General features: G+C 36.6%; 2 protein-coding genes, 2 long non-coding RNA genes and 1 other non-coding gene across 5 annotated transcripts in view; 2 read left to right on the top strand and 3 right to left on the bottom strand.

Annotated features, from left to right (window-relative positions):
- LOC113330681 (B3 domain-containing protein At3g19184-like) overlaps nt 1-1,085 on the top strand; it is a 2,152-nt gene extending 1,067 nt beyond the window's left edge. Inside the window, exons 4-6 of the mRNA XM_026577509.1 lie at nt 1-87; nt 624-724; nt 852-1,085. The exon at nt 1-87 is cut by the window's left edge and continues 120 nt beyond it. Of these exons, the coding sequence (XP_026433294.1) occupies nt 1-87; nt 624-704 (168 nt within the window). The 3' untranslated portion in view covers nt 705-724; nt 852-1,085. The remainder of the gene's footprint in view (nt 88-623; nt 725-851) is intronic.
- Nucleotides 1,086-27,513: 26,428 nt separating this feature from the next.
- LOC113330675 lies at nt 27,514-29,199 on the bottom strand. Its single transcript, XR_003350432.1, has 3 exons — nt 29,145-29,199; nt 27,838-27,926; nt 27,514-27,608 (listed from the first exon to the last, which is right to left on the bottom strand). It is a non-coding gene; the product is annotated as an uncharacterized LOC113330675 (long non-coding RNA).
- A 755-nt stretch (nt 29,200-29,954) lies between these two features.
- LOC113330670 lies at nt 29,955-39,604 on the bottom strand. Its single transcript, XR_003350422.1, has 3 exons — nt 39,490-39,604; nt 39,349-39,397; nt 29,955-30,032 (listed from the first exon to the last, which is right to left on the bottom strand). It is a non-coding gene; the product is annotated as an uncharacterized LOC113330670 (long non-coding RNA).
- Nucleotides 39,605-59,829: 20,225 nt separating this feature from the next.
- On the top strand, nt 59,830-59,902 carry TRNAF-GAA. Its single transcript has one exon. It is a non-coding gene; the product is annotated as a tRNA-Phe (tRNA).
- Nucleotides 59,903-59,981: 79 nt separating this feature from the next.
- Nucleotides 59,982-65,026, bottom strand: LOC113292034 (protein S-acyltransferase 10-like). The gene is made up of 11 exons (XM_026541428.1): nt 64,579-65,026; nt 64,387-64,501; nt 63,644-63,718; nt 63,434-63,502; nt 63,149-63,286; nt 62,870-62,903; nt 61,911-62,020; nt 61,476-61,562; nt 61,161-61,244; nt 60,379-60,444; nt 59,982-60,267 (listed from the first exon to the last, which is right to left on the bottom strand). Exons 1-11 carry the CDS (start codon nt 64,670-64,672, stop codon nt 60,096-60,098), a joined length of 1,044 nt encoding a protein of 347 aa, XP_026397213.1. The 5' UTR covers nt 64,673-65,026; the 3' UTR covers nt 59,982-60,095.
- Nucleotides 65,027-72,089: the final 7,063 nt, after the last annotated feature.

Genomic DNA, 72,089 nt, shown 5'->3' with positions numbered 1-72,089 from the left:
GGTGGCTGGAGAGGATTTGCCTTGGATCACCAACTTATTGATGGGGATGCTTGTGTATTCCAATTAATCAAGCCTACCCAATTTAAGGTAACAATACGAACTTCGATTTCGTTTTTTGTTTTTTGACAAGCACACACACCATAATGTATCGACAATGTTTTACATGGATGCTTAGTTCTCATTCAATTCGGCTATAGAACTAGTTGGTTGTTCTAAGGTTGCCATCAATCTTAGTAGAGACAACAATAACATGTATGCCCTGTAGATAAGATCGAATTAGTAGGATTATTGTCATTCATGTGCTAGTTTTACAGTTCAATACTGAGAGTGGCACTTATTGATCTGGTGAATCAGGTTGAGAGTGTTTGCTTTTTGTTTTAAAATGGTTGCTTGCATCTACTTTTTGACAAGTGCTACCATATGACTGCAGCTCTCTACATATTCTGCTTATAGCTACAGGAATGAAGATTGAATTGGTGCTGTTTAAACTATCCTATTATCACTCAGAATAACGAATTTTTAGTATGCTAGCTTATCTGTAATACATCTTTACTTCTCATTCTTTAGGAATCTACATTCTTTAAAATGCTGTTACATCTGTTTTCATTACCATTCCTTTCTAGGTTTACATAGTCCGGGCAGCTAATGTTTCATATCCTGAGGAATCAGCTGGTGTTTCAAATGATGAGGAATCCTCCTCATAGATTAGATCTTCTCGAATCAGGTAATTTACTCGACATCTTTCTTCATGACATTGTAACTTTTGTTCAGATGATCAAGTCTTAATGAACTAATGAGGATAATTAGGTACGATATAGTAGCATAACCCCAATTTGGACTTCTATCTACAGAGCAACAGCAGACGGAGTAAAAAATGGAAGGTTTCGCGCAACAACAGATGGAGTTGGGGAAAGTTTTTTGGTTGTTGTTGTTGCTAGTGCCATGCACTGCATTTTGTCAATAAGATATCTTACTCTTACAATTTCAATGAGGTCTTTTTGTTATTCGAAAGTTCAAACCAAACTGTAGGTTCTTGCTACAATGTCTTGTTTCGAATACGAAAAATCTGTTACGCTTTTCATGAACTGATCAAATGCATGTGAGAATGACTCTTTGCTTCATGGCCTCACTAATTCGACTGTTACAGAAAAATAATCTTCCAATTGATGGTGTGAAGCTGCTTTTTTTTTTTTTTTTCTGAAGGACTGTCTGAAACCCAAACCAAATTAGAGGGGTTGAATTTTTTTGATGGACTGTCCGAAAAAAGTAGAGGGGAGGAAGGACCTATCATGGTCTGAACAGCAGGATCCAGGATAGGTCTTCCCCTCGGTGCTAAGTAGACCAGGGCTTGTGGTTTTCTCTAGACCAGGTCTTATGGAGGTACCCAGTAGAAAAAATACTAAAGTCATATGGCATGTGTCAGTAGATAGAATGGTAGATCATATGAGTAAATAGGATAGTCAGTCTTCACATATCTTTATTAATGAAGTTTTTATTAACGCCGTCTCCATTTTTCAATCCTAGTCTGAGATTGATTTTAGTTGACTCGTTATTTTGTTTTGATAAATTTTGATTTGTTTGAGAATTGATTAAGTATTCTTAATTTAACAACGAAGATGTCATATTGTAATATGGTTTCATCTAAAACAATAAAATTATATATATCCCAACTTTGGACAATGGTTTTGATCTGGTTACTTGGAGCCCTGGATAGATTTTACCAGATGTTGTTTAATCGAAGGTGTTTAAAGTTGTTGAATTAATTGGTTTGAACTAAAACTAGTTCGCCAGAGTGTGCACAAATTTGGACTCTAAATACTATAATAGTCAAGACTCAAATGTCTACTTTCTGAAGCAAATTTATGGTTGGATTAGTCAACGTGTTTCTTGTTTCCTTGAATAGATCAGTCATAAGTTACTGGACTTCTTCATATCGGTGCCCAAATCATGTATGTTTGCTTTAGATATCCGCCACCCACGCTAGTGGAAAATATTGACGCAACGGTAAATAGGAGTGTATTTTCAATACATTTTCAAACCAATGAATCTCATCTCATATTTAATTTAATGCATAAGAGAAGAAAAATATCACATTAGATTTTGAATTAATTAATAAACAAATCTATTCATATTAATAAGTTACTGGATTTCTTCATATTGGTGGCCAAATCATGTATAGTTTCATGCTATGATGTTTGCTTTAGACATCCGCCACCCACGTTAGTGGAAAATATTGACGCAACGGTAAATAGGAGTGTATTTTCAATACATTTTCAAACCAATGAATCTCATCTCATATTTAATTTAATGCAAAAGAGAAGAAAAATATCACATGAGATTTTGAATTAATTAATAAAGAAATCTATTCATATTTTATTTTTTAAATAAAGGCATGTAAGATGTAAATGTAGTTTTTTTTATTTGTGTATAAATATGAAGATGCATAGACAGATAGAATCATCCTCAACTGAAGGAAAAAAATGGCTAATCTCAAAAATAACAGTTGTGGTGTCTACATATTTGCTTACTTCCTTTTATTTGCAGTATTATTTCGTGAGTGTTTATCATCTGAAAAAAGCTTTGGCAAAATTTATGTAAAAATTACGAACCAACTTAACAATGGCCAAGATTTGATGCTACATTGTTGGGCGAAGGATGCATTAAGAGATATGAAAAAATCTGTTCCTAATAATTGATGAGTGCTAAAAAGTGCATATTTCTATATATTTTTCTTGGCATTTAACTCATCTTTTGTGCATTAATTCTACATTTTATCCCATATTCTGTATTTTCATTGTTTTCAAGAATAAATATTTTTATTAATTAATTTTGCATTTTTAGGTACTAAATAAAGCCTGGTTATCTCACGGAGCGAAAAGAGCAAAGAAACGGCAAAGACTCCCGCTAGGAGGAAGCGAAGAATGATGTTTGCAAGAGCCGGATCAACTAGAAGTGGGCTTGAAGAGGAAGAATTGTTCTTAAAGAAGATATGGGCTTGGCATACCCAAGACCCAAAACCCTCACCCAAATCCATTTCCTATATCCATACCCGTTTCCCTTTCTAGCCGTCAGATTGGATCATCTCAGCATCCTACGGTCACAGCATCGCCGTACATCAAAGTCTGAAGCTCCTGTCTAACACTACAACACCTAACTCCATCTGGAGCCGTCAGCTTCGTTGTATCACTTAATCCAACGGTCGCTCAGAGCTTGTTTACATCGTGCCGTTCGATTCAATTAGTAAGTGATTATCCAACGGATCTCCTCGCTGCGCATCAACTTCAGATGATTCCGCTCAACACCTTAGCCATCGAACCCATTGACCTAAACCAAACACACCCTTCTTCCCAAACATCGATTTCTTCTCCTCCACTCCGTCTGCAGAGAAAACTTTGCCATCTCCATCACCACCATCTCCACCTCGAACACCACCACTACCACCTTCCCCCGACAAACTCAGTATTCCATCACCACCCTTGTCTCTTCCTTTCTCGTCTGTAGCATCGAGTCCTGATGCTACAAACTCGACAGTGAGAGAAGCTAGGGTTCACAGAAGTCTAGGGCTAGGCCAACAGCGCAACAAGAGCAGGAAGAGCATCAGAGGGACATCAAGAAGCATGGGTCGAGCAGAATTCACACATGGGTATGTCGAATTTGATTTTCCCCAAAAAGTTAGGGTTTGCAAATTTTAGGGTTTTGTGAATTAGGGATTTTGTTGTAAGCTATAAATAGAAACTGATGTAGAATGTTAAAAGGGTTCTTGGGTCATCCGAGAAACCCCCTAATTGGGTTAATTTGATTTTTCAATCCAATGCATATCTTCTTCTTATCCACTGTTAATGTCTGTTGTGTTAGTGTTCAATGTTTTGTTAATGTTTAAGCTTCAAGTATGTTTTGTCATGTGTAGTTAACTTTCTTGTGCTATTTCATTATGTTCTAAATCACTGGTGCTAAGGTTGAGATGAAACCAATGCCACTGCTAGTTAGTTGAAATCATAGATATTGTTCTTGTTGTGCTAGAACTGTTTAGGATAAATTATCCTTCAGGATTGCTTACTCATCTAAGTGATTGATCTGCGGTTAGTTTGTTTTGTGAGAGGACAGCTAATACTAGGATTAGATAATTATCTTAGTGATACTAAACCATCCTCCTGAAACAACCCTTTGATGAGCAGCAGGCTTGAACCTTCACTGCCATCTAGATAGTCAGCAAGCCTAGAAGCTCACTGATATCTACACCAGGGACAAGAGTGATATTGAAATTGAGATTGCCTTAGCATAGGTTATTGGTGGATTCAAGACCTTAGTGTTTTACTTCTTTGTCACTGTTTTACTTAGAGAACTCACTGCTTTTTGCTCACTGTTATTCATTGCCTTTGCTTCTTTGGCTCACTGCCACTGTCACTTACTGTCACTGCTTAGCTTAGAGAATTAGCTTAGGAAATCTTCAATCACACACCCAAGTCCCTGTGGAATGACCCTGTTCTTGCACACAAGCTACAACTGACCCTGTGCACTTGCAGGTATAACATGTAGGCTGCTTCATTGTCTTATTTTCTCACATCTTTAAATGCCTACCAAGTTTTTGGCGCCGTTGCCGGGGACTTGGTGTCGTGTAGTGAAGTCTTTGCATCTTAGTATAAGCATTTAGTGCATCATAACTTGCATTTTCATCTTTTTGCATAATTTTTCATCTTTGCATCATTTTCCCTTGCTGTTCTTGCTGTTCTTGACAGCTTCTGTTGAGCTTTCCAGGTGCTCCTGTTGCTGTGCTGTTGTGACTCTGTTTTTCTTGGCTGAGCCACTTGTTGTTGCTGCTGATTGAGTTGCAGCTGGGCCTGCCACTTGCTGCTACTTTCTTCCTCTTTCCTGTTGCTGCTGCCAGCCTCTGCTGCTGCCAAGACTACTGCTGTAGCTGTTGTGGTGCTCCTGCTTGTGCTGCCTCTGCTGTTGCTGGTGAACTGGTGGAACTGAGGCTATTAGTTTCCCTGTTGCTGCCTGCTGCTGCCTTCTGCACCTATTGCTGTGTGACCTGACCCAAAGCCTGCTGTTGTGTTGTTGCTGCTGCTGCTGATCTGCTCCTGCTGCTAGGCCTGAAGTGGTGCTGCTGCCATTCATAAGCCAAGCCCAACTGGGCCTAAGACAAGAAGGTGATCCAAAGCCCAACTGGGCTTTTGCAACCAAACTGAGCAGCTGGGCTGTGCTTAAGCAAGTAAGCCTAAACCCATTAAGAGAACCCAACCTGTGGGCTTCCATTTTTAATTTGTGGGCTTGTAATAATTTTTCCATTTTTCTGTTGGGCTTGTAATCTTAATTACTTGTGGGCTTGTTTGTTTAATTGCTTGTGGGCTTGTGGTGTTAGATTGATTTGGGCCTGTAGTTTTAAATTAGAAAAACTGAACTTTTGAAAGCCCAACTGGGCCTCAGACCAAACAAGCAACAGTTGGGCTATTTCAAAAGCTACATTGGGCTTCAGTTTGCATACACATTGTGGGCTTAGTTCACCTTCCCTTGGCAAAGCAATTTCTCCCACCAATGTGGGCTTGCTCCCAACACTAAAACCAAAATTTTTGCTCCCAATTAAAAACCAAATTTTTCTACCTCTTTAAAACCAAATTTGCTCCCATCAAAACCAAAAGCTCCCAAATGGGCTTTGTCTTCAAAGTCTAAAACCAAAGTTTTCAAAACCCAATAAACCAAAGTGTTTTCTTTTCCCATTAGGTCCAAATTTTTAAAACCCATTAAAAACCAAATTTCTTTTTCAAACCCGACAAAACCAAATGTTACCCATAAAAACCAAATTTTTCCCAAAAATCCAAACCCATTAAAAACCAAATTTTGGGCTTTGTAACATAGTTACTTAGCTTTTGAGCCAAATCATGTCTAGATCTTGGTCTACAGTTGGGGAATACAACAAATCCCTTAGAGAACTTGCGTATGGACATACTCACGTTATGAACCTCCCATAGACCATGATGTCAATAGTTATAGGAATTATTATGGACATTTTCAAAGTCCCGAGCCTCAATACATGAACCCTAATAACTATTCACACATGCATCATTCACCACAACGTGAAAATGAACATTTTGCTAGTGCCTCACTCACACAATCATCACTGATCGATCAATTAGAAGCTCGAATCGCAGCTTTAGAAATGCAATCACATGAGGAATCTGTCACATCTAATTTTCTTAGGCAACCTGAAATCTATGCATGTCCCGCATGTGGTAGTTTAGACCACCCTGTTGAGAATTGTCATATTTTGCATAATTTTAGGCAATCTAGAGAAAATCCAAGGTATGAAATGCCCATAAATTGTGAGAATGGTAGTCATTGGGACCATAATCAATCCTTTGAGGGTTGCGATCAATATTTTGTAAACCCTAATGACCATGCACACATGTACCATTCACCACAATTTGAACATGAAGAATTTTGTACTCCCATGAATTTAGACTCCACCACAGAAGCTTTAAGACTCAGTAAGCAAAACTTTGATAGATCTACATCACGAATTCATGCATATTTAGATCAGATTTTGCTTCACCTACAAAAGGAGGAAATTCATGAGGAAATGTATGTTGTCCCTAATGAAGTGTCTAGTCCCATTCATGTAAATGATGTTGAATATGAACCTAATTTAGAGGAACATGAATCGACTAATGACACCACCACTGTTAATGAGGACCAATATGCATGCTACCATGATGATGATTATGATGATATGTTAGAAGAACATGAAAATATTGTGGAACCTGTTGGTTCAATAACATATGGCTTCTCGCCCTCGACCTTCATGAATGTTGTTTTTTCTAATACTCATTGTAATTCATATGATTTTGATATTGACATGGGATTCGTACAATTATTCTGCGAAGATGAGCATGACATAGGAATAGTTGAATCTTCTGTAGACACTAATGCTAATATGCATGAAAATATATTTGATGTGTCTGATTCTCTACCTAGGTCACATTGTGATATTTCTCCTGATTTGCCGATGCATGAGAATAAATTTGATTTGATGACTCTGATTGTGATCTTGCCAATTTGTTTGATGATTGTGAGCATGTTGTGACACGTGTAGAAGACTTAGGAGATGTTGATGTGATTAGTAATGATGTGCCTATCGTCCTACATAAGTCACAATCTGATGGCCTTCCACCCAACCTAGATTTGGTTTGTACCCATATTGTCAAACCGACTTTTCTGAGAGTCCCTAATCTAGGTTTGGAACTGTGTGCTTCCCAAGTCCTTTGGACTATTTTGCTTCTAAGTATAATCATTTGAGGACCACAGTTGGAATTAGCATGTTTGCCCGTCCCTAGCAAGTTCATTTGAGTTAGACCTTGTGCATGATGAACCCCCAAAACTGCGAGATTTTGTTTCCAAAATTTTATCCGTTGAAAAATCCAGGTTTGGGGGTAGCTCATTTTGTTTCACAGTTTCACTTGCGTTTATTTCCTGTTATATTTGTGTGAAGCTGTTGAAACCTCTACACTTTGTCTTTTGGGTTGATCCTCAACTCTTTAGATTGTTAGTGTATGGTGAATTTTTGTATATAATCCAGTAGATAAAATTTCTTAAAACCCTTTTGTTCCTTTTGTATATATTTTGCTAATCCAATATGATCTCGGCTGACATATGTTGGATTCTTGCCTTGAATAACGGAGTTCTAATATTGCTTTCGCCGAAATCGGGTATTCTCTTTCCTTTTTCTCTACTCAACATGATCCTCTTCATATGTTGTATTATAATTTTGTTCATATTTTGAAACATTGAGGACAATGTTTAGTTTAGGTTTGGGGGTGAAAAGTAGATACTTTGATAATATGCCATAATTGAAAACAAGAACTCCTTCTTTTTGAAAAAATGAAAAATCAAAATAAAAATAAAAATTGAAAAAAAACATAAAAATGGAGCTCATTTACCTTGAAATGTTGACTCTTGTGCAAATATGTATTATTAGGAGTCTTAGTCTAGATATTTAGGCACCCTGATTCTAGCACAATTCACATAGTGATAAGAAACTTGCACGCGCACGATCTACCAATACATGTATAGCCTCATCTTGAGGTGTTCTAGGAAGTAGTTGCCAATCACTTTAGAATACTGAACGAAACTTGACTAGCTTGTTCTTTGGTTGGTTGGGATAGAAGGTGGAGGTTACATTAAGAAAGACAACCATCGAATTTAACTGGGTGCATCAAAAAGGGCTACCTCTTGCAAAGTGTCATGTAATTTTGTTTCCTTTTGTATATGTATCAAAAGTGTTTCCTTATCAAAAAAAAAAAAAAAAAAAAAAAAAAAATATATTCAAAAAAAAAAAAAAAAAAAAAATGAAAAAAAAAAAAAATCAATCAAGTATTTATCAATTCCATCCTCTCTTGTTCCAAAAATAAAAGAGAGTAGTCAATGTAAATAAGAGTCATGTAAATAGTCATTTGTTGTTTCATTGTAATAAGCAAGGAGGGTGTATGCCATTGATGTACAACGCGAGTAATTGTGAAACATCTCCAACTCATTCACAATTCTCGTAAAGTCCGGACAGCTAGCTAGATTTCGACCTTGGTTCTTAGCCTGAGAAACTATCTCTTGGTGATTAGTAGTAACATCCGATCTTTCTTTACACATGTGTAGATACACTTTACACTCTTATCACATGTCTTTATTTGTTATCAGTGCTAGGATTGTGCCTTGATAGCTAGATTGACATCTCCATTTTGCTGTGAGCTTAAACTGACTTGCACATGTCACATTTGATGGAATCTGAGCTTATATTTTGACCTAGAACTTTGTAGGTACGTTCTAAGCAAACCTTCACGAGACTTCACTCGTCCACTAGGGACACTTAGTGGTTTAAAAGGCTTAGTGCATACGCTAAATGCATTCGAGAGACCAGCGACAGTGGTATAGGTAGGATTTCCTTAGTTTTGTTTTACTTGAGGACAAGTAAAATTCAGGTTTGGGGGTATTTGATGAGTGCTAAAAAGTGCATATTTCTATATATTTTTCTTGGCATTTAACTCATCTTTTGTGCATTAATTCTACATTTTATCCCATATTCTGTATTTTCGTTGTTTTCAAGAATAAATATTTTCTTAATTAATTTTGCATTTTTAGGTACTAAATAAAGCCTGGTTATCTCACGGAGCGAAAAGAGCAAAGAAACGGCAAAGACTCCCGCTAGGAGGAAGCGAAGAATGATGTTTGCAAGAGCCGGATCAACTAGAAGTGGGCTTGAAGAGGAAGAATTGTTCTTAAAGAAGATATGGGCTTGGCATACCCAAGACCCAAAACCCTCACCCAAATCCATTTCATATATCCATACCCGTTTCCCTTTCTAGCCGTCAGATTGGATCATCTCAGCATCCTACGGTCGCAGCATCGCCGTACATCAAAGTCTGAAGCTCCTGTCTAACACTACAGCACCTAACTCCATCTGGAGCCGTCAGCTTCGTTGTATCACTTAATCCAACGGTCGCTCAGAGCTTGTTTACATCGTGCCGTTCGATTCAATTAGTAAGTGATTATCCAACGGATCTCCTCGCTGCGCATCAACTTCAGATGATTCCGCTCAACACCTTAGCCATCGAACCCATCGACCTAAACCAAACACACCCTTCTTCCCAAACATCGAGTTCTTCTCCTCCACTCCGTCTGCAGAGAAAACTCTGCCATCTCCATCACCACCATCTCTTCCATCTCCACCTCGAACACCACCACTACCACCTTCCCCCGACAAACTCAGTATTCCATCACCACCCTTGTCTCTTCCTTTCTCGTCTGTAGCATCGAGTCCTGATGCTACAAACTCGACAGTGAGAGAAGCTAGGGTTCACAGAAGTCTAGGGCTAGGCCAACAGCGCAACAATAGCAGGAAGAGCATCAGAGGGACATCAATAAGCATGGGTCGAGCAGAATTCACACATGGGTATGTCGAATTTGATTTTCCCCAAAAAGTTAGGGTTTGCAAATTTTAGGGTTTTGTGAATTAGGGATTTTGTTGTAAGCTATAAATAGAAACTGATGTAGAATGTTAAAAGGGTTCTTGGGTCATCCGAGAAACCCCCTAATTGGGTTAATTTGATTTTTCAATCCAATGCATATCTTCTTCTTATCCACTGTTAATGTCTGTTGTGTTAGTGTTCAATGTTTTGTTAATGTTTAAGCTTCAAGTATGTTTTGTCATGTGTAGTTAACTTTCTTGTGCTATTTCATTATGTTCTAAATCACTGGTGCTAAGGTTGAGATGAAACCAATGCCACTGCTAGTTAGTTGAAATCATAGATATTGTTCTTGTTGTGCTAGAACTGTTTAGGATAAATTATCCTTCAGGATTGCTTACTCATCTAAGTGATTGATCTGCGGTTAGTTTGTTTTGTGAGAGGACAGCTAATACTAGGATTAGATAATTATCTTAGTGATACTAAACCATCCTCCTGAAACAACCCTTTGATGAGCAGCAGGCTTGAACCTTCACTGCCATCTAGATAGTCAGCAAGCCTAGAAGCTCACTGATATCTACACCAGGGACAAGAGTGATATTGAAATTGAGATTGCCTTAGCATAGGTTATTGGTGGATTCAAGACCTTAGTGTTTTACTTCTTTGTCACTGTTTTACTTAGAGAACTCACTGCTCTTTGCTCACTGTTATTCATTGCCTTTGCTTCTTTGGCTCACTGCCACTGTCACTTACTGTCACTGCTTAGCTTAGAGAATTATCTTAGGAAATCTTCAATCACACACCCAAGTCCCTGTGGAATGACCCTGTTCTTGCACACAAGCTACAACTGACCCTGTGCACTTGAAGGTATAACATGTAGGCTGCTTCATTGTCTTATTTTCTCACATCTTTAAATGCCTACCAATAATCAATATGTGCAGTTGTCAATTGTTCAGAAGTTTACTACCGGGAGAACTTATTGCTGGTGTGATTTTACATGGAAGAAAGATGGACTTTGGGTTCAAAAAAGGTATCTGGTCTATAAAGGTGGAGATCGTTACTGTGAGAATGGTTGTTCATGGGCAGCACGTCAATATGGAATTTATCGATATAATCGTGGTCTTAACCAATGGCAGCTCGTTGTATCTTGGTATACTTAAAACCTATTGAAAAGTTAAAGTTTAAGAATAAAAGCGAATGATGATGACAAAATATTTTGTGTATTTGGTTATACTTTATACATAAGTTGCATGAGAAATAAAATTAATACTACGATGCATGAGATGAATAAAATAATATAATTTCGACTCAAAATTTTCATTTTTATGGCTTACACCCTCTATGAATTATGTGTCTTATTTTTAGTGTTATCGTTTCAATTTTGATTTTTTAAAATATATTATTTAAAAAATAATAATATTCTTTTTTAATATGTAGAATTTGGTAGTATGCTTAAAACATAGCCATTCTCAATAAAGACAACAACTAGGTTTTACTATTTACGTTGTTACGAGAAGAACAAGATGACATACTAGCCAAGGGATCTTAAACAGATGGAAAATAGTTATTGATAATATCAGTGATATTTTTGCAACATGTTCATTTCCATGGACTTATTGTTGTGTACACTACCAAATGGCTTCTTGCAATATTTAAGTATCGAATGATGTTTAACAGCTTCCTACTGATAACTCATTCGGCTCGCTAATTATATTTTAAGAATTTTTTTGAAGGATCCTGAAAATGATATTATTTTACACTTTATTCATTCTAAGATGAATGAGACGTGTACTTTGTTGTTATTATTTTTTAAGAAACTCTTTGACCCTCGAATTTGGGATATCATCTGAATTTTTAGAGCTTAACCATTGTCTAACAATTTTACACCAAGCACATTTAGTGAAACTCTTTGAGCTCCAAATTTGGGGTATCCTTCTTACTCTCGATTCATAGGTTTCAACAAACAGTCGATATTTTACTATTAAAGGTGTCGTACTTTTTAATCGAAACATGATCGAAAGTAAAAATCACTTTTTGATATGGATTCTACTTACGCTTATGAACTCCGTTAATTGGCTACTTCTCAAGATGCTGAGAAAATGGCTACTCTCAAAATGCTGCACCAACTAATGTCTACTTCTCGAGCTGCTGCACCAACTACCGCTCCTCAAGATGTTGCACCAATACAAAGAAAATCAACTAGATAAACAAAAGCTCCGGAAAAACTAAAGTATTTCTTTATTTATCATGCGACTACATATCCTATACAAAAGTACTTATCATTAATAATATTTCACAAACTCATTCTACTTTTCTTACTGCTTTATCCAGGGAGGACGAACCAAAGAATTTCAAAGAAGCAAATGTGAGTCCAGTTTGGAGGAAAGCTATGCAGAAAGAATTAATAGCTCTTGACGAGAATGAGACTTGGATTATTATTCGCCTACCGCAAGGAAAAACGGTTGTTGGTTGTCGTTGGATATACAATATAAAGTACAAAAGTGATGGAAGAGGATTCATTCAAATATATGGAGAAGACTATAAAGAAACATTTTCTCCGGTGGCAAAAATGAATACTTTTAGAGTTTTAGTGTCAATTGATGCAAATCATGGATGGAAATTATTTCAGATGGACGTAAAAAAAATGTGTTTTTACATGGAGATTTAAAAGAAGAAGTTTGTATGAGTGTACCCCTGGCCATCCAACATGCGTAACTTATTTCATATGGAAGTAATTGGGCGCAGTGTGCAAACTTAAGACAGCGATATATGGTCTAAATAAATCACCACGAGCCTGATACACAAAGCTTAGTTCAGTTTTTATGCAGCATGGTCTTAAACAAAGCGGTGCAGATCCGAATTTATTTTTCAGATGAAGCACATCAGTTATTATTGTGGTTATAGTCTATATAGATGACATAGTAATAACAGGTGATGATCACTTGGAAATTACAAGCCTCAAAACTCTCTTGCATTATAAATTTCCTATGAAGGATTTAGGAATCTTAAAGTATTTCCTTGGTTTAGAAATTTCCTACTCAAAGAAAGACATTTTTATAAATCAAAGAACGTATACATTGGATTAGCTAAGGAGACAGGGAACTTGGGCATAAAACCGTCAGACACACCTATCGATTGCCCGAAAAAACTTGATAAAACTGGTGATTTGATTCCTGATGATTCCTGATGGTGGTCAATTTCAAAGATCAATGGGAAGGCTTATATATCTCACAATTACAAGACCAGACATCTCTTATGCCATAAGTATGGTAAGTATATTTATGCATGCTCCTTGAAAAAGCGGGGTACAACAACCACACCCAATATTTCGATTAGAAATTTGCATGGACTAACTCCAATATACTTTCAAGAGAATCAACTAGACTCAAACTTAATAAAGTATATCAAAGAGTTATAATATCTCGATCTCTCGATTTAATTCATACTCAAGCAAATAGAAATCTGCGAGTCTAATTAAATACAACAGAGATAACTTGGATGGTACCAAAGACCAATATCCAAGTGTCAATCAATGTAAATCAACAACCAAAGGTTGGGTATTCTAATTGATTGATTTAACGCACAACCTGTGATATTTCAATTATATAACAAAATATAATGCGGAAAAGAAATAGCACAGACACCAGAAGTTTTGTTAACAAGGAAACCGCAAATGCAGAAAAACCCCGGGACCTAGTCCAGATTGAACACACACTGTACTAAGCCGCTACAGACACTAGCCTACTACAAACTAACTTCGGTCTGGACTGTAGTTGAACCCCAATCAATCTCACATTGATCCAAGGTACAGTTGCGCTCCTTATGTCTCTGATTCCAGCAGGATACTACGCACTTGATTCCCTTAGCTGATCTCACCCACACCTAAGAGTTGCAACGACCCAAAGTCGAAGACTTTAATAAACAAATTTGTATCACACAAAAAAATCTACGGTAATAGATAAATTTGTCTCCCACAGAAATACCTACGAGTTTTGTTCCGTATTTTGATAAATCAAGGTGAACAGGAACCAATTGATAACTCGGACTTATATTCCCGAAGAACATCCTAGTATTATCAATCACCTCACAATAATATTAATCGACGCGGCGAAAGAAGATATTGTGGAATCACAAACGATGAGACGAAGATGTTTGTGATTACTTTTATATCTTTCCTATCGGAGATATCAATCTCAATCCAATCGTTACGATTGTAATCAATATGATAGAAACAGCAAGATCAGATCACTCAACTACACGAAAGTAGTATCGGCCTGGCTTCACAATCCCATTGAAGTCTTCAAGTCGTTAACCTACAGGGTCTCGGTAGAAACCTAAGGTTAAAGGAGAATCGACTCTATATTATATAACTAGTATCACACATGAGGTGTGGGAATTAGGTTTCCCAGTTGCTAGAGTTCTCCTTTATATAGTCTTTCAAATCAAGGTTTGCAATCAATGTTTGCTTAGTAACAAAGCATTCAATATTCACCGTTAGATGAAAACCTGATTAGATTCAAGCTAATATTTCTCAACCATTAGATCGAAAACTTAGCTTGTTACACACAAATGAAATTCATGTTTTAGGTTTGTGTAACCGTACCCAAACATGTACATTTAGTTGGTTCAACAGTAGTTAACCAAATGGTTAGCCATATGAGCACTTCCATATTAACCATATTCTTCTTCACCATAACTAGTTCAAATGACTCAAATGAACTAGTTAGAGAGTTGTTTAATTGCTTAAATCTTATAGAAGTATACAAGACACAATCGAAGCAAAAACGATTTGATTCACTCGAATCGATTCATGAAATTTATAGCCACGGTTTGCAAACTTGCATTCCTTAGTTAATATAAGTATAAGTTCACGAATAATCGTTTTTAGAATATAAACAACCTAAGTACGCGGACTTAAGTACCCGGGATAATTTTGTAAATAGTTTACAAACTCCAATAGATTTTTTCGGGAAGAGAACCTCCGACAGTACGCGGACTGGTTTCGCGGCCGATCATTTCTTTTTCTGGTATACAAAATAGGGTACTTCACTAAGTCCATTATTATGAAATATCGAATCAGATTGTTTACACTTACTTAAGGGATGCCCTTAAATCATGCGCTTGAGCCTGCGCCTACACCTCTACTCTTTAGTGCCGGGGACAGAAGAAAATATCGACATCCAGGTTGAACGAGAGATTCAGTATAATGGAGGGGTCTGATACCCGCGGCTCTTTAGTAAATGATACCTTCTGGAGCACCCTTTTCATATGCTTATATTCCAAGATATGCTCCACCTGAAGATCAAGGAACTGGAAGTATAAGTCATGACATTCTTTCGATACTTTCAATTGGACTAGCCCTAGGAATTGCGTCATATCCGGCCAGAGGGATTTATTGCAGGCTCCCGGCCCTGCGAATGTCAGATGCAAAGCCTCGGACCTCATTAAGATCATATTGGCATACTCTTCCAAAAAACAAAGAGCAGACCCCAGTGAAGACGGGAGTCAAGGGTCCATAGTATAGTCAGTTGAAAACCCCCCGCAAGCCGCGGTCGTTCAGAAACAAGCAAGACGAGGAAACCTAGGGGTACTCTACAACAAGACGAGGAAGCCTAGGGAAGGAAAAAGATATCGTGATGTAAGTCCATGATTCCTTGCATCATAGGTGTAGCTGCATCTTGAGATCCTAATTGCCATGGTTCCGCAACATCAGAAAGAGCGATTGTGGGGAAGATCCTTTCTATCAAAATCATTGGTTTAACTTCATTTTTTAACTGCTCTGGGAGAGAGACTTGCCTTCTCAAAATCAGGAAATCACCACGCGGGAGCATCCACCTTTAATTTTAAAGAGAGGGTTCGAAAACATATTTATTCTGACTTAGAGGAGAAATGCATTGGAGTACCGATGTCTATCATGCACCCGAATATACATATGGTAACGTTCATCTTTTACCAAAAACAAGTCATTTATGGATATTGTTGGGGGGGTTGTGCAGATCCAGTATAGTTCATTTTTCACTCGGCAAGGATCAAGATCAAATGAATGTTCATTCTATGTTTTCTAAACAAATATATACGCCTAGCCTCTCAGTGACTAATGATCAAGTGAAACAGAAATTTTGTAGTTCGGAGTCTTCTAGTACGGTGGGCGGGGGGTTCATGATTATTCAGGTCTTGATCGAATCATGTGCAACTGTCATTGTAATTTCATATATCCTCCCATTCTCCACGAGAGTTATGATTTATTGGGAAAGAGATAGAAGAGTCAAGACCGGGCTCCCTAATACAATGTTTAGACGATCCATTCCGGATCGATCGAATCGCCTATCGATAGATAACAGGTTGCTTCCAAGCTCAAACCCTTATTGATATAGTAGTCTTCTCCGCCCCTTTCAAATAAAGTAGAGGGAGAGAACTGGAAGAGAGAAGGAAAAAGAGTTGGCATAATTTATTGAAAAGAATGGGTGGAAGCAAAGCGAGCCCTTGCTCTAGGTTGGTCAAGTGCGCAAAGCATTCCCAGGGAAAGACTCGAGCTCTGAAAACTCTTTAGAAGGCTAGATTTAAGATAGTTCTTAAAAGTTAACTAGTGACTAGAATGAAGTCGTAACAAGCATCGATTTAATTGAGTCCTTCTTTATTATATTATTAAGAAATGGGAGTTTTATTTACTTTGGAGAAATTCTCTTTTTCAAAAGGCATCTCGTTACTACATGGATCACTATTGGACCCTTGGGAACCATCACAAGGACGGCCGGCCTATATATTTGAAGGAGAATGTCGTGTCGTCCAGAGGAGCCTCTAAGAAGGTAACTCAGAACCTAGAATAAGGTGACTCGCCCAGACAGCTGACTCCTTAGAAAGGAATAGCCAGATGTCTGGTCCATCTCATAAATCTTATCGATCGGAAACCTGGAGATGGACGACCACGGTCCCAACCTTACCAGCCCTACTTTTTATGATGACCTGGTCGCGAGAGTACGATACATTGGTGTAAAAGATTGAGTGGTAGCTATCAAAGAGATGTTAAAGGGTGCCAGAAAGCACAGTATTTAGATATAGTCTTTCGAGGAGAATAAATTATAAAGAAGTGAAACTAGGAGAGGATCCAATTCCTTGTGGGGGTTCGGATTCCTACGAGTGAGTATAAAAGTGTTCAATGACTTAGAAATTAAGGCGTAATAGTGTGGATAAGCATAAATGCAAGTTCTCTCTGTTCGGTTTTCCTGAGCAGCAAAGTACGCATACTTTGGTTCAAGGAATAGGGACTTATACATGTATGTGTTACCACACAATGCTTATTTCAAACAATGGTTATATAATCTAAACTCTCATTTCAATCATTCAAACATTCTTAGAGGACGTTATATAGTTGTTATTCACAAACCATTTTTTGTCAAAGCCATTTTCAAGTGATTGAAACATAACATGACTTTCGTTACTAGGTAAAGATGAACTTGGCCAAAGCGAAAGCTTACCAACACATATTTCGAGAAATAGATAAGCGAGATAAACTCAGCTCGAAATAGCAAATGTGTATAATCAAAGTCTATATAGCAAAACGACTTTTGTCTCAAGATAGGAGATAGAGTAGATAGACTTTAGACGGATAGATAAGTTTAAGTCTCCACATACCTTTTAGTCGATGAAGTTCCACCAGTTCCTTGAGTAGTTATTCGTCTTGTATGATGATCGCCATGGAGTTCTTGAGCTCGACTACACTTTCTATCCTAGTCCGAGAGTTATCTATAGTAGACTAGAAATCAAGACTCATAGTATTGATCACTAACATTAAAAAACATGCTTGAGATAGCAACGCATGCGAGTTCGACCGAGAAGTTCTCTAACAATCTCCCCCTTTGTCAATTTTAGTGACACAAATATCAATACATATGGGATACAAAAATCGATAAATAAACTTTTGTAGTTCTTCTTCCACATGCCTAATCTTCAACATTACTCGAAATCTTCGTCACTTCCAAGTACTCCAATGATTCCAAAGGTTGTAAGTTTAGCATCATCGTTGTTGAAAATCCGTAGCTATAACAATGAGAAAACAAGAATTCTCAATCATTGTTATACAGTGTCATAGTATTATTATACAACATAAAAGTTCATTTGTATCACAACTTCGACAACAATACTATGGTGATATGTATCACTCCCCCTTAGTCAATACTCCACCTCACATGGAAACCACTCCCCCTTACATAATGATCCGAAAACTATATGTATTTGTAGTGTGAACTACACATTAATTCTCCCCCTTTTTGTCAATAAAATTGGCAAAGGTACGAAAACGGGATCCTAATGAAAATTTTCATAGAGACATTTCATGACCAAAAGAAAGCATATATCAACTTATTTAGGTGCAATCATATAGCCGAAGCTAAATGCTTTTATCAAGGAGTTTATAAAGATACAAGATAACTCCTATAATATTCCATAGCCGCACTCCCCACAAAGATTTGACAATTAAGCACTAGTTCAATTAAGAACTCTCCCCCATAATATGTCATTCCCGAAAGAACAACAAGAGCGACCTTAATTTCATAAGAAAAAAAGGATTTCTTTGGACATAACAAATCGTATACGAATATGAATTTGAATCCAAAAATACTCAATTAGATTAACCACAAGAGAATCCATAATTAATCTAATCGGAATTGCTCGACATAAGAGAACTTACGGAGCCTCACAATATATACATAAAATATGGATCAGGGAAGATCAATACTGCGGAATAGACAAGTATTCATTTTATTTTCCATCACTATTTGCACAATGACATATAATAGACATAATCCTTGTAAACAAAAGCTCATCCTATCTTCCATCAATATTTTCATAATGACATAATAGGATTCGAACTTTTGTGATGTCAAAAGCTCATTCATTCTTTTATCAATACATGCATATCGACATACGAAAGACTTAACTTTTGACAAGGTATGGGAAAATCATAGTTCACGGACGCAAACACACATATCCCATAAAAAATTGCAATATATAAAACCATAAAGATTAATACTGCAAAAATCATCTTCCAAACAATTTTAGAATTTAAACAAATAAACCTAAAAACATGAAGATGAAAACGTTGTACATAACTATGTGTAATCACAATAATGGCTATTACAAACTCTAGTTATTCTTCTAAACAAAATAAGAAAAGAAGATTTACTAGACGAATAAAATCAACAAGCTAAAAACAAAAAAAGAACATACTCATATGCCAAAGCCGAACACGAACCGAAGTCAAATAGACGGTTCACTATCCTCATGAGCCTTGAGGTCTTTGAGCTTGTGATCGACTGCATCTACTGCATCTTTAGAAAAGATATCCTCATTGAGAAGGTCGTTAACTTGTGCTTTTATGAGACCAAGGGTCATGCGTAACCTTTTCCAACTCGGTTCTTAACACATCAAGACTTTTCAAAGTATCAACAAGATGCAGTTTTTCTTCCTCAAAGTATTTAAGAAAATCATGAACCACTTCAGCAGAGACCATATCCCCATTCTTAATATCCTCATGTGTGTAGGCATAGTAACATGAGGCATTGGGATGATCATCTTCAACTAGGGTTCTTTTCTTCCTCCCTTTGGACTCAAAACCAATACCTTTATCAAGAAAGCCTCTCGCAAAACCACCAACATGTGAAGAAGAAAAGGATGACATTCTTGACAAACCACAAAATAACCCAGAGTATGCAAACGTGACTCAGAGGTTTGGTATTTAATGGTTTCTTAGGAAGGGTAGTTTTTAGGGTTTTCAAACAGTTGACTCGTAATGGTAACACGGGTACACGTACGAATACACTTGACCCAACCAAGATTTTATAAAAAAACTCTGCTACAAGAAATTGCAAATGGCTCAATAAATTTCATAACTTCAGAGAAGCAATTTAGAGCAAAAATGTAGCAGGCAACGTAGATGCAATAAGAATTGCATTAAAATAGAGAAATGATACTAGACACAAATACTATTTAGGCAATATTGTCTGCAGACACTAGTTTAGCTATAAACGATAAGAAGATAGCTCAACTAAGCAGAACACCAAACCAAATTGCCACAATATACCTGATTTTTACACCTCTTGCTCAACAAGATTTTTTTTTGAGCAAGTTCTTGACTCTTGTGATTAATTAGCACAAGTATAAGGTCTTAGCTCATTAAGAGAATTGTGTTTACGATCTAATCTCTTTTTCCTTTCGAATCTAGAAAGGGATCCTTTTTGATGTGAGAAATTATCATAAAACATACTGTCATCAAAATATGAGACATAGTTTGAATCCTTACCAGAAGATTTTTGTCTCGAGAGGATAGACAACCTGTTAATAGTTTCTTTATAACCTTTAATCATCTCCTTCAGGTTATCATTAATATCATCATTTTTTCTCCTTTCTCCTGGAATTTTGTTCTCACCTAAGGTAACGTTATCTTCTTTATTAACAGAAGACAAGACTTGATCTTTCCTTAGACGTTTTTTGTTAAGACGACTGTTCTGCTTTTGAGTGTTCGAGGAACTCATTGAACTAACCTTCTTGGTAGCGTACACAGGGTAAGTACAAAAACCAATTGGTTAAAACATACGAATGTCAGTTACACCTTTGAGAATTAAGTTTAAGGTGTGTTGAAGTTTAACAAAGGAATTTTTATTCAACCTAGAGTTTCCGTTTTGTTTAACAGAACCTTTTGCCTCACAAAAGAGACATACTTTCTGATCACAAGGGTGATTAGATAGTACAGTCTTAACAGTCTAGTTAGGATATTTCTTCCTTCCAAGTGATGTGGAACTTCCTTGATTAGAGGAGGAGACGAACACATCTTTTCTGATAGGAAGGGATTTTGATTTTACTTCTGGAGCTGGAACTTTTTCAGTTGTAGCAGAAGTACATGGTATATTAGACTTCTTAGAGCATCCTTGAATTGAGAGTTTACTCAAGCGATGTTCAATTTCCAAAGCATCATTTTTAAGGCTTGCCTCAAGAGACATACGTGAAGAGTGATCTTCAGTATTTTCTTTGAAATTGCAGTCTCTTACAACACCAAGAAGAACATTGACATGGTTTTTCTACCGATTAAATTTATCGTCTTGGATTCTAACAAGATTTAGAATAAACTCACTCTCTTCAGTTGCTTTCCTTTCATCAATAGAGATGGACTCTTTTGAAGGGTAATCGGGATAACGCATGTCGTTGTCTGTCTGTCTCATCAGAAAACAAGGTTCGTCTATATTTGAGATCGACGAATCTTTCTCTTTAATAGATGGAGTTGAGAAATAACTTTTGTTTCTGGTGACGCGTTTATCATAGATAGTACTCTTGTCCATAGAGTCAGATCCCTACAAACACAGACTTGTAAGGTCTTTAAACGTGTTTGCCTGCTCTGATACCAATCGAAAAAGCGGGGGTACAACAACTACACCCAATATTTTGATTAGAAATCTGTATGGACTAACTCCAATATACTTTTAAGAGAATCAATTAGACTCAATCTTAATAAAGTATATCAAATAGTTATAATATCTCGATCTGTGGATTTAATTCTTACTCAAGCAAATAGAAATTTGCGAGTCTAATTAAATACAATCAGAGATAACTTGGATGGTACCAAAGACCAATATCCAAGTGTCAATCAATGTAAATCAACAACCAAAGGTTGGATATTCTAATTGATTGATCTAACGCACAACCTGTGATATTTCAATTATATAACAAAATATAATGCGGAAAAGAAATAACACAGACACCAGAAGTTTTGTTAACAAGGAAACCGAAAATGCATAAAAACCCCGGGACCTAGTCCAGATTGAACACACACTGTATTAAGCCGCTACAGACACTAGCCTACTAAAAACTAACTTCGGTCTGGACTGTAGTTGAACGCCAATCAATCTTACACTGATCCAAGGTACAATTGCGCTCCTTATGTCTCTGATCCCAGCATGATACTACGCACTTGATTCCCTTAGCTGATCTCAACCACAACTAAGAGTTGCTATGACCCAAAGTCGAAGACTTTAATAAACAATTTTGTATCACACAGAAAAGTCTACGGTAATAGATAAATCTGTCTCCCACAGAAATACCTACGAGTTTTGTTCCGTATTTTGATAAATCAAGGTGAACATGAACCAACTGATAACCCAGAATTATATTCCCAAAGAACAGCCTAGTATTATCAATCACCTCACAATAATCTTAATCGACGCGGCGAAAAAAGATATTGTGGAATCACAAACGATGAGACGAATATGTTTGTGATTAATTTTACATCTTGCATATCGGAGATATCAATCTAAAGCCAATCGTTACGATTGTACTGAATACGATAGAAACAGCAAGATCAGATCACACAACTACAAGAAAGTAGTATCGGTCTGGCTTCACAATCCCAATGAAGTCTTCAAGTCATTAACCTACAGGGTCTCGGTAGAAACCTAAGGTTAAAGGAGAATCGACTCTAGCTTATACAACTAGTATCACATAGGAGGTGTGGGGATTAGGTTTCCCAGTTGCTATATTTCTCCTTTATATAGTCTTTCAAATCAGGGTTTGCAATCAATGTTAGCTTAGTAACAAAGCATTCAATATTCACCGTTAGATGAAAACCTGATTAGATTCAAGCTAATATTTCTCAACCGTTAGATCGAAAACTTAGCTTGTTACACAAAAATGAAATGCACGTTTTAGGTTTGTGTAACCGTACCCAAACATGTACATTTAGTTGGTTCAACGGTAGTTAACCAAATGGTTAGCTATATGAGCACTTCCATATTAACCATATTCTTCTTCACCATAACTAGTTCAAATGACTCAAATGAACTAGTTAGAGAGTTGTTCAATTGCTTAGATATTATAGAAGTATACAAGACACAATCGAAGCAAAAAATATTTGATTCACTCGAATCGATTCATGAACTTTATAGCTACGGTTTGCAAACTTGCATTCCTTAGTTAATATAAGTATAAGTTCACGAATAATCGTTTTTAGAATATAACCAACCTAAGTAAGCGGACTAGGTACGCGGACTTAAGTACCCGGAATAAGTTTGTAAATAGTTTACAAACTCCAGCAGATTTTCTCGGGAAGAGAACCTCCGACAGTACGCGGACTGGGTACGCGGACTCTGTTTCAGTTTTCCTGAGCAGCAAAGTATGCATACTTTGGTTCAAGGAATAAGGACTTATACATGTATGTGTTACCACACAATGCCTATATCAAACAATGGTTATATAATCTAAACTCTCATTTCAATCATTGAAACATTCTTAGAGGACGTTATATAGTTGTTATTCACAAACCATTTTTTGTCAAAGCCATTTTAAAGTGATTGAAACATAACATGACTGTCGTCACTAGGTAAAGATGAACTTGGCCAAAATGAAATCTTACCAGCACATATTTTGAGAAATAGATAAGCGAGATAAACTCGGCTCGAAATAGCAAATGTGTATGATCAAAGTCTATATAGAAAAACGACTTTTGTCTCAAGATAGGAGATATAATAGATAAAATTTTGAGTGATAGATAAGTTCAAGTCTCCACATACCTTTTAGTCGATGAAGTTCCACCAGTTCCTTGAGTAGTTCTTCGTCTTGTATGATGATCTCCATGGAGTTCTTGAGCTCAACTACAGTTTCTATCCTAGTCCGAGACTTAGCTATAACATACTAGAAATCAAGACTTATAGTTTTGATCACTAACATTGAAAAACATGCTTGAGATAGCAACGCATTCGAGTTCGACCGAGTAGTGCTCTAACACTCCTACATTTAGTCACATGAATGCAGTTAATATAATTCTGCAGTACCTTAAAGGCTCCCTTGGAAGAGATTTTCGGATGCATAATAATGGAGATAGTTCAATTACTGGCCATTATTCCATTTCTATTTCAGCCTATACGGATACAGATTGGGCTAGATGTCCAGTTGATCGAAGGTCAGCCATAGGATATTGTACGTTCGTTGGGGGAGAATCTGGTTACATGGAGGAGTAAAAAACAAAATGTAGTTGCTCGATCAAGTGCGGAAGCAGAATACTAGCCATGGCGTTAACAACATGCGAAATAACTTTGCTCCGAGCCTTATTACGAGATTTAGGTTTTGTATCAACTCAACCAACCAAGATGTTTTGCGACAATCAAGCTGCTATGCACATTGACTCGAACCCCATCTTCCACGATAAAACAAAACATATTGAATTTGATTTCCACTTTGTTCGTGAAAAATTGAAAGTCATTGTTGTCAGTACACCGTTTGTTCCTAGTGCTTTGCGGTTGGCCGATATTTTTACGAAGGGATTATCCGCTGGAAAAGGTAAAGAGATATTAGGCAAGTTGGGCTCGATAGACATCTATGTGCAAACTTGAGGGGAGGGGGGGTATTGGCGAAGAATAAGGAAGTATTGACACTTGAAATATATTGATGGTATATTATTATATTGTTTCCTTATAACAGTTTACCAGTTAACAAACTTAGTCCCTTTAGGATATCGTATCTTCTCTGTAAATGGATGATGTACCATCCATTTAAAAGTGGTACTCATGTATAATCTCTATTATACTGTGTAACAGATTCTTAATAAGAAAGAATCATCTCTTCTCTTGTGGATGTAGGCTTAAAGAGACGAACCGCGTTAATCATTTGTGTTTATGTTTAATCTTCACTCGTGCCAACTGATTCTTCAAGATATAGAGCCGACGCTTTCTCACTAGTTTAAAAGTGGTGTAATTTGTGAGTACAAGATATCCACAACGGTAAGAATAAAACAAATTCGTATTAGTAACCTTATTATTGGAGCCTCTATGCAGTCCTTTTCTTTTGTAATATGAGCTCTGTCATTGTTTTTTTAATAGAAAAACTTAGACAGAAGGTCTAAGAGCCATACATGGAATTAGCAGTGCTTGTGCCAAGCCTGCTTTCATTGTTCTTACAAGAGATAGCTAGATTAAGAGTATCCAAATTTTGAAGTCTATGGATAAATTTAAGACTAGTTAACACAAAAGATATTGGTTTAATTCTTGAGTAATTGTCTTCCTTATTATTTCCTGAGTCCTCATAGTAACTTAGATTGAATCTTCCCTTGATAGCCTGGCAGTATAGAGACTAAAATCTTAAAAGAATTTCCCTGGATTCAACATGTACTTCAATTTTTGTTAGAGAATATCTCGGTCGACCTCGCATGCGTTGATATATCAAGCATGTTTTTCAATGTTAGTGATCAAAACTATGAGTCTTGATTTCTAGTCTATTATAGCTAAGTCTCGGACTAGGATAGAAAAGTGTAGTTGAGCTCAAGGACTTCATGGCGATTCATCATACAACGACGAAGATCTACTCAAGGAACTATGGAACTTCATCAACAAAAAGGTATGTGGAGGCTTGAACTTATCTATCATTCAAAAGTCTATCTATTCTATCTCCTACTTCTTATGAGACAAAAAGTCGTATGCTATATAGACTGGATCATACACATTTGACATTTCGAGCTGAGTATTCACTACTTATCTTTTTATCGAAATCGTGTGTTGGTAAAGCGTTTTGCTTTGATCAAGTTTATCTTCACCTAGTGACGAAAGTCATGAAAAATTTCAATTACTTTGAGAATTGCTCTGACATGAAACGGTCTGTGAATAACGGCTATATAACGTCCTATGAGAATGTCTCAATGATTGGAATGAGAGTTTATATTACATAACCATGTATTCCTTAATCCGAAGTTTTCGAACTTTGATGATTGAGAGAAACCGGAGGAATTGGTTTTGCCAAGTCCGCGAACTGATGGAAGTTCTCTTACCGATAATTTCTGCTGGGATTTTCCAAAAACTTGTTTGCGTGTTTAGTCCGCGAACTCAGTCCGCGAACCTAGTCCGCGAACTGGTGGAAGTCTCTTTGCCGAGATTTTCTGCTGAGTTTGGAAAACTTTGCCGGTTGCCTTAAGTCCGCGAACTTGTTTGTGAGCTTAAGTGGTTTATGATCTAAAGATGTCCTCTGAACATGAAACTTAAAATTACTAAGGAATGCTATATACAAACTGTGGCTATAAAGTTCATGAGCCGATTCATCGAATCGAATCATCTTTGTTTCAATTGAGTCTTGTGTAGTTACATAAGATCTCATAACAATTGAACAACTCTCTAACTAGTTCATTTGAGTCAATTGAACTAGTTATGGTGAAGAAGAACTAGGTTAATATGAAATTCTCATATGGTTAACCTTTTGGGTTACTATGTTGAACCAACATACACGTACATGTTTGGGCATGGTTTTCACAAACCCAGTAAAGGTCTACCCAAGTGTGTGTGACAAGCTAAGTTTTCGATCTAACGGTTGAGAAATATTAGCTTGAATCTAAATCAGGTTTTCATATAATGGTGAATATGGATTGCTTTGTAACTAAGGCAAAACCCTGATTTGAAGGCTATATAAAGGAGACATCTAGCATTGTGAAAAACTAATCCCCACACGTCTGTGTGATACTAGTGCGCTCACTAGAGTGGATTCTCCTTTAACCTTTGGTTTTCTTCTTTAAAACCAGGTTAACGACTTAAAGACTTCATTGGGATTGTGAAGCCAGACCGATACTACTTTTATCGTAGTTCTGTGATCTGATCTTGCATCTTCTATCGTACGAGTACAATCTTTGATTGGGTTGAGATCGTGAGAGTTCTCCGATAGGCAAGATAAAGAAGTCACAAACATCTTCGTCTCACTGTTTGTGATTCCTCGACAAACCGCTTGTGTAGTCAAGAAGGATTGTTGAGAGGTAATTGATTAATCTAGGTTGTTCTTCGGGAATATAAGACCGGATTATCAATTGGTTCCTGTTCACCTTGTTTTTATATCTTAAGACGGAACAAAACCTAGGGTTTTCCTGTGGGAGACAAATTTATCCTTTGATAGACTTTTCTGTGTGAGACAGATTTGTTTATTATCAAGTCTGCGATTTTGGGTTGCAGCAACTCTTAGTTGTGGGCTAGATCAGCTAAGGGAATCAAGTGTGCAGTATCCTGCTGGGATCTGAGGCGTAGGAGTACAACTGTACCTTGAATTAGTGGGAGACTGATTGGGGTTCAACTATAGTCCAGTCCGAAGTTAGCTTGTAGTAGGCTAGTGCACTAGTGGAAAACAACCGATTTAAGATAGTCAGATAGTGGCGTTTTAACGAGTTAAACGATACTATCAGAGTGCCGCTGAAAGTGCCGTAGATTCAGTGTCTTTTTCTGGAACGACACTTTCAGATTGCCCCTAAATAACGATTCTCTCAGGGTGTCGCTGATCACGACACCTAGAGTACGTCGTAGAATTGATTTATTTTAATTAAAAAAAATCAAGTTGACTGATTGCAGCCATTCTGACTGGGCTGAAATAATTCTGATTCAGAACTCAAATTACACTGAAACTAAACTTGAATTTACAAACTCAAATTACCATTCCATTGAACATTAATTTGATTCATAAATTTAGTTCAAAAATGATACAACAAGATTTTAATACTGAATTGACACCAATACAGTACCTAATAAGTTCAAGATTTTTCTGAAAGATAATTGGTACAAGTCCTAATAAGTTGAAGGTTTCTTAATGACAAGTGCAAACCAGCAAAACGATAAGCTTCTCGTTGATCAAATAAGCCCACACTTCGGAACAGCGCACCTGCATCAAAAATAGTTTCAACATCAGTTAACCAAAATGAACTCCCAAAAATTATGATGGCATTTGAATAATAGCACAAGTAACTTCATGACAATCGAAAGCTCTCACCATCTCCTTATCTAATTTCAACATCACACAGATTGAACCTAACTAATAAAAAGATGGCCTAAGCTACTAAACAAATTCCAATTTAAGCATACATATAAAGTAACACATAGTACACTCTCACCAAGGATTGGAGAGTAAAGCGCGCTCAATTCATCAACTCTGTCTCCGTCTAAAGAAAACAAAAATTTCCGCAAGCACTGATTGTGAAGGCTGCAAGAAAAGGATAAACAAACAAAAAAAATTGAAATTATATTTCAAACATAAATATGCAGATGGACTCTTAGATGATCGAACTTTGTTTGCGCCGAAACGTGGACATGAACTTGATACTCTTAGATAATTTCGTGTTGGTTTATTAGTAAATTTTTGGCTAAAGTAGATAAATGGGTTGTTAAATGAAATTTTATGAATTGGCTAAAAAGATACCTTAATAGGTGTTCGATCGCTTGTTGATGGTGTCACGAGTAACAACATTGCACCAAGGTTAAACACACAACACTAATACAAGATTAATAAATTTAATTGCCATATGTACGAAGCTTGTAGCTAGCAGTTGAAAACGATCTTATCGGAACAAAGAAAACTATTACAGATATAAAATATTAGCACCCAACGCAACCAAATTGGACGAACTAATAGAATTTCAGAACTACTAAAACATTGACACCAGTCACAGCATGATGCAACAACATCCGACATCTTCTTTCTTGTTTCGTTTTACTAGTTTATAGAAGGATGTTATACAATTTATCATGATCAGGGGTACATTAGATTAACACTTGATTGTGGTCCCTGCTTAAGATCGAATCCCTTTAAAGATGCAAATGTTCAAGCTTGTTATGATTATAAGGGCTCTACTCTAGACAATATCATTCTCTGTGGAGAGCTGCATCACTTTGTCAAGCCCAGGAGACTAACATACCACAATATAAACCTCTAGATCGAATATAAAGACTTCTAAAGGAATTCTTAAAAACGGGAAAGATGGATTATAAAGAAAAAAGGGCTTTTAAGCTTGCTTTTTATTTTCTATAAGAAGTCTCTGAACAAGGGTCTACAAGAACTCGCTACAAGTCTCTGAACAAGGGTGTCTGAAAAAAAGGCTTTTAAAGATAATTTTTCAATTGAACTCGCTACAATAACAAGGGACATTATTGAGTTACTCGAATACCATCCTGTATCGGTGTTGCTGAAGACATAATATGATAATTAATTCTAATATTTTCAGGATGACTTTCTAGACTAAAAAAGAGCATCACCCCTTGAAATGAATGAACCTCTAGTATCTCTCACAAGAGTCATATATGGATACAGTGAAGTCTGATCAGAGAATATAAAACTTAAAGTGTTAACAAGACTTGAATAAGAATGCCTACCTTGTCAAATGTAAAGCGTTACAGACATAAATATTAAAGCCAAAAATATTACCATGATTGCCAATGTCTATGCATCACCCACATCCTTTGTCCCCATTGAACTGAAAATACAACCAACTAACAACCATCAATAACGCACACCGTTAAGCTGACATTTCATGAAGTTACACTGAATCTTTACTCGATGCTTTTGACAACCCAAATCTAACGATCATCAATAATCCAACTCCACTGTTATTGAATGCTAAAGATTCCTCAAAAAGAATCCTTGCATATCCTAAGTCGAATATTTGGAAATATGCTGTACCATAATACAACTTACAGTTAAACCAACATCTGCAACTTTTACTTGCCTTATTGTTAACAATTTTCATTTGGGAATTGCACAGCTCCGGGTTGCCCTGTGAATCTTCTAGGAATAGCATCAGATACTTAGCATTGCTATGGAAGCACAGATTGCAGCATATAAGCCATATTTCTAAATTACTGATGACCCCGAAAATCAAAAAAAAAAAAAAAGAAGTAAAATAAGGTGAGATAAACAGAGATTTTCATGAGAAAATACTAGTAAAAGTGTTTGTATCTCACCTTTCATTCATGATGCCCAAACTTTGTTTGTAGTAGTGCAGATTACAGTATTAGGTAACCCTGCACCTAATGGTGCTTGTCAAGCAAGAGATTGGCCTGAATTTGCACCAACAACACTACCAAAGAAGACCTTTCCCATAAGTTCATGTTCACCCTTTTAACAGCACCTGCAAATTGCTCTCCCTCTCCAAACACCTCTTCACCACCACCAGTTCAGTCCATACAACCCACACCACCACCAGCGAGCTGGTTACCATCACCACCAGTGCTTTATCGAACTCATTGATTCCCTCCCAAGCATCCAGTCATCAACACCAGTTCAGTCCACACAACCTCCACCACCACCAACGATCTAATTACCATCAGCACCAGATATTATTCATACAAAATCAAAAATAATCAATACAAGCCTACTAAACTAAAAAATCAAACCCAGTATCAGAATCATAAATATCACGTTGTAGGATCAGAATCTCGCAACAGTGATATCTTAGCGAAATTATCAACAACACAACACGACAGCGTCGCAAGACAATTTCAGAAATGATATAATAAACGACGTCAGCTAAAATCATGAGAAAGATGTGATGGTCCTGCGAAAATTAGAGAGTTTGCGAGATTAACATTTGTAAGGTTGTGAGAATGTCGCAAGCCATATTCGAAAATAAAGGACAGATTAGCTGTCATCCACTATGTACTTCCCTATAAATAGTCGTTCATTTGTAAAGGAAAGAGAGAGATCTTTTTGAGTAAGAAACAAGTAAATAGGAGAGAGAAAGTCTAGAGCAGAGGTCATTCTTGATTCCTTTATCTTTTCTTGTAAGAATATTCAAAGATTGATCAATAAAATTAAGAGTGTAAACCTAAAAATGAGTTTAATAATAATGAAATCATATGAGGGGTGTAGTGTAGGATTTCCTGCAACTACATAATGGAGCTAGAAACAGGGATTTGAAGATCGAAAGTTGAAGATTGTTGTTGAGAATGTTCAAATCAAGAAAGTGATTAAATAAATCAGTGAACCAGTTAAAAGAAAGATGATTAGAATTAATGAAGATGACAAAAGATTGGAGTGTAATATGATAACAAAAACGATGGTTAATGAATTCCATGAAAACATCAAAGGAAGAATACATAAACGAAATTTTGAAGGAAGGAAGGTTATGGCGGTAGAAAATACATCACCCTTGAAAGATTGGGAAAAGCAAAAAATTACATTCATGGCGGCAGGAATACCAAAAGAAAATTTGAACCACACATCTCCATTGGTTATTACAGTACCTATTACGCGAAAAGAGAAGGAGACAACAACAAAATCCACGGGAGAATGGATATTGAACAGAACTTTAATCGATACAGGAAGTTCAGTGGATATAATATTTTATCATGCATTCCGGGGAATGGGATTTAAAGATGAAGAAATGTCCAGTTCAACATATTTTGTTCACGGCTTTGAAAAATCCACAACAAAACCTAAAGGAGAAATAGTGGTATGAATTCCACTTGGAGAGATGGAAACACATGTAACACTGTGCGTGGTGGATATGGAATCGCCATATAATATGTTATTAGGAAGACCATGGATACATGCGATAAAAGTGTAGTATCAACGTTGCATCAATGTATTAAATTCCCACCCAAATGGAATAGGTGAAATCAGAGGAGATGTTGACAATGCGAAATTATGTCATCAAATTGAAGTAAAGCATTATGAAGGACAAGCAAAAAAAACAATTTCGCAGAAAGTTGGCAAAGGAAGCAAAGAAGAAGAAGAATTTAGAGTATATATGATAAGGGCAAAAGAAGGCAAAGGAATACCCAGCGAAATTTCGGAAGAAGGAGAAGGACCTGTGAAAACAATAAAAGAACCAACACCAATGGGAGAACCTAAACCCAGTTACACTGCCGCAGAACCAACAAAAGAAATAAACGTTGGGACTATAGAAGAACCTCTAATATTGAGAATTGGAACCAAAATGGATGTGGAAGAAGAAAGAACTGTTAACCTGTTGCGAGAATATAAAGATGTTTTCGCAGGAAGCATGGATGAGATACCGGGAATAGATCCATCAATTGCATGCCACAAGTTGGAGATTAACAAAAATGTGAGACCATTTAAACAGAGAATAAGAAAAATTGCAACAACTTACCATTCCCAAATAGAAGAAGAACTACAGAAAATGCTTGATGCGGGAATCATAAGAGAAGCTAAATACCCAGAATGGATAGCGAATATGGTCATTGTCCCAAAGAAAAACAAAGGAATCAGGATTTGCATAGATTTCACTGATTTAAACAAAGCTTGCCCCAAAGATAGTTTTCCGTTACCAGATATTCCTCAAATGGTGGAATCCGCAGCGGGAAATGATAGAGTATCGTCTTTAGATGGGTACAAAGGGTATAACCAAATCCCTCTCGCTGAAGAAGATCAAGAACATACTGCTTTCTTTGCCCCTAGAGGTTTATATTGTTACACAAAAATGCCATTTGGTTTGCGAAATGCGGGAGCGACATACCAAAGAATGGTAGAGAAGGTGTTCGCAAAATGGATACACAAAACATTAGAAGTATACGTGGATGACATGTTAGTAAAGAGTAAAGAAGCTAAAGACCATGTACAAGACCTGAGGGAGATTTTTGAACAAATGCGGCAGTATAACATTAAATTGAATCCTGAGAAGTGTACTATTGGAGTTGCATCGGGAAAATTTTAGGCTACATTGTATCAAAGGAAGGAATACAGGTTGATCCAGAAAAAGTGCAAGCAGTTCGTGACATGCCAACACCAGCAACAATAAAAGATGTACAGAAGTTGAATGGGCTTCTAGCTTCGCTGGGGAGATTCATTTCGCGATCATCAGACAAATGCAAATATTTTTTCGATATACTCAAGAAGGGTGCGAAATTTAAATGGACTGATGAATGTGAAAAAGCTTTTCAAGGGATCAAAGAACATCTTATGAATACAACTATTTTACAAAAAGCAGAATCAGGAGAAGAATTATTGATCTATCTTGCGACGACGTCGCATGCATTAAGTGTTGTTATTGCGAGTAGACGCAGGAGTGGAGAAACCCATTTATTACATTAGCAAAACTTTTAATACTGCCGAGAAGAATTACTCAAAGATTGAGAAGTAATCTTAGCATTAGTTTATGCATCATTTAAGCTCCGCATATATTTCAAGCGCACAAGATAAAGGTATTAACAAAAGTACCAATTGAATCAGTGATGAAGAATTCTAAAAGATCAGGAAGAGTGGAGATGGAATGCACAAGTAGGCCACTTTGATATTAAATATGAAATTTTGTCTTCACCAAAATCACAAGTTGTTGCAGATTTCTTGGCAGAATTTCCTTTAGAAGAAGATGAAGCGTAGAAGAAATGATGGATATAGAAGAAGAACACGGAGATCCAAAAGATTTATTAACAGAACCAAATAGATGGGAGATATTGGTAGATGGATCATCAAATGGAGAAGGAAATGGAGTTGGAATTGTTTTAATTTCGCCAGAAGGAATAAGATGGCTTTTCATTCAGATTGGAATTCATCCACTAATAATGAAACGAATATGAAGCTGTGATACATGCCTTAAAATTCGCAATAGAAATGAAACTAGAAAATGCCAGGATCACTAGTGATTCGCAGCTAGTTATTCGCCAAATAAAGGGAGAGTATACTACAAATGAACCATCCTTGAAGAAATACAAGAAGCTCGTTGAAGAATTGTCAGCGAAAATCCCAAAAATAAAATGGAGGCACATTTCAAGAAAGGATAACAGACTCGCAGACGCTTTTGCTTTCATCTCAAGCATGATGACAGATCCAACTGCGAGATGCATAAAAATACAAACACTTCTGTCACCATCAATCAATAAAGAAGAGAAGAAGTGGACGTGATGATAATAGACAATGAAGAAGAAGAACAAACGAACAATATCGCAGACTGGAGAATGGAACTTCATGCATATTTGGCGAAAGGAGAAACACCAAGAAATAGATTGGAAACACACAAGTTAAAAAGCCGTGCAACGAATTATGAATTAAGAGATGGGTGCTATACCGAAAATCCTTTAATGGACCTCACTCAGATGTTTGACACGAGAGGAAGGAGAAAAAGTGCTAAAAATGTTACATAGTGGGGATGCTGGCAATCATAGCGGGGGAAGATCTTTGGCACATAGAGCAAAAATGCAAGGCTATTACTGGCCATACATGCACGAAGATGCAAAACAAATATCAAGACGTTGCGAAGATTGTCAGCGGCATGGAAAGAAACATGCACCTGGAGCACCATTCATCTTCAACCAGTGTGTGGCCTTTTGGAAAGTGGGGCTTAGATATTGTGGGGCCATTTTTACCAGGTTCTGGACAAAGAAGATATTTAATCGCAACAGATTATTTCACAAAATGGACAGAAGTGAAGGCAGTACAACATATTCGCGACAAAGATATCTTTACATTCATATTCGAAAATATCATTTGCAGATTCGGAATTCCTGCGCAGTTGGTATCTGATAATGGGAAACAATTTGAAGGACAAATATAGAAATGCTACTTAATGCATTCAAGATAAAATGTGGAAAGTCTACTCCTTTGTATCCACAAGCTAATGGGCAGGTAGAAGCAACAAACAAAAGCAGATATATTAAAGAAGAAATTGGAAGGACATCACAGAGCATGGTGCGAACAAGTACATAATGCAGTATGGGCTTATAATACAACTAGAAGAGAAGCTACTGGAATGTCACCTTTTTGTTTAACATACGGAGTTGAAGCGGTGTTACCAACAGAAGTTGTTATTCCGACAACAAAAAGAAAGCTTGGGAGAAAAATCTTAGTGCGGGTTTGATCTTAAATAAACTTGATGAATTAGAAGAAAGAAGAGAAAAACTTTACAACATATGGAGAATTATCAGCGAAGATTAGCCCGAGAATATAATAAACGTGTCAAAGTACGCGAATTCCAACCAGGAGATTTAGTTCTGCGAGAGACACCAATATATCAGCGAGAAAATGGTGGAAAATTAGCGAAAAAATGGGATGGACCTTACATCATTAAGGAGATAGTTGGAACAGGCTTATAGATTAATGGATCCAGAAGGTAAGATGTTGGTCATAGACTTGACAGACCATGGAACAGGTTGTACTTAAAAAGATATTATCCGTAAGAAGCTTTGAGAAGTTATGGATTCTGAAAGAATAATTGCAAGATTATCATATCAAAACAAGATCATGATGTGCGAAATTTTCGCAGAGATAATCACAGAACAATGACATAAAAGAAAGGGGCGAACCTTTATGGCGTACACCCTAGTTCGCGAATAAAATTTCGCAAGAGGCAAATGTAAGACCTAAAGTACGTCATATTAGGGGGTACCTGTTGCATGGCTCAGGGAAATACACCGCCACCGGAACCTGAGTCATGGAGATTTGGGGTCAATAAAGCCCATCCGGGAGAGGCACCTTGGATTCTCAGCTTAAGCATATGACTTGGGTTGGGCGACTAAGGTAATAAGGACTCTCCCAAGGAGTGCAGATCTGATCAAGGCGCCGAGGTACACGGTTGAGTCAAGAGTGCCAGGGACGTTTGAAGCGTACCTTGCCATTCTTGACAAGTCTTGGCTTATACTGCACTCGGCCCGAAGAAAACCCCACTTAGGGTGCAGTCTCGTAACCATAAGCCCTATAGGTAAAAGGGATAAGAGGCTGCGAAAACAACTGGTTGTTGTTAAGACTGGATGGGAGGAGCTAACCTTGTATGGTAGAAGTACGCCTCCTTGAAGGGGCAACCAGGGGGAGATAAGGGCGGCACCCTCCATTAGGGAGCTGATAAGTGTCTTAAGACGCAAATGTCATGAGGCTTTTATTCGCAAGGTATTAAGGCTTGTCATATTTGTGCAACAATCCTGAAGAGGCAATAATACAAAAGAAAAAGATAAGACGAGATCAATGGGTTTTCGCATGAAAGTGCGAAGACGATTTCGTCGCAAGACAATGTCATGGGGCTTTATTTTCGCAAGAATATTTAGGCCTGTCATATTGTCGCAACATTCCTGAAGAGGCCATAATACAAAAGAAAAAGTTAAGGCAAGATCAATGGGTTTTTGCATGAAAGTGCAAGGACGTCCTGCGATTTTGTCGCAATGACAAGAGGTGGCATAATAAGACCTTTAATTAGGAAGGCAAAATAAGACCACATGATAAAACAAAATATTTATAAGTATTCGTAACAGATTATTTTTTGCAAGAAAGATAATGAGAGGCAAGTATGGGAATCAATAAACAAGAAGCATTATCTTTCTCATCAGCAAAATACTAAAAGGAAAATTGATTCCAAAGTTGGTTGAAGAATATTCGCAAAAGTGATAAAATAAGACAATTCAAGAAGATAAACTAGATAAGAAGCTCAAGCTTCAGTATATAATTCCAGTAGCAGAGATAACAGACGTTCTTCGCCAATGTTCTCATTATCGCAAGCCTCTCCTTCATTTCGGTTCTGATCTTCGCCTTGACTAGCACCTTGATTATCGCCAGCAATTACTTCTTCAGGAGATTTCTTTCTCATTTTGATTAACACCAGATGCTTCTTAGAAGGAATTTCTTCTTCACTTCCAAAGATTATCCTCACCACTTTCATAATCATAATCACTATCAGCAGGACGAGGAACTTCATCATCATCTACTTCAAAGGTTCAATTGATGTAGGAGGAAGAGATTTGGACAATAAAATATCATTTACAAGGACTTCAGCCCGGAGATGAACTTGACGAAGAAGTGCTCTCTGATGATTCCTATCTTGAATATCCTTAAAATAAGCAAGATAATCAAGTCTTCTTTCTGCTCGGTCGCGAGAACCAGTAAGGGAGAGACGAGCAATGCATTTTCTTTGCGAATTTTGGCATATTTAGCCTCCAAAACAGAAATGGAGGAATGAAGATTCTTCTCAGACTCTGCGAAAGTAGAATACAAAATTTCAATAAGATGAAGAACTCAGAAAGATATGACAAAGAAAAGATAGTTAAGGCAGTCAAACTATTATGACTACCTTCCTTTTGCGAAATAAGGTGTTGAATCAAGGACAGACAACTATTCTCCCAACGGTCCATTGCGTCATCAAATTTATCTCCAACTAAACCTTTAAGTCGAGACTGAAGATTTTTCTCTTTAGAAATAAGAAAGGCATTTTTCTTCGCAAGAGAAGAATAAGATTCTTCTAATTTGGAATATTGTTCTTTAAGTTGATTCGCCTTTACACTTAAAGCTATTCTACCTTGAATGAGTGTATCTCTTTCAGCGATAGATGACTCTGTTACTTCTTTAAGTTCATTTCTCAAAGAGCGAAGAGATTGCTCTTGGTCATCACATACTTTCTGAAGAATGCTAAGTTGTTGCGAAGATATCGCCATCTTGTTTAAATAAGTTCGCTTCTCTTGAGATAAGGTTTTTCTCATCTGATAAAGTTTCCATCCCTAAATTAGCTTTAGTTAAAGAATAAGAAAGGCGAGATACTTCATTACTTAATAAATCTTGTCTCTGAACTAATTGGGTATTTTCATTGGTAAGATTATTTATATGATCAAGGAATATGAATAGAGGTTATCTAATTGGTTATATTGATCCATCAAAATTTCTTTATCAACACGGGCTTCTTCAACAGCAGATTCAAATTGATATCTCTCCATTATTCGTTTCTGGTTTAAGGCTTAACATGCGAAAGAGGGATTTCAAGGATAATTAAATATGGGAAGGATAAAACCATTAAAAGGCAAATTGAAGAACAGATAAGAAAATCATACCTCTCAATTCATCATTCTTCTTGCGAAGATTGTCACGATCCACAAAACATTCTGAAGCTTTTGATTTTCGAGACGAAACAGCATTATTCTTTTTCCAAAGCTGTCTGCGAAGCAGCTCTGTCAGAACCTAAATGCTTGCTCAGAATTTCGCAAACATTAGACTTGATAGGATCAATAGAAGACTTCTTGCCATCATCTAGGACTTCAGATAAAACTTTGAAAGCAATATCTATTCCTTCCACGGTTTCTTTCGAAAGAGGAAGAGACTCAGGTAGAGAACTGGCAGTGATAGAAGGTTGAGAAACATTCTCAATAGGAAGAGAAGAGGTTTCATTCACAGAAGGATCAACAAGGGGGTTTCAATTACTGAAAGGTCAGATGGAGAAATGAAGTTTGAGGCAGCTTTTTCGCGAATTCGAGATACAAGTTTATCTTGCGAAGATGTCGCAGGAGATTTAGAAGAAATGAGTAAGTGGAATGGAACAGAAGTTTGAACAGTTTTAAGGTGGCGAGATTTCTTGAGAGGTTTATTGACATCCTTATCACCCTGCGAATTACAATCCAGATAAGAAACAGAGGCAACAATATTGTTATTAGAAAAGGATAATGTTTCTTACTACCTTCTCATTCGCAGACTTTCTTTTATGCGCAACAACCTTATGTTGCGGTTTGGGAATATTAGGGTTCTGAACTGTAAATTTAGTGTTGGAGGCGCTTTTGCTGAAATAACAAGAGTATGGGAATCACATAAACAACATCAAATAAGGCAATAAACAAGATCAATTTCAGAAAACCCATAAAGAAGAAAAAAGAAAACTAACCTTGATGAATCCATGGAAAAATAGCAGGAAGATTATTTCGAAGAAAATTACGAACGATGAGATCTGCAGAAGAAATAGTATGAAGATGAAGAAGAACTTAAAAAGATTGAAGAAGAAAGAAGAAAAGTTGCAATAACGGAATTTGCAGAAGAACGATGAAGTTGCAGAGAAAATAAAAAGAAAGAAAAAGAGAGTGAAAAGAATATATATAGAGGGAATTTTCTCGAGAAGTAAACACGATTAATACAAAGATAAAGCGGTTAAAAAAACGGTTACAAAAGACGTGTCAAGAAACAATGGAAGAAAAGTACGTGTGATAAATGCAGAATATGAAGAAGAAAGCTGCGGCATTTCTCACATCATTCTCTACTTCGCAGAAAAGATATGAGAAGAGGCAAGATGTAGGATCAGAATCTCGCAACAATATTCTTAGCGAAATTATCAACAACACAACACACAGCGTCGCAGAACAATTTCAGAAATGATAATAAACGACGTCAGCTAAAATCATGAGAAAGATGTGATGTCCTGCGAAAATTAGAGAGTTTGCGAATTAACATTTGTAAGGTTGCGAGAATGTCGCAAGCCATATTCGAAAATAAAGGACAGATTAGCTGTCATCCACTATGTACTTCCCTATAAATAGTCGTTCAGTTGTAAAGTAAAGAGAGAGATCTTTTTGAGTAAGAAACATGTAAATATGAGAGAGAAAGTCTAGAGCAGAGGTCATTCTTGATTCCTTTATCTTTTCTTGTAAGAACATTCAAAGATTGATCAATAAAATTAAGAGTGTAAACCTAAAAATGAGTTGAATAATAATGAAATCATATGAGGGGTGTAGTGTAGGATTTCCTGCAACTACACACGTAGCTCATACAGTTTTTTTTACAAATCCAACATCATAGTCTTATACCCAATTTTGTTTAACAACATTTTTGGAGGACTTCTAATCGCTTCATTAACACAAGAGTAACACCAAATGACTTCAAATAATTTCATTAACATCAAATCGATTTGATACAAGTAAAAGTGAGGGAAAAGTTATACCTGAAGGTTGGAAATCTTCAAAGATGTTAAATGTTCTTCTAGCAATTTGCTACAATAAACTGAGTTATAATTAAAAGCCTGTCAACCAAAATCAAACCCTGACTCTAATGATGAAAAATAGAGAAAAGTCCCAACTTTTACCTGATAAAGTTTGTAGAAAATAAAACCCCTAACAAGCACGAAAAGGAAATTGTGAAGAAAAATGAAAATGGGTTTCTTTCGAACATGAAATTGATTCAAGAACAATAGAAAATGGTTTTATTTCGAAGGTAAGGGTTTCGAAGAAATGGTTTTAGAAGAAGGGATTTTAATGGTTGAGTTTTCTTTCTGGTTCGTAGTGGTGGCTTTTAGGTTCATGAAGGTCGATTGGTTAATGTAATTAGCAAATGGATCTGGAGAGATGAATAGAAGAAGAAAATTGGTTATTTTTCTGGTTCTTAATAGAAGGATGAAGATGGGGAGATATGACAAAGTTGGGATTTCATCTGGAGAGGAGAACGAGAGAATGATAAGAAAGAAAATAAAACTATAACCTTTGATATTTTGATACTGATTTAGCAAACAAGGTGAGGGATAAGGAGATTTCTTTCCTGGTTCCCTAAGGATGTAAAAAACAAGGTGAGAGAGAAGGAAAGAGACAAGAGAGTAATAGGCGGACAATAAAGATAAGATTATCAGGACACATGTCCCCATGTTAGGAAAGGTAAATAAAATAATATTATAATTAAGTTACTACGAAAGTGTCGCGGCATATGTCAACCAAAATATTGGTATAACGACATATTCACTTTAGTCAAGGGCATGTAAGTGAGTATCGCTATCTAAGTCAACAAAAGTCATAACACAACGACATTTTGACTTTAGTCAATGAAACTTTTCGTGCGTTGTTAAATCGCAATATTTAGTTTGTGTCGTTTCATAATGTCCCAGATAGACCATTTTCCACTAGTGGTGTCTGTAGCGGCTTAATACAGTGTGTATTCAATCTGGACTAGGTCCCGGGGGTTTTCTGCATTTGCGGTTTCCTCGTTAACAAAACTTCTGGTGTTTGTGTTATTTCAATTTCCTCATTATATTGTTTTATCTTTATAATTTGAAATAATACAGGTCGTGCGTTGAAGTTTAATCAATTATAGATCCAACCTTGTTGTTGTTGATTTCATTGATTAACACTTGAATATTGGTCTTTGGTACCATCCAAGTTATTCTTTTTGTTTGATAAAGACTCGCTATTGTTTTAGCTTGAGTAAAGATCAAACCAAGAGAGAGATATTAACTCCTTGAGATACTTTTATCTCGATTGAGTCTGACTGTCTAGTTGATTCTCTAGCAAAGTATTTCGGAGTTGGTCCATACAGATTGCTAAGCGAAATATTGGGTGGTGTTGTTAGACCCACGCTTTTTCAATTGGTATCAGAGCAGGAAAACACTCTAAGAACTTATAAGTCTGTGTTTGTAGCGATCTGATTATGGACGAGTCTATCTCTAATAACGTACCAGTTCAGAAATTACCTGATGATTCTAAAATCTTGGATTTACCTGAGAGAACTGTCACATCTAAGTCAATATCTAAACATTCTCTTGATGTAAAAACTGTTGATTGGGAAACTCTCCTAGAAGAACAGTTGGATGAACTTTCTGATGAAGGTGATTCAGATATTGATAGAGATGTTGATAAGGAAGTCTCAGAGTATGTTAAGTTTTTGGATTCATGGAAAATGAAGAAGATTACAACTTCTCATGTCTCACCTCTTCTGATTCCCCTCTGTCGAGAAAATAAGAAATTGAGAAGATGTTACGCAGGTGTTTATTTTTCGAATCGATCTTGCGAATCGATCCTCAAGGATTCTGAGGAAAACCTACGTATGAAGTCACTTGAATGTGATAATCTTTATCAAAAGTACTTTTTGTTGGAAGAGAAATTTGCAGAGTCTTAAGCAAGATTTAAATCCCAACAAACAAGTTTTGACGACAGAGAAAGTGCTTGTCTCGCTCGAGAAAAACGCCTTGAGGCTGATTTAGTTGCTGCTCTTGATAAAATCAAGATGTTGGAAGATGACTTGAAAAAGTTCCATACTAGTTCAAGCAAATTAACCACTATGCTAAGAGCAAGTAAAAATCATCGTGATACACGAGGATTGGGCTATAAGGGAATAGATGCTCCAAGTATTAGCAAAGAGGTAAAAAATTTCAAGGCTAATGATTCTTCTCAACAAAAGGTTTCCACTGATGGCAAAAGTGAAATACCTTCACCTGCAGTTAAGGTTCAAAAGAGCAAAGTTTATCAACCTCCAAAGACAGCACACATGGATCAAGGTAAGAACATTCCTTATGTTTGCCACTATTGCGGAAATAAAGGTCACCTGGAAAGGAGATGTTGTTTCCGTATAAGGAATGAGAAACTTCATGATGTTCTTGTTTGGGCATCACAAGAAGTTGTGAAACCAAGATCATACGTTAAGAATGATCCTATTAACATTACAGGTTGTAATTGTCCAACCTTTAGGAAAGGGAATCAGTGCTATGATAAACCTAGATTTGCCTATAAACGTCGTACGAATCCTTTTTACAATCGTAATGGTTATCAAAAGGATAACTTCGTAAATACGAAGACAAGATCCGATGCTCCCAACTGGAGAAAGACTAACTTGCAAAAGAATAGTCAATCCAATTCTCTTTCGAGAGTTCTAGAAGAGAGTAATGGGAAGAAGGTTCCAATTGTTCCTAAACGCACTCAGAAGTGGATACCAAGGAAAGTCGATGATGTTTTGAGTGTGAAAAGGAATGATCTCCCAGAAAATTCCATGACTATGGAGAAGGCAATATCCATGATGTTGGAACTTAACAAGTTTTTTGGGAAAATGGAATTGGATGTGAAAGGTTCTAAAAGCGATCTCTTTCATGATAATCCAAAGGTCAGTTGTGGTGAGCAAGACATTGTTCACCCCAATACAACTTGATTGTGTTGTAAGTGCATCCTCACCAAGGAATGCCTTGTTATGCATACGCTGAGGGAAGCACGAGAACTGGGGCACACAGATTATGTTCGGTAAAGCTTTATAATTCGACTGGATTCATCTAAAAAGGTATGTCTATAAACTTGAGCAAGATTTGTGCTTTTATTTTGCTTAGAGAACTTATAATGATTCACGTATCTTTCTTATTGTTCTTTTCTACCTAACTTGATCTGTGTTTAAGGTTCTTAAATGTTTAGGTTTGAAAATAATAGTTCGGGATGTTTGAAATGATACGCCTACCAGGTATGCATAACATCTTTTAAAATAAAAATCCAGGGGTAAAGTTCGCAGACTTGAAAATTCGTTTGCAAACCCGTATGCATACTTGTCGTCGATATTCGGTAAACTTGTTTTGGCCGTAACTTCTTCGTCCGAACTTGGAATGACCTCATTCTTTTTGCATTCTATTCCTATTTGAATTCTCTTAAAAATGGAGATGAGAATTATTGATTTTGGATGAGTTAAGATTGGTATTTGTCCTGTCTCTAGTTTTTGAGTGTTTTGCTCCGTTTTGTTGCACTTGTTCCACTTCTCTTGGACTTGGGGAATTGGATTCATGGAGTAGTACTATTCTAAGCTCATTTATAGCTTTTACAAGAATGTTTTTGGTGAAGCACAAAGAAGGAAGTTCAAGAATGGGCAGTAGTACGCATTACTATGGGATTCTTGAATGTTCACAATCATTTTATGTGAACTATGGTGCATGGTCGTTAATGACTTTGTATGTTCTTCTTTGAAAATCTTTTTATATGCCTTTGGTAGCTATTCTTGGTATAAATCCAGGCGTAAAATATTGATTCTACTCTCTAAGGACAAATCATCTTATATGTGCATTACGAGTTTGTCTTGATGCCTAGGAAACTTCTTATGAGAATTTATTCATGTTTTTGAGAAGGATTACTAGAGTTTGGAATAACAATTATTGTGACTACACATAGCTATGTCCAACGTTTTTCATCTTCATGTTTTTAGATTTATTTGTTTAAATTCTAAAAATATTTGGAGGAGGATGTTATTGCAGTATTAATCTGTTTGATTTTGAAGTATTGCAATATTTTTATGGGATATGTATTGTTTGCGTCCATGAACTTGAAGGTCCCATATGTTGTCAAAAGTAAAGTCGTTCATAAATTGGTTTTCATATTGATGAAAGGACGGACTTTTGACAAATACAAAAGTTATGCCTATGCAGTCATTTATTTGATGGAAATAGGATAAAATCTTTTGTGTGACAAGGATAAAGTCTATTATGTCATTATGCATATAGTGATGGAAAGATAGAATAGATTCTTGTATGTATTCCACGGTATTGATCTTCATTGATCCATTCTTTTTGTATTACCGTGAAGGCTCCATTGTGTGTCTTATGTTGAGCACGATACAACTAAGTCGATTATTCTTATTGGCTTTGTTGGTTGTTCCATAAGATGTTATATGTTGATCATTATGAACTAAATTAATTATCTTGGTTGGTTATTTATTTATTTGCTCCGAAAGTCTTCTTTTGTCGAGCAAAACTTTTGACAATTAAATTGATTACCTTCGTGATTAGTTTGGTTGTTTGTATTCCAATTAGATTAATTATGGGTTCTCTTGTAATTAGTCTAGTTGAGTTTTCATATATTCCGCAAGTTCTTGTGTTGAGTATATGAACGGCTATACTAACTATGTTCTATTGGTTGATGTAGTCGTATATTCCATAAGGTTTTCCTTATGTTGAATATGTGAACGATTAAGTTAGTCATCTCCGTATGATTACCTTAGTCGTAGCTCCGTAAGTTTACTTATGTTGAGCACAATCAATTAAATTGATCACTTTTGTGGTTTGATTTAGTTGCGTATTCCAATTAAATTAATCATGGGTTTACTTGTGATTAATTTGATTGAGTTTTGGATATAGAAAATCATTTCCATGGTTTTTGGTGTCCAATTAAAAATACTTCTTTTCTTTCGAAATTAAGGTCGCTCTTGTTGTTCTTTCGGGAATGACATCAAATGGGGGAAAGTTCTTTTGAACTTGTGCTTAATGGTAATATCTTGCGGGGTGTGCGGTTGTGGAATTTTATAGGGGTTATCTTGTATCTTAAAACTCCTTGATGAATGCATTTAGCTTCGGCTTTATGATTGCATCTAAATTAAGTTGGTATGTATTTTTTTTCTTTTAGTCTATGAAATGTCTCTGGTGGAAATTTCATTATGTTCCCGTTCTTTTACCTTTGCCAATTTTATTGACAAAAAGGAGGAGAAATAATGTAGTTCACACTACAAATACATATGGTTTTCGGATCATTGTGTAAGGGGGAGTGGTTTCCATGATAGAGATGGAGTATTGACTAAGGGGGAGTGATACATATCACCATAGTATTGTTGTTAAAGTCGTGATGCAATTGGACTTTGATGTTACATAATGATACTATGACACTGTATAATAATGATCGGAAATCTCGATTTATCTCATTGTTATAGCTATGGATCTTCAACAATGGTGGTGCTAAACTTACAACCTTTGGGATCATTGGAGTACTTGGAAGGACGAATATTTCAAGGAACGTTGAAGATAAGACTATGGAATAGGAGCCACTAAAGTTTATCTTTTTTGTATTCCATATGTATTAATAGTTTTGTCACTAAAATTGACAAAGGGGGAGATTGTTAGAGCATAGCTCGATCGACCTCGCATGCGTTGCTATATCAAGCATGTTTGTTAATGTTAGTGATCAAAACTATGAGTCTTGATTTCTAGTCTATTATAGCTAAGTCTCGGACTATGATAGAAAAGTGTAGTTGAGCTCAAGGACTTCATGGCAATTCATCATACAATGACGAAGATCTACTCAAGGAATCGTGGAACTTCATCAACAAAAATGTATGTGGAGACTTGAACTTATCTATCACTCAAAAGTCTATATATTCTATCTCCTACTTCTTATGAGACAAAAAGTCGTATGCTATATAAAATGGATCATACACATTTGACATTTCGAGTTGAGTATTCACTACTTGTCTTTTTCTCGAAATCGTGTGTTGGTAAAGCGTTTCGCTTTGATCAAGTTTATCTTCACCTAGTGACGAAAGTCATGAAAAGTTTCAATTACTTTGAGAATTCCTCTGACCTGAAACGGTCTGTGAATAACGGCTATATAACGTCCTCTGAGAATGTATCAATGATTGGAATGAGAGTTTAGATTACATAACCATGTATTCCTTAATCCGAAGTTTTCGAACTTTGTTGATTGAGAAATCCCGGAGGAATTGTCTTTGCCAAGTCCGTGAACTCAGTTTGCGAACTCATTCCGCGAACTGACGGAAGTTCTCTTACCGAGAATTTCTACTGGGATTTTCCAAAAACTCGTTTGCATGTTTAGTACTCCAACTCAGTCCACGAACCTAGTCCGCGAACTGGCGGAAGTCTCTTTGCCGAGATTTTCTGCTGAGTTTGGAAAACTCTGTCGGTTGCCTTAAGTCCGCGAACTTGTTTGTGAGCTTAAGTGGTTATGATCTAAAGATGTGCTCTGAACATGAAACTTAAAATTACTAAGGAATGCTTTATGGAAACCGTGGCTATAAAGTTCATGAGCCGATTCATCGAATCGAATCGTCTTTGTTTCAATTGTTTCTTGTGTAGTTACATAAGATCTCATAGAAATTGAACAATTCTCTAACTAGTTCATTTGAGTCAATTGAACTAGTTATGGTGAAGAAGAACTAGGTTAATATGAAATGCTCATATGGTTAACCTTTTGGGTTACTATGTTGAACCAACATACACGTACACGGTTGGGCATGGTTTTCACAAACTCAGTAAACGTCTACCCAAGTGTGTGTGACAAGCTAAGTTTTCGATCTAACGGTTGAGAAATATTAGCTTGAATCTAAATCAGGTTTTCATCTAACGGTGAATATGGATTGCTTTGTAACTAAGGAAAAACCCTGATTTGAAGGCTATATAAAGGAGACATCTAGCATTGTGCAAAACTAATCCCCACACGTCTGTGTGATACTAGTGCGCTCGCTAGAGTGGATTCTCCTTTAACCTTTGGTTTTCTTCTTTAAAACCAGGTTAACGACTTAAAGACTTCATTGGGATTGTGAAGCCAGACCGATGCTACTTTTATCGTAGTTGTGTGAGATGATCTTGCATCTTCTATCTTACGAGTACAATCTTTGATTGGCTTGAGATCGTGAGAGTTCTCCGATAGGCAAGATAAAGAAGTCACAAACATCTTCGTCTCACTGTTTGTGATTCCTCGACAAACCGCTTGTGTAGTCAAGAAGGATTGTTGAGAGGTGATTGATTAATCTAGGCTGTTCTTCGGGAATATAAGACCGGATTATCAATTGGTTCCTGTTCACCTTGATTTTATATCTTAAGACGGAACAAAACCTAGGGTTTTTCTGTGGGAGACAGATTTATCCTTTGATAGACTTTTCTGTGTGAGACAGATTTGTTTATTATCAAGTCTGCGATTTTTGGTTGCAACAACTCTTAGTTGTGGGTGAGATCAGCTAAGGGAATCAAGTACGCAGTATCCTGCTGGGATCAGAGGAGTAGGAGTACAACTGTACCTTGAATTAGTGGGAGACTGATTGGGGTTCAACTATAGTTCAGTCCGAAGTTAGCTTGTAGTAGGCTAATGTCTTTAGCGGCTTAATACAGTGTGTATTCAATCTGGACTAGGTCCCGGGGTTTTTCTGCATTTGCGGTTTCCTCGTTAACAAAACTTATGGTATCCGTGTTATTTCAATTTCCGCATTATATTGTTTTATCTTTATAATTTGAAATAATACAGGTTGTGCGTTGAAGTTTAATCAATTAGAGATCCGACCCTGATCCGACCCTGTTGCTGTTGATTTCATTGATTAGCACTTGGATATTGGTCTTTGGTACCATCCAAGTTATTCCTTGTGTTTGATAAAGACTCGCTATTGTTTTAGCTTGAGTAAAGATCAAACCAAGAGAGAGATATTAACTCCTTGAGATACTTTTATCTAGATTGAGTCTGACTGTCTAGTTGATTCTCTAGCAAAGTATTTTGGAGTTAGTCCATAAAGATTTCTAAGAGAAATATTGGATGGTGTTGTTAGACCCCCGCTTTTTCAATTTTCATGTGTTGTTTTTCCTTGGTCCAGCTGAAAGCTAGATCTACACCTCCTGTTGCTCCCCATTCTCCAGCATGGCCTGGGTGTCCTCCACTATCAATGTTATTTCCTACAGCATCCAATATAGTTAGTGCAGAGAAATATTTAAGGTTTTCAGGATCCTGTATAGTGCATATTATGATAATAAATCCAAACTCATGTGGAGTATGTTGGTTTATATCAAAGGGTATTGTTATGTCTGTCTTTATGTCAGACTCAACACCATTGAGAGAGAAAATATTCAGAGCATGGGTTGGCAGATTGTGAACCCTGTTAAAGTCACTATGAGCTCTGTTAGTGTTACTTCTATTTCCAATGGTCCTCCATGTTGAATCATATATGATAATACCAATGTCCGTAAATTAGCGATTTTATAACGAAAGAGATATAAGCAAAAGTGACCCAGTTAGGATTGGTGTTGTCAGTAGTTAGGGTGATTGGAGGGGTCAAAATGTGAATCATATTATTGGGGCTTAGAAAGTCCTGGTCTTTTGACCAATTTGGAGGCTTAAATGCTTAGGGGAGGCAAAAATTAGATGCGGGGAGATTCAAGTGACTTAAAAGTCTGATTTACCTTCTCCTTTAAATAAAACCTAATCTTAATTTTAACCCTATCCCCATTCATTTTATCTATTCTCCTTCATCTTCTCAAAAACCAAAATCAAAAACTTTTTATTCTCCATTGATTCTCAAGATGGCAGCAAGACCAAGAGTGACAAGATCCGGCCGATTGAACCCAGATTCTGAATCATGGCAAGTTATTGATGTTCCTTTTCATGGTGATGTGGTGAACCAATCTCTTCAAACACCTTCAAATCCTCCTATGTACCAATCTGTTCAAACACCTGTGAATCCTCCACAAATGACTCATACTAGGCAAGAATCGAAAAACCAAGCAGTTATTTTACCATTAGATTGACAAAATAGGTTCAATCATCTATTTAGGGTTTCCAAAAATGTTTGTCTGAAGCGTTTACGGCCGGGATATCATATCGTCATGGTCGTAATGTTCACCTAACGGTTGGGACATAAAGAACTCCCAGCCGTTGATGTCTTTTGCGGATAGGAAAATTTGATAACCCAACCGTGAAATACATTACGGATGGGATTTTCCTAGACGTAATTCGTCCTGTGTTTACATAGTAAAATTGAGTTATGAGTGTTTCGGTTGGGAGTTTCCTAACAGTAAATAAATTTTCCAAACCGTTATTTGTATTTTCTAACCGATACTTTGTTTACGATTCGGTCGTCCACATATTTCTAAGCCGAGACTATTTTAACGGTTATGAGGTCTCACTTTTCCCAGCCGATAAAGTTTATAACTGATGCGTTATCTGTTTCCAATCCGTAATCCTATGTTCTGATATGTTTTTCATCATTTTTAGGAACCCCAAAAAGGAGAAAGAACCCCAGGAACTCAATGTGTGATATTGCTACGATGATGGTACGTGGGCTAAGTATATGATTCTTTTTTTGGTATACGTTTATCAAATTATGTACCACTATTAATTGAATGATGTGAAAATAGGTCAAGAGAGCTAAGTGGATTGCCAGGGGACTGAGACGTAACATTGAGGAGGTTTTATATTTGGATTACTAGGAACAAAGAACATTGATTCTCAGGCTTCTGGAGTTACATAATCCAGCAAAGGATGATCTCTATACTAACGACGAGGATGATTGGATTAGTCTTTCCCAAGTTGGTCGTCACCCCATTCTTTTACCTTCTTAAAAGGTCCAAGTTGATCCACGAACACATGCCAACCACAATTTCCGCCGCCCTCAACATCGTCGGTGGACTTGACGTAGTTAAGAATAAAATGTGGTAAAAAGTGCATGTGGTAAAAAGTTCATGATCCACGAACACATGCCAACCACAATTCTCGGTTGTCAGTAACCTTTCATCGGACCTACATCCAAGAAGACCGTCTCTTCTCACCATCAAGGTTACTAACAACTCTTTGTGGGGTGATTAGCGATGGTTCGACCATCGGTGCTTTTCCTTTGACATCATTACCTCGGCTTCTCGCTAATTGCTTAATACCATCCGCACCACCAACTTTTCTTTGGACACTACTAGCTTCTTTTGTTTTTGAACCTTGTTGGGATGGAACAACCGGGTCTTTAATTTTGACTCCACTATCAACTTTTATTTTTGAACTTTCTTAGGATGCAACAACCACATTCTTCTTGCGGCGTTTTCCCTTCATTTCACTAGCTCTGCTTGGTCCTCCTTTTTCCATTTCCTTTCGTTTAAGTTTGTACAATTCGTTCAACTTCTCATAAGCCGAAGGATCTCTTCGCATTGAAGGAGTCAATTGTGGACCTTCTTGAACCTTTCACTTAGCTTCTGCCCTTTCTTGTTTCTTTGTTGTTTTGTTCGGAGGCCTACCCTTTCCCTCCCCCTTCTTAGGTTCTAAAATATCTTATCTAGTGAATGGATGGTTGAATCTCCGCAATTCATACAACCAAAGTTGTCTTTGCGCCGGTAGTAAAGAAGCATACTTCTCAAAAAGTTCCTTGTGTACCTTCGTGTCGCAAAACACTTCCCTAAGACCTTGATTTGGTGATGGATCTTTAAATGTTAGTTGTTTCCAAAATGGATCTATATCTTCAATCGGAATCATCCTTGTGGGATAATTTTCTACCGCATGCCTACATGGGAGCCCCAAAGCCGACTTAATGGGACAATTACATCTCATTTCTGGTGGAAAATTGTGTTCCTCCCAAGCCTCCACCTTCGTTATCATTTTTAGGATTTCCAATTGAGAAACATATAAACTTATTCCCCAGAGCCAAGGGCTATCCCGGTAGTCGGTATCGAGTCTAGATCGGCTCTTTTCAAAATCCCCTTTAATTCTATCGAGATCACGCTTGAAATACTCAACCATCGCTTCAAAAACAACAACGAATCCACCATCACAACCATTTAACTTACTCTTGAACCGATAGTGAGCCGACTCTACCGTGCTTGTGGCTTGATTGTCATAATTTCTATAACGGTTTACCCATGCACTAACAAACTTTTCTTTGTGGGGATCCAATAACTCGTTCTTCAAATATGTTATAGCATCCGGGTAGGTTGACCATTTTTCAATTAAAAAACGCTCCCTTAGGAAATATAATGGTTCCGTGAGCGACCATATTAGTTGTTCCCAATCACCTTGGAAATCCGCCCAAAGCACCTCGGCTATCTTGTCATTCATCTCAAACTTTTCTTTCTCTTCTTGTTGTATCTCCAACAGTAGATTTTTAATCCTCTCCATCTCGGTCTTCTTTGCTGGCCATATAACCCTCTTGCAATTAGTTTGCACATTATTTCATAGATGAAACGTGCAAAGATGATGACGCGCTTTGGGGAAAACACGTGGTATGGCCCACATCAATGCTTTCTCCTTATCCGTAATCAACACCTGTGGAGTATAACCTTCTTGATACAATAACTTCACCTTTTGCAATGCCCACAAATAACTTTCCTTCGTCTCGTCTTTCAAGAAACAAAACGCAACGGTAAATGTCGACTTGGTAGATGTTTGCCCAACAAATTTCAATATCGGCATGTTGTACTTGTTAGTTTTATACGTGCAATCCATAAATAGAATTTGATGAAATCATCTTGCCAATTGTACACATTCCGGATTCGCTACGAAAAGATATTCCACTTCATTTTCTTCATTCCTTTCATAGGCGGTTGAGTACTTTGCCTCCTCAAACAAAAACAATAATTTTTGCATAAGCACTCTCTCTTCCCATGACTCTTTTCTAAATTTTTCTCTTTCATTATAGATAGTTGACAATGAGGATGAGTTTTGGGGGTTTAACACCTTCACGCCACTAAGAATATCAATAGGTCTTGTGCGTCTTTTACTCAACACGCGTACTAAATCCTTTTCTAAAGGGTTGAGCCTTGTCGAATAAGGATGGTTGATCAAAATATCCGGAATAGGATGATTATGATAACCCGAGACGACTTTTTCCATATACCACATTTTCTTGTCGTCATTAAATTTAAATTTAAGCTTAAAAGGGCACCCGGTCTTCTTCGTATTATATACTCCATTCTTCCTCGCGGTTTTTGGTTTATACTCACTACCCTTTTTCCAGTGGCTCTCATACTTTCCACTACACTCGCAAACCATTTGAGATCTGTTGAATGTAACTTGTTTATTCTGGACTATGATGCACATCTTTTTCAGCCCTTGTGATCGAGCCCACTTCTTTGCATCTTCGTTATCTTTCCACTCATAGTTGTTTGCATAGTGAGAACTTGTGTCCTCGAAAACTTGCACAGGTTGGGGTTGATCTTGCATAACCTCGTCTTGGTCTTCCATAACCACCTCTTGGTCTTCCACCGGAATATACGGTACAATCTATAATAGAATGACATATGTAACATAATTATTCACAATAGAAATTTAAACACACAGAAACGGCTGGGTCTACGAGTGATATTCCAGCCGACAAGGAGTATACGGCTGGGTCTACAAGTGATATTCCAGCCGTCAAATAGCATACGGCTGAGTCGACAAGTCATATTCCATCAGTCATAGCAACAACGGCTGGGTCGAAAAGTGATATTCCAGCCGTCATAGAAACAACGGCTGAGTCGAAAAGTATTATTCCTAACCGTAAACTGATTACGTCCAGGAATTCCAAGACGTAAATTTCCCTGTAACTGGATGAGTCAGCTTATGGCCTAAAAAACGAGCCGTAAAACAAGTTACGGATGGGTAACCCTTCGGTCAGGTCTTCCCATGCACGTAGAAAAAACCTGACCGTAATTTTTTATTTACGGCCAGGAGTATTTATCGTCCCATCTGTAACATGCTAATAACGGCTGGGAGTTCATCGATAGTGAGCCGTTATAATGAATAACGGTTGGGAGTTCATGGTTTCCCAGCCGTGATTGGACCTGGCGACTGAGGGAAACCTAGGGTTTTCAGAAGGAAAAAAACGAAATTTCTTGCAACTCTGAGCTTAAAAACTGAAATAGGAGTTAGAATAGAGGTATACCTGGTAATCTTGAGCAATTGTTTCTTCGATTTCTTCTTCTTCTTGGGTTGGTCCTTCGAAATCATAGTAAGGTTCATAAGGGTTATTTTGAGTTTGTGACATAATTTCATGATTTTCTGAAAAATCAGCAAAGAACTGATCGTTGTTGGTGGGTAATAATATGTTATCGTATTTTGAAGATGAGGGTTCACCTACATCAAAAGTTTTGCTTGAATCACTCATTTGCAAAAAAAATCTCCAATTCTTCTTCTTCTTCTTCTTCTTCTTCTTCCTCCTCCTCCCCCTCCCCCTCCCTATGATTTTCTTTTGTTTTGATTTTCAGTTTCATCACTTCACTTAAAGAGATGAACTAGTCTTAATTGATTTGCTAATCATGATTAATAATGTTAATCAGATTTTATTATCTAAAATCATATGGGATCATATTAGTCTTTATATAAATATATGATGAGGGATGTCCCAATTGATATTTGATGACCCTAGAAAGCCCCAAAAAAACTTGACTTTCTAAGCCCCAATAATAGGATTCCAAAATATTGCTTCAAACGTTGGAAATTATAGTATTCAGCTGAAAATGGTTTGAGCATATTTGATTTACAATTAAAAACTGGGTTGAGTTTCCTGCCCTGAAAAATCCAAGCACACCTAGCTTTCTAAACAAATCAGAAAATAGTGGCACAAATCTCAGACCAATACCCAGATGGGAAAAAGGTTGGTTAGGTAGAAACCAAGAGTTAAAATTTAGAACAGTTTTGGACATAGTCAACAATCCTCTCGAGGTCAAGATTGCAGATAGCTCATCCCACCCAAGTGAAAAAGCAAAACAGGAAAACGTGATATGGGGTTTCAGTCCTATCTTTGCACAAAGGGTATCTTATTTGATATTGGATTTCATTTTCCAAGAAAAATGTTGCTTGGTATAACTGGTATAACCTTAAAGGGCGTATTATTTGAAATTGGATTTCATTTTCCAAGAAAAATGTTGCTTGGTATAACGGGTATAACCTTAAGATTCTAGATTTTCATGGAAGCTTTATCAATGGGTTGGTGGTCTTTGTTGTCTCATTCGAAAATTCCCCTGGGAGATGTGGTTCCACCTGAGTGTATCTTAGGGAGGTAGTCAGTTCGAGATTTCAAATGACTTTCGTATAGTTTCCAAATCTACTGTTAGTCGATAGATAATTTTGGAGAGTCTCCTAATGTCTCTAGTTATTGGTTAGAGATTTTTTTAAGTCATTTAAATTCTCTGGAATTCTATGTTTTAGGATTAGGATTTCGTAAGAGTCACTCTAACACCCTGTTATTCAAACGAGAACTAAAAATCATTGATTCGTAATTTTTAGAGATTTAGAGAAAATATTTTATAAAAATAGGCATGGTAGAAATCTCTCTTCAAGAGGTGATATTTTGGGAGACTTGGAAATTCAGGGAATATTTGTTTTTGAGAGCAGGGCCAATTTTTTCTTTTCTTTTTGTTTGAGTTGATGACCAAGGGACGAGCCATTTGCGCAGTAATACAGCCGACCTCATCTGAATATATTGGACATCTCCTCTCTCTCTTTTTATTTCCCCGTGTATACCGACCGAGAGTTCTCTTTGCCACTTCAAATGACATACCCTCAGATGAAACAACGAAAAAATGCTAACCACTGATGAGATAGCATAGCAAATAGAAAAATATGAATGATTGAAAACTTAGGCATAGGACAATAGTGAGATTTATTCTGACAACGAACAAATATTTTACTAGGTATTCATGGTATTTCTATTAACATTATAACGTGCATAATAAAAAAAATTAGTAGATGTTTTAAATTCTTAGTTAGATATTAAACATTTTTTGTCTCCATAAATCACATAAACTCTTTAAAAATGTCGTTTTTTCATCTCTATAAGTCATAAAGACTCTTTAAAATACTCTGCGAGAATCACTAGAAATTTCTACACTTTCAGAAAGTCTCCGGAAGTCACTCAAATAAAAAATCTATAAAAATTTATAGAAATCTCATCTGACTACCCCATGTTATCTGATGTTTGGAAAATACTTTGAGAACATTTTTGAGTTGAACGGAATTTGGGAAGGAAAGGGACACTCCAGGTACCATCAATGACCAAGTGGTACACCAGAAATATCTCACTGATGTCAGCATCCTTTCTGTTGGGATCATGAGGCCTTCGCCGACTTCCCAGATATATGATTTTTTTAGTCCCCAAACCCTCATACAATGGGATAGTTTCCATTGTTTCATGTTGTGAGCCCAGAGAAAGTTTAGTTGATGGAATAATGGAACAATCTCCAACCATTGTTTTTCGGACTTTGTATGCCATTGACACCATTTTCTTTGTCTTTGCAGAGATCAGTCCAAGATTTCATGTATAGACCTTTCTTACCAGCAGTCTTCCCCCACCAGAGGCTTTAAACTAATAACTTAAACAAAGCAGAGTATTGCTCCTCAAAACATGGTAAAGGTACGGTAGAAAACAATACAAAAAGAAACAACTCTATTTTTTATAGTTATTGATAGAAGAGGGCATACATGAGTTACAATAAACAACTGCCTCAGTGTGTCACCTTACAACACTGACAAAACTTTTTGAATGTACACATTACAAAAAAAAAAATCTACCATCCATGGGATTGCAATAACAAATTTCAAATATGAGGATCTCTGTAAGAGTGACTTCATAGTTAATTGTCACACACGACTGCACGAGTGACTTCATAGTTAATTGTTACACAAGAAAACATCAATCATTATTCTGTCATAACTATGGATTTACAAGTTGGCTCATATCCATCAATCATTACCGGCTAGCCTCACACTAAAGCTACATTGATGCGTTAAAAAAATAATTAAGGTGAAGACCGTGCACGAACAACTAATGTCGTTTCCCATTAGTTAATCGCCATTTACTAATTGTTTGTTTATAAACTCCCAAGGTCGGTTTCTATCGGCGTGGCAAACTTCATAGTTTGCCATTTTTGCACCCACTATTTAGTGCAGTCTCTGATCAAATGGTGAATTTTGATAAATCTGGGTGTTTCTTTAGTAAAGTAGTTCACCCTAATAAATGTGTTTTTCTTATCAGAACTCTAAATGTTAAGAAAATTGATCTAAATGACAAGTATTTAGGTATACCTCTTTTCATTAACAAAAATAAAACTGAATCCTCTGCTTATTTAGCTGACCACTTTGATAAGAGTGTAGCTAACTGGAAAGAAAAACATTTTACTCAGGCAGATAGGTCTGTGATGGTTCAAAATGTTCTGAAATCCTCATCAGTTTATCATATGAATTTTTTTCTTATTCCTGATAGCATTATTTGTCAAACGGAAAAATCCCAAAGGGACTTTTGGTGGGGAAAAAAACATCAATGAGGTATTTATATTAAAAAAATGGCAAAATGTGTGTACTCATAAACATGTAGGAGGTTTAGGTTTTCGTGATTTAAAAAAGTTTAACCTTGCTTTACTTTCTAAGATGGCTTGGAGACTTATTCATGTTAAGGATGAATTATGGTTTAAGATACTGCAATGCAAATATTCACTAATAATCACCCATTACACTATAAAGTCAACCAAAATTCTTCTTGGGTCTGGAAAGGCATTTGCCATGGTCTAGAAAGTGTGAGACATGATTCGTTCTGTGAAATTAGGAATGGTAAGAATGTTAGTGCTTTTGATGATACTTGGACACCTAATGCTTCAGTTCGGATCTGTAAACAATATCCCAATCTGAAATTGATGGTTGCTGATTTTATAGATTCGGACACCAAACAATGGAATGACAACCTAGTTGATGCTTTTTTCACTAGGGAGAACGCTGATAAGATTAGGCAGATTAGAATCCCTTTATCAGGCAAAGATAGACTAATTTGTACTGGTACCCAAAATGGTAAGTTCACGGTAAAATCTTCTTATAAAGCCTTGACCAGTACTGCTTCTAATACTGCTTTGAGTTCAAACCCTGACCCTATCTTTAAAGCGTTATGGAAAACCCAACTTCTACCAAAAATGTAACTCTTTTTGTGGAAATGCATTAGCAATATTCTGCCTACCAAAGTTAGGTTATCTCAATACAGAAATAATGATGATACTACTTGCAGTATGTGTGGTAATTCCATGAATGAAACAGCTGAGCATCTTTTACTTCACTGTCAATATGCACATTCAGTTTGGTCTGCTATTCCAAATGGTCATTTAGTTTTGCAGATTGTAGGTACAAATCATAATATCAAGGACTGGATAGGTAAGTGGCTTGATAATAGTCAATCTGTGAACACTCAGATAGAGATTCTTACTACACCATGGAGCATTTGGAGGGATAGGTGTTATAAATTTTTTCAGCAAAAGAATTCTCAACCAACTATTACGGCTAGATTAGCACTAAAACTGTCCAATGATACCATTGCATCTATATCTTCTGAGAATGCACATTCAACTCATTCTGCTAGTAGTTCTCCAATAAATGATAGGAGAATTTTTTATCCTTTATCTAACCACCAATTACTAGTTGAATGTTGTTTAGTTTACTGTGATGCCTCATATGATAAAAACACTAATAATACTGGTATTGGTATTTATGTAACTACAGGAGCAGGGTGCTACAAGGGATGCAAAACTTTCAATTGCTTAGCAAGGAATTCAGAGGAGGTGGAGTGTCTGGCAGTACTTGAAGCCATAAAATGGGCGAAAATCAAAAATCTCAACTTCATTAGCCTCTACGGTGATGCAAAGAAAGTCATGGATTACTTTAAAAAAAAAAAACCTATGTTGGTTTAGTAGTACTATTCTAAATGATTGTTATTTGCTTTTAAACTCTTTTTCTTTCATTCAAACTAGTCACCTAGGTAGAGATTTTAATTCCAAAGCTGATAAAGCTGCTAAGCATTGTAGAAGATCGAACTCTAGTAATGAGTGGTGGGAAATCACCCTGATTTCCTATCAACTCACTTGTAATCTTATTATCTATAATAAAATGTCTTTTTCTTAGCAAAAAAAAATAAAAAATTGCACCCACTATGGAGCTGGCTAACTGGAAAACTGAGTTTGATAAGTGGAAAATTCCAGGTGAGGTCGAGCCCTACCGAGCGGTGGAGTCTCAATCGGGCGACCTAGTGTTGACCGAGCGATCTAGTGTGGATCGCTGACGGTTGAGTGTTGATCGCTCATTAATTTTTTAGTGTTTTAAATTTTCTTCTCTCCTACTTTCTGTTATTTTAATATTATTTTTATTAGATAAGGGTCCTACTAAATATATATATTTTTGATGGAAAAGGATAAAGCCTCAAATTTTCATTAATATGAAATCCTTACAATAACATCGATTACATAAAGCAGATTAAGATAAAAAGTACAATGATTACATAATTCGAAACTTAAAGAACCGAATAATGAGAAAATCACCAAATATCCATAATCTAACAAGGAATCTGATGTAATTTTAATGGTTTTTAGCCATTGTGTTTGATTAACAATGGTGTCAAACCACTATATTTGATGTTCATCGTAGAACTTAGATGCTTCCATAGGATAGAAGTAATATTCCCGAAATGCTCCGATCGACTTCAATATTTGTTGATCTTGTCTCCGAAAGAATTGATCAATACATTGTTGAAATAGATCGTCCTTAATAATGAATTCGATGATAACACATCACCACCAAAATACGCCTGCAAGGCTATTAGAAACCACTGGAACAGTGTAATGGAGATCAGAATAGCAATAATATGCCATCCTCTTTTATTTAGATATATATACATACAAATCCTAAAACTATTCTGCCCAGATCCTAACAAAGAATCAAGATCTGGGCAGAAAACTTAATTTAGATAGAGAAAAAAGACTAAAAAGTCTACGGAATAATAAATTTTGTTTGAAAGAGATAAACGGTTGATGAAGATAACCGACTGAAAAGAGAAAAAAAAAAGGGAGAAGTGAATTGCAGAGCGAACGGAGAGAGGTGCTTGTTATGACCACTAAATATATTAAAATCTTATAAATATCCACCACATCCATACAAATAACTTTTTTACTATCAAGGGTCTCACTTATCATAACAAATATATTATTTTATCTAAAATTTACCTATTTTTGCTAGTTTATCCATGGTGGAGAAACGAATTTGTCATGCCATGTAACATGGCAAAATAACTTCTTTGCCTCCCCCATAGGAACGGGCCGACGACTTATTGTTTGATTATTTTTTTTTCTTTAATAAAGGAATGTTAAAATAAATCCAATTAAAATTTCAAATGTTTGGCTGCAAGTTATGCTCTTGCTGTTGATTCCATTTTATTATGGCATTCAGAAGAATATTCTTTTTCATTAACTTTCTCTTCCCTTCTAAAAAAACCAAAAAGTCTTCTCATCTTTTTTGCTCAGATTTGGTCCTTTTTGGACCAGATCTGAGCAAGGATTATTATTTTTTTTTTGTTTTGGTAGATTTCTGATTGAATAAGATGTTGTTTTTTTTATTTGTGGTGTCTTTTGACACATTTTTCACCATTTTGGTGATTTTATCTTCGCTTTTTGGGCGATTCTTGTTTCGCTTTGAGAGCGAGTATTTCTTCACTTTGATGGTGATTTGTTCAATCTTTGTTGGTTGGTTCATGACATGTTATTCTAGATCCGAGAACATCGACGATTCAACACGGCATCGCTTTGAGTTCATCCTCAACAAAAGGGATTTAGGGCATCCGGGTTTTTCGTTCATATATACAAGATTAATGGCTAAGCACTCGTTTCTTTTTGGAGCATCTCTTGTTTTAGAAGACAAACATTCAAAATGGTCGGAATTGATTCCGGATTATACCATCTTTTCTCTCTACTTTTCATATAAAAATTGGGTACCTTTGCGGTATTTTGCTTTTTCTCTTCGCGAATTACATGTAATTAGTATCTTTATTTGTATTTGGGTTTTAATGTTCTTGTATTTTGATGTTTTTTTTCTTGTAAACAATCATATAATCACCTTTTTGGATTGAATGAAATGTGGTCTGATTGTTCATCAAAAATAAAATAAAATATATATATATATATATATGATAACATGGAACTGAAAAATATAACTCCAGAAAACACAAAAATTAGTACATACATTAATTTAAGAGCCTGACAGTAATGATGTATGGAGGTAAAAGAAAAACTCAATAGCCGAATCTAATTTGATATTCTTTCACTTATTTCGCCAGATGCGAACGAGGAATCATCTCTCAGTGTAATCATCAACCGAGAGAAATGAGAAGAACCGAAGAATTGAAAATTTTGTACCATCTAAAGATTGAGCTAAATGTAGGAAACCGGTCAGCAGCGTGGATAGCTCAGTTGGGAGAGCGTAGGACTGAAGATCCTAAGGTCAGGTGTTCGATCCACCTTCACCGCACAAATTATTTTCTAAATTTTTTTTGCTTTTTCTTTTTTCTAGCTTAATTCTAAAGCTCATCAAAAGGGCTTCGGGGTTCTGAAAACTAGTAGTAAATCGATGTAAAAATCTACCCATCTCATATTGTTCTGTAAAAATAGGTACAGGTTTCATGTGTTACAAGAAACATGAAAGATATAATTTTACACGGCAATCAGCAGCAACGACAGCATAATACATCAGAGCAGGTGTAGGGTCTTGCTCTTTCTTCAAGGTCTTCAAGTGGTGGAACTGATTCCATGTTATGTTTACCCCACGTACAACAAAATTCGCTGACATTTCTACAGATACCCTTGCTGAATGGAAATACCTTTGCAGGGATACCTCTGCAAGTAAAAGAACATAAATTAAGGAAATATTACAACAATCACCAAAATAATGGCATGTGATTCGACAAAAGAAACAAATGTCAATGCTGATCCTTCAGCTACACATACCTTAGATATGGAATTCGACGCTTTCTCACTAGTTCAAAAGTGGTTTGATTTGTCAGTATAAGATAGCTGCAAAAAAACGAATTCATAAGTTACCTTATTATTGAAGACTTTATGCTTCATGCTAATATAGGACACAAAATTCATACTCCAAGTCTGAAAACAAAATCCAGACAGAAATCAACGCAGTGAAACCAAAACTCAAACAAACGAACACTCGGTTTATTTTTCAGACTTCAAGTTTCGCCTCCTTATAAACTAAACCAAATATATTGGCTTGATATGCTATCAACTTGAACAGAGTATTGGCATTCTTGACATGAATAACACTCAATGGGTTGCATAATGGTCTTCTAATCAATTTCTGAAAGAAAGAGAAGTACTAATAATAATCGAAATTAACCCAGGATGTGCTTTTAAGTCCTATCATATAACTTGACCACGATACGCCCTAAAACATATCATATGCTGTATCCGTAATCCCAATTCTCAACCTTTTGAAAGAGCTAAGGAATAAGCTTTACATGTCTATCAAGGACCTTGGTATTTGTAAAGATAGTCGAAGTTACTATCACTATTTTGCTCGACTTTGTGATGGCCATCCTTATACAAGCATGTGTAACCACTGTAACTACCATCCACACTCGGCTTATACATTTCAAACATCACAGTAAGTAGACAATGATGCCAGTAAACCATGCAACCAACGCATAATGAATTTTTGTAATAATAATACCAAACTGAAGAATAATCAAAATGATTGCTCTTCGAAGAACAGAACTTACTTGTGGAAAATAAGGAGGAGGAAAATAAATATGGTGCACATGAACAAAGTCGCCAGAAGTAATATCATAATCGCATCAATCCACCTGATGAAGGAAAGGGTGGCATCATTAAAAATTTGGTCAGTGAGTTACAAATTACCTCCATCCACCCAGCAACCCACATTTCTGCGCGGATGACACTATAACATACATACATTGGTTTTGATCGATAACTGTAGATTCAGCAATAAATGATACTAACATGTTACCGGAATATGGTAAATTTTTTATAACAAGTACAAGTAAAAAGTGTTTTTACCACAGAAATCAACATACCATGCCCGAGGAGTATCAGAACTCAAATAAGAGATGTATAAGATGACAGTCCAGAAGCACAATATGTTCTCTTCGAAAATATACCACCTAAAAAAAATATTACATCAAGTAATGAAAATGAAAATCATATGATCCCACAGTAAATACATCTTTTTATGATGAAGTCTAAAATAAAAATTGGGCTTAAAAAGTTCATTCCCCTTTCCTGATAGGCCGCTTTGATAGAAAATTAAAAACTAGGCCAATCTCCACAGCAGGCAAGATGTTTTTTCCCAAACCATGTCGACACAAGGAAATGAATCTTTTATTTTAACTGGAGAAATGTGAAGCCAGTGCTGGCTTTGGTCGATATAAGATAAAATAGCCTAACCGTTTATCCACAACAAATAGATCAGACTACTAAAAGACGAAATTCTACAACAAAATAAAACTCACCAAAATCGGAAATGATTATCCTGGCCTATGCATGTCCCGAGCCAAACACAATGATGGTCAAACTTAAGAACACATTTATCGCAGTCATGACAATGCTTTGCTCGTGGAGGCTGAAAAAATATCACACACCGTGTAATATACAAAGACGTTAGACGACCACTGATAAAGCCTACAAATGCAAAGAAATCTCTGCAGAATATCTAACACATAACAATTTGAAAACCTTCACTCTTTAAACACAACCAAAAATGCTGCAATCTTACAACCGCAACATGCAAGTCAGCAACAACAAATAGAATTCTTGTTAGGTTGATAAGGTTACTAAACTCAAACTAGAATTTTCAGTTCTTTTTGGATATTACAAGTTCCCTATAGTTGATATATCCAAAAAAGCAAACAAACTAAACCAACCATTAGCATTTAGCTCAAAAATGCCTACTTAAGACTCTAGAGATGAACAACAATTCTGGATCTAGTAATGGAGAACTGTTTAGGTGCAGACTCTTGGAAGATCCTTGTGAAAAGTTTATGTGCTTATGTAGTTATAAAGTTTTGTTCCCAGTTTTAAGTTTCAAGCTACAGTTTGATAACTTGATCTTGTTCATGCTTGTGTTGTTCTTCTATAATCACTGTTTTTCTTCTGTTTCTGTCTTTCCTACAACTTTTTTAGGTATTAGTTTCTGGGTGATAAACGTCTAGGATCTACCTGGAAGGCTAAACAAAGAATCATGTGTATCCAGTGACATGTTCTATACAATGAAGCATGAACTGGAATCAAGGATAGATAGTAGATTCATATGATGCCTAGCCACATATGTGCATACGTGAAACACTGTAACTACTACGTATATACCTCCAGTTGAATTTCAATACATCATCCAATATAGGTAAGGTAGATGTTACAATTCATCCCTGGTAATACAGCAAAGAATTATGTAGCGTAAATTTGATGGTATTACCTGCACTATATTACAGTGGCTGCAGGTCCAAGTTCTGAAAGATCAAGTCAACAAGTTAGTTGCAATTTGGGCAATAGCACTGATGTTAACTCAAAAGCGTGGAGAAATTATAAAAATATATATTAACCTAGCCTCCTTATCCGAGCCATATTAATTGGATCAGATGGGGTTAATTAAAAGACTCGTAAGCTCAACAACAGCTCTCCCAAGTAAACAATCATCGTACAACTTTTTCACTGACCTAAATATAATGAAGCCGACCAAGCGGAGTTTCTGTACCTTACTGATGATCCCGGGGGGTACATGTCCATAACCATCTTTGTCCATGGTGTGCTGAATGATCCTGAATAAGTTCTTCCGACCTGGTCCCCTTCCACAGAGATAGTCAAGCTTCCGTCTCCGCTTGAAGCAGATTGTCTTTGCTTGATCATTATAAAGTAAAGTTAGTAAATAATCATATTGGTAAGGATTTTCCACTTTCTTCTATTAGTGAAAACAAGCAAATATTATCTCAGTGATACCCAGTCAAAATACAAAAAATGCGGAAAAAATCATCAATCTTACTTCGAGTCTGATGTCCTTCTGAATGCAGCATGTGACTCATTGACAACCCTCATTGCATCAAGGACATACCTAATGCAAGATATATGCATAATGAGAATATGGACGACAGAAACAAAAGGAAAAAGACAGCATGTGGTTAATCTTATCAATGCTTTTAAGCAAATGTCCAAGTCCAAAGATGGTGTTTAAATGAACTGAGATGGTAGCTACCCAGGAGAAGTTCCTGCTGTAATGAAATATTGGGCTAACGTTGCAAGAAGCACAAACAAGTATGCTGCAGTGTACCTGAGAAAATAGGAAAGAAATTAATACAAAAGAAAAAAACTATGGTGAAATGCAGTAAGATCTGATAAGCCCACAAATTGATCACTCCTGCAAAACATAAGGGCTAAAAAAGAAGTTTAAAGTTGAAGTGCCAAAGAAATTGTTTTTATCAGCTACAGAAACCGTACTTCCAGCCTACTACATAGAAATAGGCACAAAACATCTGGGAGGAACACGGTATTTTCTTAAAGAAAAAAGCTAGGAAAAGTGGCAACAAAAATCAATCGCCACAGTGCACTTGAAAGATTAAAATGCGGGTATTTCGTGCTAAAGACTAAAGTACAAAAATGACTTGTTGGTGAACAACTCCCCTTGAACCTTCCACTAGACTATCGCTACTTAATATTAAATCGATCTAACAGTTGCTCTACAAGTTGGAGATTTTAGAGCCAGCAGTGGTCAAAAACAAAAAACGTATTCGAACTAGCTGCAGCACAATAACCGAAACCACCTTTTGTACTTATCATTGTTAGCTAGTTATTCTAGTAATAACTTTGGTTAACTTGTACAATCTACCCATAGGTAGTGTGAAATGCTTAGCTTACAATTACTAGAGTGTTGTAAATTTCATTAAAAACCTAATCTAACTACTAGAAAATACAGAATATAATCAGAAGGGTTTGACATACCATGGTTGATTAACCGTTTTGTGAATCAAATCTTTGTCAAAAATAAATAAAACACCAACATATAACAAATGAAGTATCACTAGAGACGCTTTCAAACCCCATGAAGATCTCGTCTCTGAAAAATCAAATCCCACAATTAAAAAAAAAAACAAATCCTCAAAAATCAAAATTGATAGAGAAAAGAATACTAACCAGGATCAGAGAGACAAGGGATTATCTTAGAACAGCATCCACAAATTGTATCGCGTAAGCCGCGAATTGGGCTGCAAAACCCAATGTTTGTCATCAAAACCAACACCTTCTCATTACCCTTGACTCGACAAGGACAAGCAAATTATTTGATTCCAATTTCGGAAGAAGAAGAAGCAGTAAAATTGAATGTCGGAAGGATGAAACCGAGGGTGATGAATCGTGGAGAAGTAGTAATTTATGTAGACTATGGAGTATTAATTATGAATCGAGAGAAAAGAACAGCGCAGCAGCAGAAGAATTTAATTCCTAGATTTAATAAATGATGGATGGGTTACTGGTTTTTCTCCGCGGAGGACTTCTTTGAATTGAATTGAATGGATGGTGCGTAATGGACACACCTTTGTGCGTAATTTAGCAGCGATACATGGGAATAAGATTCTGTGCAAGTTAGCAAAGAGTTGAGTATGTAATGATTATGTCTTATGCTACATGGTCCGACCATAAGATAAACTCTAGTTTGGGATCAGATCAGGCTTTGGTTGAAAAGAGTTTTGTTGTGGTGACTCATCGGAGAATCTGGAATCTAACTCATCTTTGGATTTGACCTGCTGCTGCAAATATCACGTACAACAAAAGCGTGTATCACATTGGAGATGTGGTGGTCTTGCAAGGCTGTTAAGGGGTGCCAGGTTAGTTTACCGAGGAAGATATTAATAGCATTCGATAAATCGAATGTCTACATGATTACTGAGAACGGTTTGATAATCAATTGATTTAGAGAAAGATGAGATGAATACAGGACAAAGATAAGAATATATATGTTCTCTCCTCTCGACTCAATTCTCACTGAGACTCTCTCAATTCTCACTGAGACTCTCGCAATACTCACGTGATGTTAGCACATACACGACTCATATGACCTGTACACTAACATTACAACGCTCACAACATTCTCTATCCTATTAGATATCAAAATGCATGTAAGACAAACTCAAAAAAAACGGTCTTATATGAATTTCGTGAATTTTGATATCCTCCTCGGTAATCTGACACCTCCCATTAGCAATGTTGGTGGTGTTAGATCATAATACCCAAGTATCAGTACTCCATGTTATATTGATGATCTTACCTCTGAAGCCAAGTCTTCAATCCTTTCTTGGGCAGCGGCAGCAGGCCACATAGTTCACCTGAACTTCTCCCATACGGTTTTAGCTAATTGGCAGGCTATTTTTATGTAATTCTTTGCTTGTTTTTGTTTCTGTTTTTCCTTTTTTATTTTTACCTCTGATAGAATTCTCTGTATATCCTTTCAATATATTCTCCTTTTCGATCAAAAAAAAAAACTGATTGAAACTGACTTAGTGTTTCTTTTTTATTTTGGTGTCGTTGTTTTTGATATATTCAATTTGGAAACTCTTGAACTAAAAACTACCCAGTTACCAACCTCAAATGCGAGAATCTGCCTCGACCAATTGAAAAGCCAAGTTAGCACAGAAAAGTATATGTCCTCTTGGCACTATCAGAACACTATCAGAAAAGCTCTTTTGCGGTGGACAAAAGAGAAAAAACAAGTACTCCAAAAGACCAATTATTGGCTTATGTTGTTGGAACTTGGGATCGTGATTTGGATCTAGCAGGTCACAGTACAAAGTTGTTCAAATATGTATGCATATTTTTTATTCAGATTATATACCTTTGATTAGTATCCTCATATCAGTCAAACAGTTCGATTAAAATAGGATCATGAACTCCTATAGGGTCGGGGTTACATGAATCAATGTCAATGTGTGCATTATACCTGCACTCTATGCAGCATCGAATTACATATCCACAATAGGTGGCCAGGAAAAAATAAATGACATAATTTCTACTGCATGAGTAAAAACCTTACCGACCATTCTCATGCAAGTAGGTGGGTGGCCAAGAAAATCCTGCACACCTAACTAAATTAGTTAATAACTATGCACGTGCTTCGTCTTCGGCTATAGTATAACTAAGAAAAACAACGGCAGTTCATGGGGTCAGGTGGTACTTAATTACATAGTCCGTTGGATCAAACTATCGTCCTTATTTTGTCCCACGTACATTTGTGGCACCTGGATAACAGAAGTCTTGAATGAATTGAGAAGCATTTCATAACAAAGTGGTTGTTGAAATGTGAGGTCTACAGCCATTAAAACTCTTGAGGTTAACTGTACGTCGATTCCACATGTCCTGCATCTGAATTCGCTGGAGTCAGCACATCAGAGATTAGACTAGCTTGCTTGAGCTTATTTCGGGCCTAGAAACGAATGGGGCTCTATTCTTACCGTGGATAGGGATGGCTCTACCCAGGGGCAGAGCCAAGAATTATAGCATGGGGTGCAAAAATTGCTATGCGAAGCAAAAAAAAAAAAAATCATGGGTACAAAAATGTAAAAATAGGCTTATATATCAAAAAAAAAAAAAAAAATTGGTCTAAAATAGGCTTTGGAGCCAACTGGACAGGGGTGCAAGTGCAACCTCTTGCAATGGGCTGGCTCCGTTCCTGGAGGGATCACCTCCGTTAAAGTCTCGGTCTATTTTTTAAGTGGTATCCCATCAATTCCAGTAAGCAGGAAGTCAGTGGTTCAATTCCCGCCGCCGTAAAGGTTTGTAATAGAATAGTTGAGCGGTGTTGGGTCTGGCAGTGGGGCCAGTCCAACTGGCTGGGTTTGGGTAGGGGCCTGGGTCCAGCTTTCGCGTATCAAAAAAAAAAAAAGTCTCAGTCTATTCTGACCATATGCCTCATTAAGCCTCTACTCCCCACTAAATTCATAGGAGAGGGATTAGAGCATCCATGGTCATCAAAGTCAAAAAAAAAAAAAACCAAATAAGTTTTTCTTTTTTTGATCGGTAAAGATGAATATATTGATCAAAAGAGAGAGGATGGAAAAAGGCTTTTATACCACCCTCAAAAGAACACAAGAACAAGAAGAGAGGAGAACAACAAGAAATGAGAGGATTAAAGAAGTTAAGCAACTTCTTAATCAAAGTACATCCTAAGCCAACTAGACATTACATCTTTGAAGCTCTTATCTTCAAAAGTTTTGAACACCAAACACCATGTAAACAAAGTGTACTTGATTCTGTTTTGAACAACAATCTTACTACTCACCTTGTCTTGAAAATCCCTTGCATTCCTCTCCTTCCAAATGCACCAAATAACAGCAATAGAGACCATGTGCCAGATTTGAAGCTATTGAGCATGATAATGAGAGTTACTACAAGACAACAGCATGGTGAATATATCATCAGGCATGACAAAGTTCCATCTCATCTTCTCCTTAAAGTGATTCCAAATTTTGTTGGTGAAGCTACAATGAAGAAAAATGTGTTTGACTGATTCATGCTGGTTGCAGAACAAGTAAGTTTGTGAGACTTCAACTCCCCTACTTCTAAACATATCTCTTGTAGGAAAATTGTTATATGCTAAGGTCCATAAGAAGAAACATATTTTGGTGGTAAACTCTGACCCAAATATAATGAAAGATATGCAACTGATCATTGTCAGACTCAGTTACAACAAGAGCATCATAAGTAAACATTACAGTGAAATGACCTTTACTGTTGATTTCCCAAAGAATCTCATCTGAAATCCCATTATTGAGCATAATTCCTTCCAAGCTATTCAGTAAAGCAGAAAGTTCTAGTCTAGCAGCTTGAGACATTCTTCTAGGAAGAATCAGATTCCATTAATCTTCATTCACATTAAACATATCTGCCACAGTCAAATCTTTAGCTCTAGAAACCGAAAAAGGTTAGGAAAATTAGAGCATAAAGGAATATCTAAAAGTCACTTATCTTTCCAAAAACTGGTACTACTGCCAGAATTAACTTTGAAATGGATATGAATTCTAAATAGATAGCTTCACTTCATAAAACCCTTCCACAAACATCTCTTATGGTGTATTGGAACTCCAGCCCAGCTGCTCAACACCATACTTCTCAGCTATAATGTCCTTCCACAACACATTGTCTTCAGTAGCAAACCTCCACAGTCATTTAGTAAGTAGTGCCTTGCTCATCTTTTGTAATCTTTTAACACCAAGACCACCAAACTTTCTTCTTTTGCAGATAGCAGGCCATTTAACCAGATTCATTTTTCTCCTCCCTTTGTTATAATTCCACAAAAAATTCCTCATAATCTTTTCAAGTCTCTTGGATACTGAAGCTGGCATGACAAACAATGACATATAGTAAACTGGCAAACCAAAACACTGTTGATGAGAGCAATTTTCCCTGCTCTATTTAAAGTGGACTTTTTCCAGACCGCCATATATTTAATAAATCTTTCTATGACCACTTCCCACTTTGCCACACCACCACTCTTATCTCCTAAAGGAAAACCAAGATAAGTAGTTGGCAAAACACCATTATAGCAGCCTAAAATAGAAGAGAATTGAGCAATATCTCCAGAAAAACCAACACCAAAAACTTTGCTTTTCGCAAAATTTATTTTTAAACCTGTCAGATGCTCAAAGGATAAGAGTAAAGCCCTTAAATTCTCAAGATGATTAGTATCAGCATCTAAGAAAATTAAGGTGTCATCAGCAAACTGCAAATGACTCACTAAGGTACCACCATCAGCAACTTGAAATCCTGCAATCATGCCATTATCTTGTGCTTGTTTGATCATAAAAGAAAGAGCTTCCCCAACTAACAGAAAAAGAAAATGAGATAAAGGATCTCCCTGCTTGTTGCCTTTCTTTGATTTGAAATATCCTTCAGAAGAACTATTCACCAAAACTGAGAATCACCATTTCTACACAGCATTTAACCCAACTTCTCTATTTGTCACGAAATCCCATTTTTGCTAGACATGATAAAAAGCTTTCTCAAAGTCCACCTTAACAAGAATACCAGATTTCCCACTTCTAATTATAGAATCAATGAGCTCATTGGCTATACGAACCCCATCTAGTATTTGCCTTTTTCTAATAAATGTAGTTTGCTGTGAAGAGATAATATCAGGAAATGGTCTTGAATCTGTCAGCGAGAATCTATGATATGATCTTATAAACTCCATGGACAAGACTAATGGGTCTTAAATCTTTGATTTTTTCAATGGCTTCTTTCTTTGGAATCAAGACTATAAAAGTGTTTTTAAGCCTCCAGTCTAAAAAAAAAAATTGTTGCAGCTCTTTAATCACCAGCATCAAATCATGCTTTATAATATCCCATACAAGAACATAAAAACTTATAGGAAAACCATCTGCCCCAGGAGCCTTTGATTGACCTAATCTTTTCATTGCAGACAAACATTCTTCTTCAGTAATATCACTCTCTAACCACAAATTCTTTTCTATAGAGACTTGATTAAAAAGCATGAAATCCATGGAAACATTCCTAGAAGCTTGAGTTTGAAAAATATTCTCAAAGAATTTCACAATACCTTCTTTAATCTCCTTATCATAAGTCATAACACCATCTACTTTTATAGCACCAATGTAGCTTTTTCTTCTTCTTTCGGTTGCAAGTTGTGAAAGTACTTTGTGTTGTCATCTTGTTGTTGCATATGAGTAACTCTTTCCCTTGCCCTCCACTTTTCAGCCTTAAGAATTGAGAGTTTACAATATTCTTGTCTGCAATCTTGCATCGCACTGCTCTTCAGTTAGCCCATTATTATTGTTTTCTTCTGCATTTAAAGAGACAAAAATTTCCTCCAAATCTTCCATTCTCCTACCCAAATCTCCAAATTGTTGTTTGCTCCATAGCTTAAGTTTTGGCTTCAACAGTTGTAATTTCTTACAAAAATAGAAAACAACATTTCCTGAAATAGCAAAAGAAGACCAAGTAGTAGAAATAAAAGAAAGAAATTCAGGGTGAGAGAACCAATAAGACTTACAGTGAAAAGGTCCAGGTCTATTCTTCACACCATCACACAAGAGAGCAATAGGAGAATGATCAGAACAAGGCCTTGATAGATACATTTTTGTGTCTAATTTGTCTCGATTCTATATATTGATAGTTCTCATTTTTGTACTTATTATGGTGTTTTATGTGTGTGTAGGTATTTTTGGCCAATAAATATTTTTGGAAAAATCGGCTCGAAAAGTTGTCTAAAAGCGCCTGGAGGACACTTGTTATTCAGACTCTCAGCATGGATAAGGGGCACCCTCAGGACACCCCAGGCCAGTTGCTAAAGGCACCCCTACTCTGGATAGGGGGCGCCTCTTCTTCTTCACAATTCGAATCGGAATTCGGCGGGAAAAACGGCAGCAATCGTGAAGGTTTGGAATTGGATTTCGCAAGGGATTCGACCAAATTCGATTGCAGATATTTGTTGGGCTGGACTTTCTGGATCACATCAGGGCTGGTAGATTGATTGGACTCAACCAATTGAGGCTGGATAAGCCGCGAGAAGAAAACAGAGGAGGAAGAAGTTTTCGGGGTCTTTTGAGATTATATTTGGCAGTTACGGGTGATTTGAGGGAAGATAACCCTTCCTGAGATTCGTATCAATCTAATAGAGGAACTGGAATGACCTGTACAGCTCAGAAACGCGTAGAGAAGAGTTTGGAAAGTGGAGAAGTCCGAGACTTTCTGCCGAAGAAAAGAGAGAATTAAATCGAGTATTAGGGTTCTTGTTGGCTATAAAAAGGTTGTTTCAAGTCACAGAGAGGATCGAGAGTTCGGGGGTGAAGCATAGGAGACGTCGGAGCTGCAGGAGAAGTTGCAGAGTATCTTCTTTGTTGGTGAAGAAGAAGACGAGCTGAAGAACATAGGACCCAGTTGGACAGTCGCAGAAACCGTGACATATACTTTCAAACTCAATAGCTTTGTAACAATTTTTTCAACAATTATTCTGAGTTCGCAACAGTTTTGTTAGGGTTCTCTGTAACAGTGGGTTCTGTAACAATTATAATTGTTACAAACACACTGCTTTATACCTCTTCTTCAATAAAACACCTTTTTGAGCTATGGATTATTATTTTGAGCGTGTTTTTGACATGAGGAGCTAAACCCCAACACTGGGATGATGGAGGAAGCCCTATTTCACAATCACTTGGTAACTATAATTGATTCTTTATGACTTTTGCACTTGTTTTAATCGATTTATGATTTTTTTTGATTAGTTGTGATTTTGTTTGATGTCGCATGTTGGGTTTTAGGAACTTTTGATGCGTCATGCTTGTGATTTACATCTAATGCTTTATAAAATCTACTTTTGGCAAAGAAAAGAGTCAACAAAAGAGCTAGAATTGTTATGAGTCATCATATGAACCAATTGAATGTGATTAGTGGTGAAATCCTAAGTCTCAGTACCTCTCGATATTCGTGACAACCTTGTGAATATATTTTTAGTATTTTTATTCTTAGTTCTTAAATCAAACCTTTACACAATCCGAGTTGAACGAACTTTACTACCACTTTCAAAACTACATCAGGCCTTGGTAAACATTGCTGAATAACTCTTGGAAATTGCTCTTCGCGCTCTAAAGAAATTAAAATTCTATCAATCCTACTTCTTATACTATGGAAATGATTGT

The sequence above is a fragment of the Papaver somniferum genome, chromosome 1, assembly GCF_003573695.1.
Source record: "Papaver somniferum cultivar HN1 chromosome 1, ASM357369v1, whole genome shotgun sequence".
Classification (NCBI taxonomy): Eukaryota; Viridiplantae; Streptophyta; class Magnoliopsida; order Ranunculales; family Papaveraceae; genus Papaver; species Papaver somniferum.
The sequence above is the reverse complement of the archived record's forward strand: the minus strand, read 5'-3'. Positions and strand labels throughout refer to the sequence as shown.

Bases quoted from the DNA above. Each gene is read 5' to 3' on its own strand.
- LOC113292034 (XM_026541428.1), bottom strand. From the start codon at position 64,672: ATGACAAACATTGGGTTTTGCAGCCCAATTCGCGGCTTACGCGATACA. The intron at 62,021-62,869 runs GTAATACCATCA...ATATTTTTTCAG, and splicing joins GCCACTGTAATATAGTGCAG to CCTCCACGAGCAAAGCATTG. The intron at 60,445-61,160 runs GTAAGTTCTGTT...GTTTTTTTGCAG, and splicing joins CTCCTCCTTATTTTCCACAA to CTATCTTATACTGACAAATC.